The following is a 72,089-nucleotide window of genomic DNA, read 5'->3' as shown; positions in this document are numbered from 1 at the left end:
TCCGCCACTGACTGATGGTGGGATTTGTCGAGATAGATCTAAAATACCAAAAAAAATTCAGCTCTAAAATACATTTAGATAGCAACAAAATAAGAAAAAAAACTACTGTTAAATCTCCAATTTGTTGAACTTTTCAAAGTAATTTCCAATGTACATTTTCTACATTGATTCTTGGTGTCTTGAACTTATTTACTTTTCTGGATTACTACTCTTTGATATCATTACATAGTGACCTTGTCGATCCCATTTCCATTGGTACTTAGAGAGAGAAATTTGTCATGAATTGTGATTTTCTATAATATTTATTTGCCTACATCTAGTGGCGATGTCAAATAGTATTAAAGGTAGGCAATCGCCCCGCTTCCTCCTCACCTCCCCTTCCCTTCCTAACTTTGCAAATTTTAAAAAATATTCTTAAAATTTATGAAAATTTGTTATGTTTTTCTCATAATTGCTCCTCTTCAATTTTGAAAAATAAAAAACCGTTTTTCCATAACATTGTCCCTCTCTATTATGTGAAATTCTCATTCCCCCACATAACCTCCCTAAACAATCAGTCATTCAGATATTTCTTCTTTGGTACAAATGTTTTAAAGTTATTAAATCACAAAATTGATTGTTACTTGAATAAAAAATTATTTTAATACCTTTACAATAAAAAAACTCATAATAAAAACAAAATCTTTATTCGAATCTCTTTGCATAATAATGACATCATTTTAAGTGTACAATATTGTGTCCTCTAACATAAGTCTTGTCCCTGCCACTACCTACATCGGTACCTTTTTCCATGAGAATTAACCAAATGCTACTAAATTTGGTCCTATGAATCTATCCCCGAAAAGGTAAAAGTAAATAAATTTCTTCCGATGATGTCGATTGGCTCTAGCATTAATTTGTTCTCAGAAGTTCCTTGTACCATTGGGCACTAAAATGAGCAGAAATTTATGGGGTGTCCCTTTAGCATCTAATTCTGTGTTATTTGTTTCTTTCTTGGATTTCAACTTTTTTGTTTTTTTGTTAAGAAAAAAAATTTTGGATTGATTCAGTTTCGGTCACCACCTCGAGTCAAGACATGTTTCCGATAACATAGGTTGCTTACAGAAGTTTTTACAGATCATTCATCAACATATTTCTCACATTGGCAGGGAGATTTGAATGCACGATCTTTTGCAAAGAAATTACTAATTCTTGTCAAATCGAGCAACCTTGTGTTAGCGGACTTCAACTTAATGTTATCATTCAAAGACTACTATATATGAAGAACCATGTGGTCCTTGTCATAGTTGCCACTTACATGAAATGTGAAACTTGCGCAGCATACCGTAGAGACAATACTTAAACATTCCTTACCGAACACATGGACATAGGACCAATTCTTGCGTCCCGCAAACTTTTTAGAACCACCAAAAGAGTGATACTTGGAAAAACCCCTAAAACAATAAACAATATTCTAGTGCTACAAATTTTAGAGGCCAAGAAAATACTACCTAGGATGCTCCGTCGAGTTCTTTTTCATATAAAAGAATAAAATGAAGAATGAAAAATACATTAGAAGGTTTAAAATGATTTAGAACTTCATAAAAAGTGTTAATTTGATTATATATTCTCTAGAAACCACAAAAAAAAATTTTTTTTTTTGCACATCTAGAAACCACAATTCAACTGGCACATGTAGCTATCACTGTGCTGTGCCCTATGACTTGTGCCTCAAGGGCATCGAGGAGATGAGACTGTTAGGTATTTTCAACGCCATTAATGAAGTGCATTGCCAGGGTTGAATGATATGATTGATATATGATTCAAGCTAGGCAAATGTATGAGGTGATGAATAAAGGAAAATCAAGAACTTCTCGTCAAGTCCTTCTCTTCCTTTCCACAACTCACTTATCCATCTTTACAAGCATATATATCCGTTCCATGCATTTGATTTTGAAGGCTTCCATTTGACACTCCTGATGGTGGGATACCATAACTCCATAATACAACCCTTTCTCCTCATTCTTTTGTCCATTGGTTTCCAATGATTGCACCAAACTCATGTAATTGCTACATTGCATTCCAACCATTTGGTGACATTTACTTGTCACTTAGACATGTCAAAGTTTCAGCTGCTAGCCACACAAAATATTGTAGCCTATGATTAATCCTTATCATCAAGTGTCTGTCTAATGAGGTATGAAGTATTCATAAAAAAAAAAAAAGTAAACAAAATCTTGAAAGGCCTTCAATCAACTTAATTACTTCATTGACTCTTAGATACTTTTTACCCTCACAAAAATTTGAAGGGAAATTGATCGGTTTCATCCTTTACATTTCACAAAAATATTCCTTTCGTCCCTCACTTTTAAAATGAAGCAATTTCGTCCTTGACATTTAAAAACTGAAATTATTACATCCCTGAACCCAAATTTCAATCTGAATCAAACCACCAATCAACCTTATTACAAATTTTGGAGGTATAATTGGTAGATCACTTGGTTAACTAAACTTGATATTCATATGAAATTTAATGAACCTAAAAAGAAAAAATAAAAAATTATAACATAAAAAAGAAAGATTAATCTTTTCTACATTATCATTGTATACACTGACGGTTTTATGTACCGTCATATCATTTTAATTTAAATTTAAACACCAAATTTTATATTTATGATACACATCTAAATTCGCAATCAGATATACTAACGGTGCATGAAAAGATTTATCAAAAAAAAAACTCTATTATTCCAAGACAAAGAATGGCCTTTTATGTTATAATTTTTATTTTTTTGGTTTAATAAATGTCATGTGAATATGATGAAGTTGACCGAATGATCTATCAATTCTATTTTCAAAATTTATTACTAGATTATTGAATAGTTTGATTCAGATTAAAAATTAAGTTCAAGGATGTAATAACTTTAATTTTTAAATGTCAAGGACGAATTTGCTTCATTTTAAAAGTGATGGACGAAAAGAATATTTTTATGAAATGTGAGGGATGAAACATGTCATTTTCCCAAATTTGAAATACAAACTTATGTTTTATCCATTTAAAAGTTTTCAATTTTAGCCCAAAATTTAATGGCCTTACATTTTTAAAACAATACGCAACAATAATAGTTGCAGTTATGCTATGAAATTCGTGACTTTATGAGGGTCAAAATTTATTTAGGCCAATAATTCTCTTTATATATATATACACTTCGTACGAGTGCCAAATTCAAATTTTACTTTTTGGACAAAGTTTGGTCATTGAACTTTGCCTTTAAATGAGGGAAGAATTCAATTCCGGGTAAGGTAGGAGGAGGTTGGAGAGGAGACAGATATCAAGAACAACTATGTTATACTGGAATGGTCCATTCCAACATCTCACCTAACCAAGTCCTTCAAAATTGAATACAAAATGCCAGCCTCCAAAGCAACAGTCACCTTGTGTTTTATTATTGGGTTTGAGGGCGACAAAAACTATAAAGATTTCTCACTTTCTTTATTGAGAACTATACAAATTTCTTCTTGTAGTTTTGATTCCAAAATAGTTGAATTGCAAGAAGGACGGACAAAAGACTTTTTGGTTGGTGGCGTATTAGTTGTTTGGATCTCAGATTCTGATGCTTACAGTTGGAATATGAGCATTACTCGAATAGCCAACTGCTAATCTCTTACTTATTGGCAATTGTGAGCTACCTTTTTTTAAAAAAAATATATACATTTTTTATTCCTCCATGTCAACTGATTTCTAGGATATTTTGAGGTCCCATGAATGCATTCCCAATCGTTGATCAAATGCATGTTACATTCAAAATCAAAATTTGAAATTTCTGGGGTGAGATTAGAAAGAAAAGTTCAAATATCACAATCAAAACACTCTATTGATAAAAAGTTGAATTTCTAAAGTATAATCAAAATTTTGGAACTGAGAGAGTACTATTTATTACTCACGCCATATGAGTAATATATCCGAAGCAATACTTTGACCCAAAAAACGTATGAATAATATATCCAAATTGACCTAATATATAGCGTTACCGTCTTACGACAAAATATAAAGTGACAAGATTCTAAGGTTATAGCATAGGGTAAAAAACAAAAAAGTCTCCTGTGGTTAACCTAATACACAAAAAAGCCCCCCATGGTTTCAAAATATACAACACGACTCCTCATGCTTTGAACTAAATTGTAAAGGTGATGGAATCCGTTAAACTTAACGGAAATGGACAAAATGACCAAAATACACAGATATAATTAAGCAAAAAACAGCTCAAAAAAATCATTTGTTTTAGTCTCTAAGTAGAGAGAATTGAAGGTTAAGGGATAGAATAGGTATATTTGATAAAAATTAGTCATAAAAAAATTTTTTTAGGTTCCAATAAGTCATTTCTGTTAAATTTAACGGATTCCGTCACCTTTATAATTTAGTTTAAAGTATGAGATGTCGTATTGTATATTTTGAAACCATAGGGAGCTTTTCTGTGTATTAGGCTTACCACATGGGGCTTTTTTATTTTTTACCCTATAGCATACTATCATTCTCTTAATTTCATTAATAATTTATCATTGGACTATATTAAAAGAGTTTCCCCCAATGGAATAGAGACATTTTGATTTTTGAGACGAAGAACTAACATAAGCACCAAAATATAACAATTAATACTCCATTAGATTAAAGAATTGACCATTTTTATAGTGACGGTGTGATTATTAATAAGTTTGGACGCATGTCACATATGCAATATTTTGGAATTTAAGTTCAAATTGAGATGAAAGGACATACATTTAGATCCATTAATGTGCAATATCAATGAAGGAAAGACTAATCACATATTAACATATTATAAATCTCAAAATCATTGATCCAATATTTAAATATCTTTTACACATTCTATATTGACATGAATTAATAGGAATTCTTTTAATCTAAAAAAACTTTAAATCACATATGTTTATGTGCGTGTCTATCTATTTAATTTGCGTATGAATTTATTTTTAACCATCTTTGTAAATAGAATAGAACCCTATGCCCATTTAACTGGAGTGGGTCATCATATTTTTTGTTTGTCTAGTAAAATAAACGTTACATTATTCTTGAATATTTAGAACTAAATAAATTCAACATCATTTTTTTTTAAATCTCACTATACCTAAATTTTGACTAGAATAAATGTAAATATTTGGCCTACAAATCTTATCCATATTCTTCAAGTGAAGGTCCAAAAGGGACAGCCATGACCATGAGGGGAGACATGTAAGAAAAGTGGAAGAAGACGAATGGTATAAAGGAAAAAGAGGAAGAAATGGCAGAGGAAAATCCTCCCATTTCCAACAAGTCTTCTCGGATAACAGCAGCTACAGCACAGAAAAGCTGTTTAAATCAGAAGACTGTGTCAGAACTGCGTCGTTTTGTCCACGTTGGACACCGGCAATTTCCGGGAAGTAACTCCATCACGGAAAACGTTACTCATCCCTTTCCTTCACCCACCGGCTATACCCGGTAACACTCGGACTTCAATACTATTCATTTCAGATTACTATATAGATTTTATTCTTTAATCCATAAAAAGAATAAATAAATAAATCAAGTTGAAACATTTTCAAAGCACCATTTATTTAGAGTTACACTTATTCAATACAACGTAAGGAACTAGATTTCTTCAGTCCAAACTTATGGATCAACATTCTTTAACCAAAAAAAAAATGAAATATTTAACCAAACAAAAAACAAATATTTATGTAATAACATGAAACTTTATAAATCTTTATCCGCCATTATACAGATTGTACTACTTGATTTAAACCTGACTAAATTAGTATTTACATTAATTAGATAACTTTGAGATCCATGGTTCATTACCAAAATGTTAAACCCTCCTCTTTGCTCACCTTTTCATAAGGTTAAAGTATCCTTTGAAAAAACAAATAGTTACTTAAGCTAAAACTATTTGATATCACCATAATTATTTTTTCTTTTATTTTAAGTTTATTTTCCATCTAATTTTACCACAATAATCTAGTTCATGGAGTTTCTTCAAATGTTAACAACTTCTTTTACAAGTGTCTAGTTAAATTAATCACAGTATTTTTGGGGTTTGTGAAAATTTTATATTCAAGAGAAGAAAAAAAAAAGTTGATTAAGAGATTTTTCCAATGAATCCTTTATCTTATATCACCTATTTATTCAACTCTGAAATAAAAAAAAAGCCACCAACTTTCATGTTAAGTCATTTATTTAATTTTATTAGTCACAAGGGACCCACTAACTAGAAAAGTTAAAGTTGTGAAATTTTGCACATGAGCAACTGAATTTGCTATTTATCATTTAAATCTTGAAGATTATTCTCTATTTAGCTGAAAAAATTCAAGAGCTATTTGGAAAACTAAAAATAGGTTGGAATAAGCCGGGTGAAAGGCTATTTTAAAATATATCGATTAAAGTAATCCAAGTATGTAAAGAATGATAAGTATAATGATCCTATTTTACGTTTTTTCTTTTCTCAAGTTTTCTTAAAACTTTCAAGTTCATATATATTAGCATAATTGTTAGGATCCAAGCGTGGAACACATGATTATTGGGACATCAAATACATAACAATTTAATGATAAATAAATCACAAGCATGAAAGATAAAATGATACACAATATTTAAATTATCACAAGCATCAATTCTATCATTGAACCTATATCCATGGAGAGAAACTCATTCTTTATCATGAGAGTAAACTCTATACAAGAATACAATTTGAACCCAAACCAACCCTTGTATACCATCGCTCATTTCTCAAGAACCCTCTCTCATACCCCATATATAAGGTTATATGTTGCTCTTGTGTGTCTCTTATGTGTGCCTTGCGTGTCTCTTTATAGTATATCAACCCACCTATTTATAGGGAATATTATTTGGCCAAAACCTAAATAACAACAAGAAACCAGCATTAATTCCTAGACTTGTACAGAATAAGAAATAACTTCTAAATTCTCAACAAAATAGGAAATTTCTTGACTACTATTTCAAGTAACTAAAACCAATAGGAAACTAGTTACTTCCACACAAATTAAGAAACCTGTCTAAAAGAAATTAAACTAATTTCCTAATAAATCTTTACCTTTGTGAAAATTTCTTTTAGCAAACATTTGCCTTCAACAATCAAATAATATGGTACCGAACTACACACTCGAATCATTACATTTCTGATACCAAATTGATTTAATCAGCAAATGGACATGTGTAGTTACCCCGAATATAACCTTCTGTTGACTTGCGAAAAGATGCCTCAATTTACTGTCACAATTTGCAAGATTTCTTCTCACCACCACTTGCAATCCGAGATCCCCTTCTTTGAGTTCTAACCCTAATAATTGAGGTAATCAAGCGGTAAAATTACCATACTTCTTCCTATTCTCAGGATTATCTTATCACGTGTGGTTTTCAAGACTTCACATAAAATGAAAAACTCGTAACTGTCAAAATCTTCTGGCGCATGAAAATTAGATTTCTTTGTTCTTTGAAACACATGCCACACCACCCAAAAAGTATAACCAAAATCTAAAAATCACCGAGATGAAGTATCAACCACTAGAGGTATGAGAAAGTCTCTACCAATTCACGTTTAAAATTAACATTGGACTCCATTTTTTTCTTGATTCTTGAATCACCTGCTTAAATACACCGTTAAATGTCTCTATGCTTTTCGACTTCTCATTCTTCACCATCAATGCTTTTTGCCAAATCATTGAAACAAGAATACTACTTATTAAATTATTAAATTAGTAACAACTATCAATCCACTTGATCTTAATAGTTAACCAGGATCTAACTATGAACCTCACTCTGATACCAGTTTGTTGGGGCTCAAGTGTCCGTGAGCAGTCTAGTCTCGCAACCAAATTCTGATACCACTTATTAGGATTCACGCGTGGAACACATAATTATTGAGATATCAATTATATAACAATTTAATGACAAATAAGTCACAAGCATAAAAGATTAATGATACACAATATTTAACGTAGTTCGACTCTATCATTGAATCTACATTCACGAAGAGAAACCCGTTCTTTATTATGAGAGAAAAACCATATATAAAAATACAATTTGAATTCAAGTCCAACCCTTGTATACCATCTCTCATCTCTCAAGAACCGTCTTTCACACCCCATATATAAGGTTACATGTCACCCTTGTGTACTCTTGTATGTCCCTTGTGTGTTTCTTTGTAGTATATCAATCCAACTATTTATAAGGAACATTATTTGGTCAATACCCAAATAACAACGGGAAATCAGTGTTGATTTCTAGACTTGTACCGAATAGGAAATAATTTTAAATACTAAACAAAATAGAAAATTCTTTGACTACTATTTCAAGTAACTAAAACCAAGTAAAAAACTAGTTACTTTCATACAAATTAAGAAACCTACCTAAAAGAATTAAACCAATTTTCTAACAATAATAGATGGGGCTAATGGCAAAGAAAGAAAGAAATGTACATATTTGAAAAGGAAGCAATTCTAGGGGACAAAAAGTTGCGTAATTAAACAAAAAATAAATATTGTTTATTCATATTTTTAATACATATTGTTGATACAGTTCAATTTAGAGAGAATATAATAGAATGGCATGACATGAAGTAATAACATTATTATGGTGGTTGCTTAACAACAATATGAAACAAGAACTAACAGTTAAATGTTCTTTGATATCTAGATGCATCCAATATTTAGCATAATGATCAATATCTCTTTTCCTTCAGAAAGCATTTGGTATTCCTGTTTATATTTATTTAATTGATATGATATACATTTTTTTAATAAATTGATATGTTATAAATAACCCCATACAATAAAACATCCTAGTATGTAATCCTCGAAATATTTTCAAATCGATGATCAATATTGTTTCTCTCTCTCTCTCTCTCTCTCTCTCTCTCTCTCTCTCTCTCTGTGGTGATTTTCTTCCACTTTGACAATTATCATAACAATATTAAGAAGAAAGAAGTAATTTGATACAAGGACATATATCAAATTTAAATAGCTTTGAGGTTGAAATAAAGTAGGTTATGAAATGTTAAAATCATTAGGATTCTATAAAAACATCAAAAGTCAAATCCAATCCACGTCAGCTATATAATTAAGATTCTTAAAAGGAAAGACTGAAATAAATTATGAAAGATACATTGTCAAATAATAATATGCATAAATATGGCAAACTATAGGACGTTCGTTTTTGTAAAATTTTCAAATCAATAGGATTTTGTATTGATATAAGCACTCTGTGTTATCTTTTTTTTTTTTTTTTAAGTACACAAGATACAACCTTTTCCAAAAAGGGACTAATTTAAGTTTTTTTTTTTTTTATCAAACGCTAAACATATAAAAAATTCTATATCTTCACAGTATCAGTCCTTCAACATGCATGCCACAATGAATATAGTGGCTTAAATATTAAAGTTAAATGCTTATTTAACCATCTAACGGCAAATTTAACTTAAAAGTATGATACTCAAAATCAACTTAAAATCTCCTCTAACATATATATATATATATTTGTCAAATGTCAACTTGTATATATCTCCACTGCCATATATGAAAATCTTATACTCTTGCAATTCTACCCACATTTACATAATTCATGTTCATAATAAAAGTGTCATTGGAAAGTAAATCTCTCTCATCACATGGGCATGCTAGTTCCACGTGTCTCTCTAAGTACAATTTTTTCCTCAAAGAGAAATAGGGACAAATAAGAAGCCTATCCAATTTACAATAAGAAGCCTATCAAATAAAAACACAGCTATAACAAAATTATCCATAACCGGCTAAAACCGGTAAGTCTTCTTACCAAAGATGTACTATTGTACAGTAGTTAACGCCCACCTAACCCAAGCAAAGTCTGTAATCTTGCTCGAGTAACGGTCCCCTGGTTGGTGCCCCTGCCCAAATGGCAAACGGACAATACACAGTTGGCATTTCTTTTGTTTCATTTTTTTCGTTCATTTTCTTCCCATTTTTGCCTATAAATACCAGCTTCCGCCAAGGTGCTCTTTTTTTTCCTCTCTTCTTCCACTTTTCACTCCTCTTTGTCTCTCTGTCTTTTCCCCCTTGTTCTTCTCCCCTCCGGCAGTCTCGCCGGCCCTCGGACCCATTTCTCGCCGGAATATCGGACTCCCTATTATTCTGTCTCGCCCCTTTTGAGGTCTCTTCCTCTCTCCTCTCTCCCTCTCCATGTCTCTCTTTATCTCTTCACTGGTGTTCTTAGGAAAGAGATTTAGATCTGATTTGTCTTTTGCTGATTGGTTAATTTTTTCTTAGACCCTTTTGTTTGAAACTTCTTTTTCCAATGTTGCTTTATGCATTATTATTTAGTTTTACTGGGATCTTGGAATTTGAAATTTCTCGTTTTTTGGTAACTGTTTGCTTTTCCATTTATGTAGGATTTTGGTAATGCTATGCAACTTGTGTTTTAAACCCTGGGATTGATCTTTTTAGTGAGAATCATTTTCCTAGTTTAGACTGTCTTAATTTACGTAAAAATACTAGCTGGCATTTTTTTCTTTCAATACGGAAAGTAAAATGATTAATTTACTAATCAGACAAGAATTCAAAATTAGTACTAACCACCTTATTTCTGGGACAAGATTATTTGATTTTGGTAGTTAGGTTGCTTCTTTCTATGTTACTTTTACTCTTCTCACGTATGTTTATAAGAAAGGATGAAGGGTTAAAGAAAATGAAGATTAGGTAAGGAGTAAGATGGTTTTTGCCCTGGTAGTTCACTTGACTTTTTACATTTTTTAAGTCTCATTTGGGGGTTTTTTTATGCATAATGTTTTGTAGCGTTTGACTTTATATATGCTTACATATATTACAAGGTGCATTTGTATTTCCATGCATCTCCTTCCTCTGAAAATACATCCTTTTTAATGCAATGTATTTTTGGCTTGAATAGTAAAGGTTATTAGTTCTATGTCATATATAAGATATTTATGTCGATCTTTCTGTTTTGAATTGTGTGATTTTGTTTTTGTTTTTGTCTGTAACTGAAGATTGATTTTCAGTGCAGAGCACTTTTTGGGTTGAAGGTCTGAGGGTTTAGCATGGAGTGTGTTAGAGAATATCAACTTAGGAATGTTAGCTCGCATTGTTCTATCTCGGAAATGGATGATTATGATCTCTCAAAGCTTCTTGATAAGCCAGATAAACCCAGATTAAACATAGAAAGGCAGAGATCCTTTGATGAGAGATCACTGAGTGAGTTGTCTATTGGTTTATCTAGAGCGTTAGATGCATATGAAACAGCTTATTCACCAGGCCGGTCTGCGTTAGACACTCCGGTTTCATCTGCGAGGAATTCCTTTGAGCCCCACCCTATGGTTGCTGATGCTTGGGAAGCTCTCCGCAGATCTTTGGTGTTTTTCCGTGACCAACCTGTTGGCACAATCGCTGCATATGATCATGCCTCTGAGGAGGTTTTAAACTATGACCAGGTGAAGTTTCTATGCTTTGATTTGTTCTTTGCTGTTGATTTATCAATATGGTGGTATTTCACTTGTGCTGGGATATCCTACTAGTTGAATTGCAGCTGTCAGATGCTGCTATTGGCTAAATGTTTGAAACTCATACGCATTTTTTATTCTGTGATTTATATAATGCTGGACATTAAATTCTTAGTTTGAGAGTCAAATAGTGTCTTTGATTAATTGATCTTATGTAGAGTTCATCTGTTGATTTGTTAATACTTTTTATGCTTAGGTTTTTGTACGAGACTTTGTGCCAAGTGCTCTGGCATTTTTAATGAATGGTGAGCCTGAAATTGTAAAGAATTTTCTATTGAAGACACTTCAGCTTCAAGGCTGGGAAAAAAGAATTGATAGATTTAAGCTTGGGGAAGGGGCCATGCCAGCTAGTTTCAAAGTTTTACACGACCCAGATCGTAAGACAGATACAATAGTAGCTGATTTTGGTGAGAGTGCAATTGGAAGGGTTGCTCCAGTTGACTCTGGATTTTGGTGGATCATTCTTCTACGTGCGTATACTAAGTCTACTGGAGACCTAAGTCTGGCTGAAACACCGGAGTGCCAAAAAGGGATGAGGCTTATATTGAGCTTGTGTTTGTCTGAAGGATTTGATACTTTTCCAACTTTACTTTGTGCTGATGGATGCTCCATGATTGATAGAAGAATGGTAAGATCCTTGTCTTAGATACTTCTTGGAATCTAGGGATTTCTTATCATTGTGAATGATGATGCTACTGGCTGTTTGGGCATTGTCTATCTAATCTAAAACCTGCTTACTCCTACTTTTGGTGAAAATTTTTTGTAATTAGAAAAGAAAGATCACCAAATTCAAAGGAACCGAAAGAAATGATGCCATAAGTTCTAATATAGTCACTTCTGTCTGGTAAATTACAGTAATCTGATGGTGAGATGTTTGTCTTCGCTAGAATGAGGAGATATATTTCGGTGCCAATGCTGCAAGCTGAATTAATTATGGTAAAGATTCTCAATTAGGCAGTGCGTATTTTGCATTGGCCCAAGGATAGCAGTGCTCTTTCTCTTAGCCCAAGGAAACTAAAACTAACTATAATGATGAATATGTCAATTGATATTTCGTAATATATCGTCTTCTGTTGCCTGCAGTCATGCTTTTGTTCATTGCTAGTAAAACAGCATAATCTAGTGGTTTTGGAGGCCTTTTTTAGTTTGGGATCCAGAAGATTAGCATCACGTTTTTGGCTTTCTTCCCTCCATTAGCCTCAATTGGATGGTCAAACCATCAAGCAGCATTGCATGTGTCCTGGTGTTTCTCTTGAAAGAGTTTCAAGTGAATAATTATTTTTTAAGTGCAAGATTCCACTTGATGTTGGGGTTTAGCCACCTGCTTGTACTTGATAATTCAGTGTTTACTTAAAGTAGTAGTAGCCATGTGAGACTTACAGAAAGAAGGGGATATGAAGGTGGGTTTATGTTGAATGTTGCTTGACAAAATATTCGCCTTTTGTTGGAGAATCTGGGTTTATTGTGCATGAGGTGCTTGGATTCATGTTACCAGTTGTGTTTGCTATACCTCAATCCTGCTTGCATTGCATTGTCAAGATTGACTGCGAGGAATAGTTGCTAGTTTACAACTGTTGTTGAAGCTGCCATGTGTATTTATGCTTTTTATTCAATCCATGCTTTGGAGTTGCTAAATCAATTTGGTTTGGCACACAATATGTATATTGGAGCAATATGACTTCCATTAGCGATGTAAATAACTGCTAAACTTGCATATAAAACACTAACTATCCAGCTATATTTCCATTGGATTCAATTTTCCTATTCTTCTCTGAATGATTTTGTATGAATTTGGCACTGGGATGGCCTTGCTGTGGTTGATTGACTAGTGCTAGAATCAAATACCATTTTGTGAAGATAGAATTTTTACTGAAAGGTAGAGAGGAACAACAGCATCTGCTTTAAGGTGGTCTGGCTTTTTGTGGAAGAGGGGAGTTTTTCACCATTGGGATGTATGCTTTGCATTCTGGAACACAGAATTTGAAACAATATTCTTTATAATCTCTTCTGTTCTCTTTGAGCCTTGTTCCTAAGTATGATGGTTCACTCAGTTTAGATTTATTTGAGAAACATATAGGCTCATGTAGGAATAGAACACATAGTCCTCTGATATTGTTGAATTTCCCAGTTTGCATGTGTAGACCACTTATTATGGCCTATAGTAAAACTTAAGACAATTTTTTATTTACCTATTGAATCCAACCGATCATGAATGAAAAACAAATACCATATTTTTGTGAAGATAGAATGTTTACTGAAAGGTAGAGAGAAACAACAGCATCTGCTTTAAGGTGGTCTGGCTTTTTGTGAAAGAGGGGAGTTTTTCACCATTGGGATGTACGCTTTGCATTCTGGAACAGGGAATTTGAAACAATATTCTTTTTAATCTCTTCTGTTCTCTTTGAGCATTGTTCCTAAGTATGATGGTTCACTCAGTTTAGATTTATTTGAGAAACATATAGGCTCATGTAGGAATAGAACACATAGTCCTCTGATATTGTTGAATTTCCCAGTTTGCATGTATATAAGTTTTACTTTCAACCACTTATTATGACCTATAGCAAAAATTAAGACAATTTATTTTTATACCTGTTGTATCCAAACGATCATGAATGGAAAAAAATAATGTTCTTGGGCATTCTAGATCTAATGGTGATGAGTATGTAATTTGCTTAGACCACACCCTATAACTCCATTTGTCTGACTTTTCCACCTCAATTCGGATAAGTATTACTGCCTCCGCCCCAAAATAACAGTCATTTCTGGGGAATTGCACTTATTTATGGAGATGTTTAATCTTTATACCTAGATGAGTTAGCTTGGGGTAAATTGAATAATGTGACCCATTGATTCATTGTATTCATTCATTATGAGTGAAGTTTGGGATGTGAGAACAGTTACCTTTTCCAAAGTGCAAAACTGGGAAGCAACTAAAATGTTTTGTTGGCTTTGAAGAGCCTTATTTTGGGAGAACAAAAAAGAAGGGGAAACATGGCATTAACAATGGGGCAGAGGGAGTATAACATTTGTCAAGTGGAACACAATGTTATCTCTGTGCATGTATTTTCTGCTTTATTCTTAGCTCCACTTTAGACACCTTTCACAAGCGCCATTTTGAGAAAACAGTTTTAAACCTAGGTGTGCGGTTCTAATTAGTCCGTTAGTGAAAAACTCTTCAGGGGTAGATCAGCAGTCCGGAAGTCATGACAATGGTTTTTTTTCCTTTCTTTTTTTCTTGTCTGTTTTTCTCTCTCCAGTGTTTTCTTTAGTTCTGCATGTTCAAGTTTTCTTTGACCAATAATTTACAGTACCCAGTAATCCAATTCTGCAACATCCTTGATACTTTATGGAAGTGCTTCTTCACAAAGTGATATGCTTGTATACTATTCTAACTTTGGAGAAAATTTTGCATTAAGCACTTCTGGCTTTACTGGTTTCTATCCTCTTCTTTGAGGTTTTGTTTCCATATATTTATCCAATATTAATACTCTACACAATTTTCACTCTCTATATCATGAAATGTTACTAACTGAATACCTATCTCGAAAACTCAATGTGCAAATACGATAGTAAATTCATCATCCTGTATTTTATACCTGTCCTGAACTTAATCAGTTCTATTAATTCTCCAGAGTGAAAGTAGATGCAGATAGATAATGAACACGCGCTTTCAATTCGTTTATTGCAGTATTGAATACCATTCACCTCAATAACAATACTGAATTGTTTAATGATTTTTGTATCTTGTTTTGTAACTCAATCAACGAACTTACTTGGTCAATGACCAGCTGCAACTCAGTAATGGATTCACTAAAAATTTTGATGCTTTGGAATGCCTTCCAACATTTTTGTCTTGTGATGGCTGAGAAGTATGATTTTTCAATGCATAAATCCTTTTCGGTTCAAGAAGTGCGGCTTGTGTTGATGCCCTTTGTCTTGGTCTAAAACTAGCAATAATAAATTTGTTGGGTTTTATTTAATCTATTTACAAGCCAGAGTACTGTATAAGCCAGTATATGCTATCAGAATTAATGACTTCTAGAGATCGTTGTTGTTGTAAGATATTCAGTTTTGTTCTGCATTGGAATGTCAAGGGAAGAAAGCACACTTGCCTAGTTCTCCTCAATTGGATGCCATTTTTTTTTCCTTCTTTGGGATGACAAGTATTGGATATTTTTTTCTTATTGAAAGTTGGATTTGATGCATTTTTGTTTGGCTTAATTATAGGTGCCACTACATCCTTTATTGGAAGTATGCTATTAAATAGAAGTAAAAGGATATTTGTACAAATATTACATTGTTAAGATGTTCATATTTTTCTTTCATCTGTTTTCCCCTTTGATTACATTTAGAAGACACCCAGATACTACAGAAAGAGATGGGCATCTGTGCAACTTTGATTATTATGTAGGATAATTTTCACTGAAAAGGATTAGACTATCATGGTGCTGTTCTTTCAATTGTTCTGCATCTGTAACAGAGCTACTTATTTAATTTGTTTTATTCACAGTAGTTGATGGCAATATACGTTTTTCATGGTCTTTATATATTTATTCTGATGTTACAGGGGATTTATGGTTATCCTATTGAAATCCAAGCACTCTTCTTTATGGCACTGAGATGTGCCTTGGTGATGTTGAAGCATGACACGGAAGGGAAAGAGTTCATTGAGAGAATAGTAAAGCGCTTGCATGCGTTAAGCTTTCACATGAGAAGTTATTTCTGGCTTGACTTCCAACAATTAAATGACATATATCGCTATAAAACTGAAGAATACTCGCATACTGCAGTAAATAAGTTTAATGTTATTCCAGATTCAATTTCAGATTGGGTGTTTGATTTTATGCCAACACGTGGTGGTTATTTCATTGGCAATGTTAGTCCTGCAAGAATGGATATGAGATGGTTTGCATTGGGAAATTGTGTTGCTATTTTATCTTGTCTAGCTACTGCTGAGCAAGCTGCTGCTATTATGGATCTTATAGAGGCTCGTTGGGATGAGCTTGTTGGGGAAATGCCTATGAAAATATGTTATCCTGCAATAGAAAGTCATGAGTGGAGAATTGTTACTGGCTGTGATCCAAAGAATACAAGATGGAGTTACCACAATGGTGGATCTTGGCCAGGTTCTTCCACTTTTCTGTCTTCATTTAATTCCAACTTACTTTTTTGCTTGCCTGCTATAAATACTTTGAAGGTAAACTTGCCGTGAGAATTATATTAAATTCATCGTCATATTTCCACGAGAACAGCAGCAATTTCATTTTAATCCCCTGTGAGCATGTTAAGAGCCGACTCGGCATTTTTGTATGGTGGTTTTATGTGGAAGTTTTAATCTCTTAGAGAATATAACAGTACACTAAAAACTCACTGGTTTGATCGATTTTAGTTCATTTTTTACCTGAAGCACTATGTTGTTTTGCACCTTCTGATAGAAATACAATCCACTGGCTTCTCATTATTTTCTTTATTGACATTTTGAAGCTGCGAAACTGTTCTACTGCTTTTCCTCATGTGCCCTTCACCTAAACTAGTTCTTTTCTTAACACATGGAAAAACTTTTCTGTCTGTCATATACAGTGCTTTTGTGGTTGCTAACGGCTGCATGCATCAAGACCGGACGAATACAAATTGCTAGACGTGCAATTGATCTTGCTGAGAGCCGTTTGCTCAAGGACAGTTGGCCTGAGTACTATGATGGCAAACTTGGTAGATATATTGGTAAACAAGCTAGAAAGTTCCAGACATGGTCAATCGCCGGATATCTGGTTGCAAAGATGATGTTAGAGGATCCTTCACACTTGGGGATGATTTCTCTTGAAGAAGACAAGCAAATGAAGCCTCTGATTAAGAGATCCTCCTCGTGGACCTGCTGACAAACCTGAGAGAAGCAAGAAAACTGCAGAAAGTAGTAGAGAAAAATTAAAGGTGAGAGAACATTTCTTTCTGACAAAAGAACTAGTAATTCTTTGGCAACATATCTCGTTCTAGCCTTCCTTATTAAGTTTGGTTTCGTGTACATTAGCAAATTTCAGAGCATCTTGCTTTTCAAATAAAAACTGCTTTTGATATTTGTCATTCATAACTTGATGGTTTACAAGGCCTATATCCAATTGCTCCAATTGAAATATCCAAAGACAAAAGAAATCAAATGTCCAGGTGAAATTTATGAACGTAATAGGACCTCTATGGTCAATGGCTCTTTCTCTCTATCCCACATCGATTGTGAGTGGTGTGTGTGTGTACTACTTAAGATCCTCAGTGTAGTCTGAAAGTCAGCATGCCTTTTGGGTTGGACTGTGGATTTCCCTTAGGTAGTGTATGTGTGTGTGTGTGTTATTTATGGTTGTTGATGGTCAATGGCTCTTTCTCAATTACCAAAATGTCAATGAATGTGAAAGGCAAAGTTACTCTACGCATAATTTCGAAGAGTGAAGAAAATAAGACAAGAACAGTCTTTTGTTTGAATTGGTTTCTGATCATTCATGCTATTACATGATCTTCACGGATTTTCGCATTCACCAAGTGTCTTGAAATTAGAAAAATAGTTTCATCGGATTATGTACATGTTTAAGAGAACCTATTACAGTTCTTTGTTGAACATTAAGCACACATTTTACTGTAGCCTGGATAATTTAATTTGTGTATTTGCCTTTGTTTCTTAGAAATTGCTTTAACATACTTGTACGATGGCTAATCTTCGAATTTTCTGAGCTGAAAAATTGGATCAGTATAATAAAGAACGAAACTTAAACATTAAAACTCTCGTTATGTTTGTCTACCTTATCATAAAAAAAAAAAAAAAAGGGTTGCATTAAGCGTGTGATATATTAGATATTAGCATGACCTAATGATTCCAAAGACCTGAAAGTTCTTTAGTTTTCTCATTCCATCAACACAGTAATTTTTATCAAATGCTACTAATTAATGAACATTTCTGGTAATAAATCTCATCTTGGATTTTCTTCTGGGTATAGTATCTGGCCTTTTCCAATGGACTCGACTCTCTTATGTAACATTTTAAGTTTTACCGTCTTTTTTGAACCAATTTCGGCAGTAAGAGTTTGCCCATTACCAAATGACACTGCCTCCTTTTCTTCCGCTTTGGCATTACTACAAATTCCATCAACAGAACTTGTGCTACAAACGAAAACCCTTTTCAAGAATAAGAAAGCTGGGAATTATAAGTCCTTTTTTTTTTAATTTAAGGGTATCCCGGTTTTTTGGCCAAGCTAATTCCCTAAGTCTATGTAGAGTCTTGTTCCAAGGTATATACAATGAGATAATACACGGGGATCGATCATGGGACCTATTGGTAACTACTAGACTATAGAACTAGTCGGGCTACCTGCGGGAGGCAATTATGAGTCCATTTGGATTGCAAGTTTTTTGGAGTTTTTGATATACTATATCGATATGATGTATATAACATAGAAAGGTGATTAGAAAATGTGTCGAGAGAATTTTTTCGCATAAACTTGTAATTTAAACACGGCCTTAATTACCCTAAGATCCCTGAACATAACTCCTACCTGGAATTGACCCCACTAAAAAAAAAAACACTATAGATCCTACAGTAAGTGATTTTCATAAAAAAAAATAATAATAATAACGATTTAGACTTTATTTGGACTCATGTTTGGATTGCAATTTTTTAAGAATTTTTGAAAAAAAAAATACTTTAGCACTTTTTTAGAGTGTGATGTATGTAAGATAAAAAATATTTACAAGCAATATTCATGAAAAATGTAAAAATTTTTCCCAGAAAACTGCATTCCAAGCTGGGCCATATGATATCAGTTACCATAGTTGTAAAAATACCAATTTTCATGCGTACAAAATGCAAATTGTTTTGGACAAAGTTGCACGCATTACTTAGCCAGACACACACACAAACTGCGTCCGTTTCTTTCTTAGCTCGTTTTCTTTGCCTCAGAAAATTGTGGTACCTGAATGAAACTGTATTAATTGATTATCGCAAAGTCTTCAAGTGGATAATCTCACTTAAAAAAAAAAAAAAAAAAAATTGCATACCTTAGAACGTCAAAGTTGAACCCACATTATCTGCTTAAAATGAGTGACAGAGATTGACCTTTTTGTCGGCCCATGATTGTTCATATTTGGAGACGAGTATGGACGATTGACTTTTCATGACATAGAAAATAAAAATTCATCATTTAATAGACAAGCGTTTCCCGAATTATGCAACATCTGATTTTGGGGGAAGGAAAGGCAGTGACAGAGCTACGATTTTTTTTTTCTGGGGGCCAAAACTTTTTCTATAAAATTATTTTAATATGTTATGTTTAAAATAATATATATCTATTTAAATATATGATATCTAAAAATATCAAATATTAACTTTAATTATAAGGTATGTCTATTTCACATATATGCAGTACCATCATAATGAAAATTAAGATAAGAAATAAATTTTGATTAAATATCTTATAACATTACAAAGCACCCAAGTTGCACATTATGAAAAGATGCTCCAATTTGTCACTTGTGTTAAAAAAAAATATACATAAAACAATGCAATATAAATATAACTATTTTCAATTGAAAAAAGATAAAAGTTGTGTTAACATGTCTTGAAATTTCAAACTTTTTTCTTAAAATTAAATTCATCTATGAGCTTTGAGCTTTACATTCTTTCATAAAATAAAATTCATTTATAATTGAATTAGTGCTAAATTTTCCAACAACTTGTTTTTTTTTATGTACACAGTTAAGCAATCATTCAAGAAATTATCTACCATCTTGTTTCGGAGTTTTTGTCTTGATATCTTCATAATCGAAAATAGTTGTTCTATAGTTACAGTTGATATAAGAAGAGTGAAAATAAGTCTAATCAATCGGTCAACAAGAGAATAGATCACTGATTTTCTTGTTTTCTCCAAGTCTTGGAGTAATTATTTTTATGTTTGTATATGTGTTAACAAGAGGATAGATCACTGATTTTAAATATTTCATCAATTGGGCTAAGTTATATATTTGTATATGGGCCAATAAAGTAATTATTTTTGTTTTAACCCATTGATAATTATGAATTGGTTCTTTTACTATAGATCATCAAATTATATGTTTAAATTTTTTGAAAGTTAAATAATTAGCATAACAAAAAATAAATAATTTTTTTGAAAAAAATTAATTCAAAGGTGGCTAATTCATATATATATATATATGAACTAAAATTTTAAAAATTAGGGGCCAAATTTATTTTACACATATATTTACACTATGAATTAAAGTTTTCAAAACTTAGGAGGGGCCATAGCCCCTCTCAACCCCTGGATCTGTCATTAGGGATAGGTAGGGTGATTCGAGAGGAAGAAGTGTAAATGAGAGATCCAGAATTCGAACCCTCCTACTTATATTAAGAAAAAAAATCTGATCTAGAAGAAAAAGTCATAAATGCTGTTCTGTTTTTCCATTCTGGATGTCATGCTTCCCTAGCTACGAAAATCAGCATAAGGTATCTTTAACCAGATTGATATGTTTATCATTTCAAGCCACTTGAATTGTTATATCCAGAGAATATGAAAAAAGCTGCAAAGGTGACATAGCTTAGCAATATACAATTGTGAGGACATTGTTAGGTTACTTTTACAACTTTTTTCTTATATAAATCAATCGGCATAATTTATTCCTTTAATACAGAATTGCAGTTGAATTGAGAAAATGCAGTACACGAATTCTGCAAAAAGAAAAGAAAAGAAAAAATTGTATTAAAAATGACCATATAATTACAAATCTTTTTGTGTGGTAAACGGTTGTTTTGGGTTTTTTTTTTTTGGAAAAAAAATAACTTGTTATAATCGCTTCTTCAAAACATGTGTTTGGAATAAAAAGGAATGTAGGGAACGTATATGGAGTTTTCTTAGAACATATTATACAACTCATTTAGAGTTATTTTTATAATAAAAAGCTGATATTAACATATAGGAGGACCAATCCTACTACTCATACAAAAAGAAAATAGCATAGATGATCCTCCACATTTGCAAATTACTCTAGGTGAAATACTATGGTAATACCACTTGGTACTAATTATCCTTTTTTGGATTGCAGTTTTTTAAAGAAAAATTTTATATTTTTCTTGAATATATTTTTTAATTTTTTTTACCTTATATATATCAAATCGCTTTTCTTTCATAGAAACTCTAAAAGATAACAATCCGAATGAGTTCAAAGTTGTGGGGCAAAATGTGGTTAGTACACAACTTGTTCTGAGATAAATTTATCATATGTTCACATCATTTGTCTTTGTACAAAGTTTGATGAAACTTGAGCCTTCCATTGTTTGCCCTCAATTTAAAGGACACTTTAGTGCTATGGGCAGACACTAATAAAAAAAGGCAACCAGAAATAGATTTGCTATAGAACTATTACCTTTTGAATATAATGTGGACCAATCTTATGGACCAAACTTGAGTATATATGCTATCACCGCTGGATGTTTGATAACTAACTTGAATTTGCTTGATGTCAGGACACCAAAATAATTTTTTTAATTTGTTTAAGGTAAGGACTCTAAATTACATGAAATATGAGAAACTAAATGTGAAAAATAGAAAATTTGAGGGCATTTGTAAAATTCTAAACTAGTACATTCACAATACACTATGAGACTGCTTTTTGAAATTATTTATTGGTTGATTTAAGTGTATAACAAATGATGATGATGATTTAAGAGCAAATGGGGCGTGGTGGGGTTGAGCGTTGACTGAATGACCAAGTCTTGAAAGATAGTAGTAGTATTTTGTTTGAAAATTTTGTAGCACAACAAAAGGGAGGAAATGAAGTAATAAATGGACTTTGACAAAAAAAAAAAAGAAAAAGTAATAAATGGACATTATAATTGTAATGTTAGGTAGAGAATGAACAGTGGATTTGAGTTGTGATGAGCTGTTTCTCTTCTTGCACGTAGATGCCTTTAGAGCCTCTACTCCTCTTACTTGAGCTGTCTTGATGACTCTTTCCAGATTGGTTGAGTCCGATTTGCATCATCTTTATACTTGCCCGTTCACATCTATTCAAATTGATTAAAATCTAAAAGAAGAGATTTAGGGTCGATTAATTTTAGGATCAAGATTTTGCGTCTTGTTATGCTAAATTGTCAACTTCATCGAGGAGTATATCATCACTTGAGCAATATGTATTACTTCAAAGAAATGAAACACATAACCCCTAAAAGTGATAAAACCAATATATTCAACTTGAATTTTTTTGGTTCAAGTATAAAAGGAAAAAACGAATTGCTACGAAATAATTCATGCACAATTTTTCAGCTTTAAATATTGTAAATTTACTTGCAACAAAATCTATTTCTTATAATTTGTAAATAGGTACTCCATTTATAAATTTCCTAAAATTTCCACTCTTCTTATTCCCTTCTTCCAAATTGTACCCAACTCTTTTGGTTGTTCAGCCGGTTCATCGGCAACAAATTCTTGCATGTGCTTCTCTCGCAAGTGAAATTTATTATGTAATTTGCTTGCTTTACATCTAAATTCAAACTTAGGCCGGCTAGTAATATAGTTATGAAATACAACATGAACATTTCAAAATCGTGTTGGCCATCTAGTCTGATTTACAAGCGAGAAGCAGCGGACAATCTTCCAGCTTTGCCTTTGAAAAGCAGATAATTTGTATTATTTATGTTCCATTGTCTTGTGATAGAAATTGTGCCTCCAAATCTAGGGAAGACATGCATCAATTGATCCAATTTGCCATGGTAAGGACTAAATTGCATAGCTATATATCCTCTACAAACAGAATCAAGATAGTGCAAACACTTTAGGGTCTAAAGAAGTAATTTGGCATTCTTGTTTGGATTACATTTTTTTAGATTTTTTTTTTGTAAAAAAATTACTGTAACAATTTAATGTACATGAGATAAAAGATGATGGGAAAATGTGTTCGCGAAAAATATAGTAATTTTTCTGAGAAAAATCGCAATCCAAACTCAGTCTTAATTATTTTCCTCTATTGGTTGGTTGATAGAATTGATGGGACCAATCAAGAAATGGATAAGTCACATGTCAGAGACCTAACTGGCCAGCTCCTGCCTGCTGTCCAATTTGCTGAATTGCACAACGAGTCTGAACCTTTTAATTGTTTGTCCTTCCCTTGTCCCAGACCAGACCCAGTCTCCAGGTCCACTCTTATTTAAGTCCCCAGTAAATAACCTCTTAGGGATCACTTTCTTCTTTTGGTCCCTCTTCTGAACTCCGTACCGATCTTATTTAACTGTATATCTGATATATTATATTATAAGTAGGGCATGTGGCAAGCTTCTACAAAAAAAAAAATAAAACTAAAAATGTATTGACCATTTAAATATTTATGGACTCACTTGTATATCTTATGGTACGGACAATAGTCATACGTTGGATTAATCAAATATGTTAATTCGAAGTTGAATTTGAAGTTCAACTTTTATACACGTGATATGCATTCCTATTTACTAATATATACAATATCGATGAATACAAGATAAAGTTAATTTTTTAGATTTTTATATAGCCCTTGTGGTCACTTTTCATACATTATGATAAATAATATTGAGATTATGATATATATATATATATATATATATATGTTATGCAGCGAACAAATGAGTCCATAGATGTAGCTTAACTATTTTTTTCTTATATTATTTGAGTGTGTATATATATATATATATATATGTACACACATATATATAAATGATGTCTTTTATCAGACATTATAATCGTTGGTCCATTTATAGAATCATGAGAATGACTACTCCATGTGTAAGGGTAGGATTTTTGGTTATTTTTCACAACTTCTTGTAATTAAATGTTGGCGAAAATACAGCCAAAAGGTACCTTTCTAATTTTATACTTGTAACAATGGAACACGAGGTGTGTGCAAGTTATTAAAATTCACTCTTTTTTCAAAATTCATTTGTGGAAATTGATTTTATGCATTATAGCTTTGGAATTAAGATTGTGAAGACGTATAGCAATAAGACCTCTTTGAAACGTGTTAGCACAAAAAATTCATGCAGTGAAAGTAATAATGAAACCACTGGCCAATGGCTCAGTAGCTACTCCATCCTTAGGCTGTTGGTGAGGGTTCAAACCTCACCAGCAGCAAACAAAAGTTAAGGGTTGTGTCATAACCCTCCCCCTAGATTAGGATAGAGTAGGTTATACAAATGTATCGTTGCTAAAAAAAAAAAAAGTAATAATGAAATCTCACGAACCAATAAACTAAGGAAAGGAGGAATAACTTGCCCGAGGCCAAAAACGAGAAAAGTTTGGCCTAGGAATACGATGATCTCTCAAAACAGAGGAAAGCCGAGCTGTACTACTAGTACTAGTACGCAAGAATGGAGACACAGTCTTGTTAATCACCATAAGGACGCCATGCCGACAACTCAAAGGCAATATTGGAGGGGAAAATAAATTTTATTACTCATGGATTACCACTCTCTCGAAAACGCAGACTTCAAAGCCTTAAATAGAAAAATATAATCATAAAACCTGTTCTATTTCTAATTCCGAAACACAACTTAACTTTATTTTAAACCAACTTTAATACTAATTCTAATCTAGTTCCCAAATCATAAATATAATTCTGAGACTATAAAACTTAATAAAATATTGGTTAGAGTCTTGACAATAATACTTAATATTCTTTTTTTTTTAAATTAAAGAAAAAGTTACGCATGAAGAGACAAGACCGACTAAAATAAAGGATTTGTCATTTTTACATGGTATACATTTTATCAATATTTTTTTTAACATTATTCAGTTTATTTGGTTTATGAATCGTATACATTGTGATAATTTGGTGGGCATAACTTGTAATTATGCCTACTTGGGGTTTGTTTTTTTGTTGGGGGGGGGGGGTTAATGTGCAAGTACTTCTAATAGGACATAAGTGACAATTATGGAAAACTTTTACGGCCAAAAAATAGAATTTCCAAAGTCCTAATTTATGTTGTTCTATAAACTAGTCGAGCTAAAAGAGGAACATATATATATTCTCAGTGTTGATCTATTTTACGTGTTGGTGAAACTTCAGCTCATCTTCATGTTCACATTTTGTGCGAAGCTCAGCATAATTGAGCTTGAAGTTGGCTGGTTTATTGATGGACATAAGCAAATTGCTTAGCCAATGAGGGATACATGAACTTTATGCTCTTGCTGACTTCATTTAGTATTTTAATATCATATATAGGACAATGCCAGTTTTGATTAATTGAAGTGCTAAGAGTTCTAACCACAAAGTCTCCTCAAAGGAGATTAGAAATAAGAAAGAACAATTACACAACATGTTGTTTTTACTATGGCTGCGTTTGATAAAATTGAAATATAAAAATTGAAATATAAAAAATCTATAATCTGAATTCAATAAGTTATTGAATAGCGAAGTACTAAATTTGATACATTTAAATGTATGCCACATTAAGTGATAAGTGAATAGTTTATCACTTATTTTTAAGACCGAGTTTTACCTAGAAAATTCAGTGCCACTTAATTAATTCGAATGTTTTACTTTTGGTAATCAAATGCAACTCAGCAATATTAACATTTGAATCCATTAAGTTTAAGTGCTGAATTGAGTTATCAAACAGAGCCTATGTTAACTAAAGTTTGACTTATTGTTGTGTTAACCAAAGTTTTGACTTATTGTTATGTATACTACCACATGCATCACATTAGCTAATGGTACCATTGCGCACAAGATCAAGAATTTATCTTTTATACGTACATGTCAGTATGAAAATTAATCACAAAAACAAGAGTATAAATTTTTAACTCGCGAATATCTGTCTATTAAAAATGTACCTTAAAGTAACACTATAGTAACATACACAATCCAAAGATAAAGAAACGAGCATTATATGGTTTATATCCTGAAATTATGTGGTAAATGGTGATTAATAACTCAACCAAAATTCTTCAACCTTTCTGTGTTTTTTGTGGGGGGGGACTTTTGGAGAGTGATGGGGCGGAAGCGTTGGGGGAGAAGGGTTCAAAACTTGGTAGTATTTGTGCGAGTTTGAGAAATCAGAAATGCACAGATAATAGCGTGAGGTGGCCTTGTTCAGATTTTGTGGTCACAAGCACATGCAAAATCTGTCCCTTCTAGCAACATTGTGGCCCAACCCACTAAACATCCACCACTAATTACTCGCTCTCTCTCTCTCTCTCTCTCTCTCTCTCTATATATATATATATGTAAGGAAAAAATTCGAATGGATTAGATTAGGATGCAGTCTCAAATTATAGATCATTTATAGGACGCTTATAGGTAGTCCATCAATTCGATCTTAATATTAATTGTAAAATTTGAGTACATCGTTTTTTATGAGAAAATGGATATGTTCTTATAAATTGAACCAACTTATATTAACAGTTATAATATATATATATATATATATATATATATATATATATATATATATGTGTGCGCGCGCGTGCGTGTGCGTGTCATGTCTAGACGCAGGGGAGAAGAGAGGTTTGGACTTGATTAGCCTCATCATAATCGTCATTATCAACATTGCATTAATTGAATGAGTGAGTGGTGAGAGAAACTAAAGCAATACAGTATCGTGCAAGTGGATAATAATCATATCAGAGCAAAATGCCAAAAGGGCTTGAAATAGACTTTAGCAAAAAAGCTTTTTTTGATTAAAGAATGTCGACTCCCACGTTTTCCATTCTCTTGTCAACCCTTTCACACTGGAAATATCTTCTGCCTTCTGGGGCTGTATTTTTCGTAAAGAGTGGCCTTACTTTTATGATGATTAATTATCTTTCGGGACCAAATTGAGGGCCATGAAATTTTAAAGACCTTAATGTTCAAGCTTTTTTATTCACATACATAGTGATACTGTTCATAAACAAGTGTTTGGAGTATTTTTTTTTATCTCTATCATGGATGCATTTTTCATCACTTTTTTTTTATCACACATATATGATATTACAATGAACACTATTGTTACTCCAAATGATTTTTTTTCCAATTAATTTTCTACCAATTAATAACTATGGAGTATATTATTAAATAAAAAAGCTTATACTAGTGTAACTAAAAAAAATAAGAGCCTCTTGGATCACCAGTTATTGGCAGAAAAAATTTTAAAATATTCTTTTAACATGGTTTTTAATTATCTTTTTATTTCACACAGATTACATTACTCTAGTATATATATATATATATATATATATATATATATATATATATATATTATTTTAACAAAACTCCCAAAATGTACAAACCAAACGGGCTCAATATTTCTTCTTAAATGTACTAATAAACGAAAATATTACCGTAGATACATTCACTATCCCTTTTTTATTCTGGTCAGCCTGACAATATTGTTTGAACGGAATATTATTTGAAATAATTACTGTAGCACTTTTTGCGACGTGATGTATGTGAGATAAAAAGGTGAGTTGAAAAATGTGTTTATGATACAAGTAAAATATTATTTGGGATAATTTCACTATCCAAACAAACCTGTTTGAAGTGTAATAATATATTTTAGAAACTCGTACGTTAGAATACGATTTAGATCATTCAAAAAAGTTCATCCAATGTTTGAAGTTTTGTTTACTTTTAGACCATATATATTTAACCGTTTCAAAGTTTTGGTACATATATAGGCGAGGAATCGAATATAAACAATTAAAATTTCTTGTATAAATTTTAAAATTCTTGACTCATTGTGATAATCAACACATATACGAAACTTGGGACACTGTCGGGCTACTTAGACTCAAAATTTGTTTGCAAATAATTATGACATGAAGGCAGATTTCTTAAAGTAGAAAGGTAGAAGAAAAGAGGATTAACAGCTTGTCATGTGTGGCTATGGTGATTGCAATTCGCAATTCTTGGAGCCAGCTAATTAGCTAATTATAACATTCCTCACAAAAGGGACCCCACGAGTGGGCTTCCAGCTTCTGCTGTACATTTACTTATTGCTTCAGGTCCCCACCTGCCACCACCAGTTGGACTTGGACCCCATCCCCAGCACCCCACACTTACACACACAGCACGCACACACTACTGATTCTTTTTGAGAGGCAATCTTCATCATTGTCTACTTTGTATACAACTAATCTCAATTTTAGGTCACGTTCGAAAAATATTATTATTGTCGTTTTTTTATAATCACATTTTTCTATCACTTTTTTTTTTCCACATATATCAAATCGTTACAGTAATTTTTTCATGAAAAATGATGGAAAATGCAATCCAAACACAACCTTATTAGTTTTCTTGTTTCGTGTTTAGATTATTCTCTAATTTTCACTACTATTCATGTTTTATTATCAAAACAAAGCGTATTTATTTATTGTGATTTTACTAAATTACGTTTTGCTTGAGAAGAATTATCGATATATCAAAATTACGAATGGAAAAGAATATGATATAATAATACATAACAAATTAAACTGATCTCGTACGATTATAGATGCATACCGGTGACAAAATCACCTTATTTATACGATAAGAGAGTGTGTATTTTCATTGGTGATTAAGAACAGATGGAAAACGGCATCCTTAGTTGAAGTATATATGTTTTCCAAAAACGATACCAAAACAAGGACAAGCTCCATATGTTTAAATTAAACAAAAAATTAATTCAAAGGAAATTATTTTGGATAATTTTTTTACAAAAATACTGTAATATTTTTTTAATATAATATTTATAAAATAAAAAATAATTAAAAAATATGTTAACGTTACAAATAAGCCAGTGTATAAATAAGAAGGTGCGAATCGAACAATAATTCTCTCTAGTTTTTAGTATGATTAGTATGAACTCTTTCCTTCTTCTGTGCTGCAGTGTAGGCTCCCACACCTACACACACTTACACAAAGAAATAAGACAGAGGAGACAGCAGTCAACCACAAAAGAAAGGGGAGGAAAGTAGGAAGCAACCCCACTACTTCCACTTGGGAATTCAGTTTTGGCTCAAAAGACTTTGCACAAACAAGAGAACAACAACAACAACAACAGCAACTTGATCTCCAAGCTTTTTTCTCCTCTCCTTTCTCTTTCTCTCTGTTTCTCTGCTGTGCTCCACATCCAATTTTTTTGGCAATTGGATTGGTCACATATGTTTTGAAAGAATCAACCAACCCCAAAAACCCAAAATAAAAAAAAAAAAAAAAAAAACTCCGTATTCAAACCTCCCTTCCCCACAAACCAAAAACCAAGATGGAATTTATGGAACCTCATAGCAAAAACCAAGCCAATACTAGTAATACTAGTGCCTCAGACCACCATCATGCACCACAACAACAAGAACCCGGTGGACCTGGGTCGGGTCAGGCGGCCCCAGTTGGCGGGCATGGTCCCTTCATGGGCTCCATTTCCATGCATTCAAGAAACTTGCTCTCTTCTTCCTCCACCCCTTCTTCAACCACCACTACTCCCACCACTACCACGGCTCCCTCCACCGCCTCCAACAATAACAATAATTCGAGTGGCAATAAAGTCGCCAAGAAACCCTCTAAAGACCGGCACACCAAGGTGGACGGCCGCGGGCGGCGGATACGGATGCCCGCCTTGTGTGCTGCTAGAGTTTTCCAGCTGACTAGAGAATTAGGCCATAAGTCCGATGGTGAAACTATTGAATGGCTGTTACATCAAGCTGAACCGGCGATTATTGCTGCAACTGGAACCGGTACAATTCCGGCGAACTTCTCGTCGCTTAACGTTTCTTTGAGGAGTAGTGGCACCACTATTTCAGCTCCACCTTCTAAGTCTGCACCACTTTTTCTACACGGCGGGAGCGCGACCGCTATGCTGGGGTTTCATCACCAGCTCGGAAACACCGGTTTTGCGCAAGACCCAGATGAGAATTACATGAAAAAGAGGTTCAGGGAGGATACAACCGGCGCCACCTCTCCATCAGCCGCTAAACCGGAGAGAGCCGGAGTACAGGATCATGAACCGGGTTCAGAAGCAAAAATCGGTTTGGCTCAGCATTCCGGATTTATTCCAGCTCAAGCCATGTGGGCAGTTGCACCGGCTGCTGCTGCCAGCGTGGGGAGCACCTTCTGGATGCTACCGGCAGGTACCACCATGTCGGCAGCTGCTGGTAGTGGTGGCGGCGGAGGTGGGAGTCAGCAGGACCACCAGTTGTGGCAGTATAAGGCGGCTCCAACAGCTATGCAGAGAATTGGGGGTTATGATTTTTCGGGCGGAGGCCGGTTCACTCCGGTTCAACTCGGGTCGATGGTATTGCAACAATCACAGCCGGTTCAGCAGCTTGGTCTAGGTGTCTCAGAGACTAATATGGGAATGTTGGCTTCTTTAAATGCCTATAGTGGTGGTGGAGGTAGTAGGGTTGACTTGGGCATGAATTTGGAGCAACATCACCATCAAAGCCAGCCTCAAGGTAGTGATAGTGGTGATGAAAATCCAAAAGATTCCCAATAATTTCACCCATGATCCTTTATTTTTGCTTTGTCTCTTTCCTTTTCCTTTTCATTTGAGTGTGCACATCCCCTCTCTCTCCTTTTTTTATGATTCAGTTGAGTGATTGTAGAATTTAGTGTCACTAGGTGAGGATGATGTTCATTGTATATTTTTATTTTGGTCCCTATTTTTTTCCTTTTTCTTTTTGTGGAACAAAAAGGTTTGAAATTCTGCAATTTTTTTTTTCAAGGCTCTTTTAGCTAATTAGTGTGTTCTGGGAGTAGTAGGAGGAAAGGGGGCTGTTGCTTTTGAATTGGAAAAGAAGAATTTGGTTGAATTGGTCTTTGGTTACATTCAATTTGGAGTAACAAGAAGTCCACTTGATAGTGCACTAGACAATTGTATTGAGTGAAGTCATTCCCAACCTCCTTTGCTTTCAAAATATTTGTACATAATGGAGATTGGATTAATGATTGGTTACATTTGATTCTTGACAATCTGGCCCTTTTCTTTTCTTATTTCTGTGTTTGTTTCATAGGAAGCAATCCAAGCTAGGCTACAAGCATAAGATTTTTTTTTCTTTTTTGGTTGTTGACTTGATACTTCTGTGTGAATTAACACCTGTCCTACAACTTGAATTATCCAAGATCCATGGATGCTTGGATAGCTACTTAATGGGCTGTGGGACAGACATGGTTGAAGTTGAGTTTTCAAAATTACATTTAAATTCTTGGATAGTGTATTATTTGAAATATTATTTAGAATAATTACTGTAGCGTTTTTTGTGATGTGATGTATGTGAGATAAAAAGGTGGGTTGGAAAATATATCTATGATGCAAGCGAAATATTATTTGAGATAATTGGGATATCCAAACAAACTAATGTTTGCCATAATTGCTTTGGTAGAATTTAAGCTATGGTTGTCCGAAAAATGTTAGACAGCGGAAGATGTTCCTGCCAGTTTAGATTGCAAATTTTTAGAGTTTTTGTAAACTATATACTGGAACGATGTGATATGATGTATGCGAGATAATAATGTTAAAAAAAAAAATAAAGAAATTTTTCCACAAAAATTTGCAATCCAAACAAAAATTTTCAGTTAAGACGAGGAAATTAGAGGACAAAGCTAAACAACAAGGCATCCTACTATAATAAACACTTAGGTTAAATAAATGAAAATGATTTCAAATTAAGCTAAAAGAAGTAATTTCTTTGCAGCCCAAAAACAAGAATGAAGTGAGGTACAAATTATTCTACTAACAACATTAATTATCTTTGAAAATTCTGTCCCCCGTATTGGTGGGCTGAGCAGTTTCTTGAACTGATATTTTGTGTTTATTGTGGAGTGCTGGGGTAGAATCAATGAAACAGAGAGAAGTTTGTTTCACCCTTTCAATTAGAAATTGACATTTATTTACTCACCATTCCTTTATAAATTCACCACTATTTTCTCTTCCAGAAACCCACGCTAACACACGCAACCAATCTTTAAAGTATTTGATTCTCCAGAGAGAACAACATGGTATCGCTTCAATAATTGGACCTCCCACTTGCCCATTATATGCCACAGCCAATATTCTTTCAGGGTAGGGATTAGGTGTGTATGGGCTTCTTATGCTGTCGATCATCCTTTTACCCCAATTCAGACAACATTTCTTCCACATTTTTTCAGTTTGCTTGATTCTTTCACAAAAATGACCAGTATTATCACTACTATTTTGGCACATAATTTGTATGTCATACTTAAAAAAGTATAGTCTTGTCTCTTTTTGGTAGAAAAAAAATGTCATGTATGGTTCTAGGGAAAAACCACCCCAAAATTTATCCAGAAAGACAGATAATTTTGATCTATTCATACCTTAAACTGGAAAATACAGAAAGGTTTGCTTTTAGGAGTTTTTGTAAAAAAAAAAAAAAAATTGTAACGATTTGATATATGTGAGATAGAAAGGTGATTAGAAAATGCGTTTACGAAAACGTAAAATTTTTTAGTGAAAAATCACAATCCAAACAAAGCCTTAGCAAATGGTCACTGTTACATAAGGTCTCCAAAAAGTAGAAGATGCTGTGTGTGAAACATAATCTATGATTTCATCATCTCTGCGGGAGGAAAAAAGTATGTATGTATGTATGTATGTATATATATGTAAAACAAATATTACTGCAGAAATAAAATAAAAAACCATGTATAAAATTTTTCAATTTTGTTTTTCCTGTCTTCTGGGATAAATAATTAAATCCCACATGAACGTAGAAGTTTCTACAATTTTGGACAAATTGTGCACTGTGGATTGACCCAGGTGTATCTCTGAGCAACAATTTTCCGGTGGATTGCTTATACGTTACCAGGACTCTCTCACCTTTCTCTAATGCAAATCGTTTTCATAAAAGCAAGTCAATGTTTTGTTCTTTAAGCAAAAGACTCAAAGGGATAAGGAAGAGAAATTTCCAGTTTCCATTGTACCTGAAAAAGTTTTTTTTTTTTTTTTTCCAGTCATAAAAGTTGTTATTAACATTAATGCTCGGACCAACAGCCCTTTATGGTCTACCAAAATTCCTCTGGGTAACAACTTGAGCCCTGAACTATTGGGCCAATAGTTCAGTGGCCACCACCAGGGAGGGACTTAAATCCCTCATTGGGCTGTTGGTGAGAGTTCAAACCTCACCAGCAGCGAAAAAAAATCTAAGGGTTCTGCCATAGCACTTCCTTAGTCTAGTTGGATCTGTATATCCACTAGTCCCTACCACAGCCTCCTTAGACTCCCCTCTCTCTAGATTAGGATAGAGTAGGTTATACAAATGTATCGTTGCTAATAAAAAAAAAAAAAAAAAAAAAAAAAACTTGGGCCCTGAAAGGCTCTCTGGAATGCAGGACTAGCAAAAGATGTGGGTGCTATAAGGCTCTCAATTGTACTTTTTTCTATGGCTGCACCCAAAAATACACCTTCTTTTTACCAATTAACAACACTTGTGGTTAACCAATCTGCAAGTCTAAGGCAGCATAATTTCAGAAAATTTATTTCAAAATCAGGATGCGAGAACCATACCAATGTCAAAAAGCAAGACAAAATCAAAGCAAACATGAATATAGTCAAGTTCTTGAAAGCAATAGATTCATGTCTACTGTCTGCACAAGGAGGGATTGGCGAAAGTAGCTTCTATTATTGCCTCATAGGTAGAGAAGGTGGAGAAGGCGAAAAAAATTTATCCAGAAGCAGTCTTCTTTTGCTGGAATATGACGGCAAAAACTGGGACACCAACACCGATGCTGAATGCAGTGAAAACTCCAAGTGACATCTTCAAGCCCTGGTTCTTCATCCTGTCCAAGTTGTACATGTGCTTAGCATGAAGGTAATAAGGCTCATCATGACCATGAGCATGTCCTCCTCCCATTCTCTTAACACCACTTGAGTGGAACCCTCTGTTTGCTGTCACAAGATTGAATTTCATTGGTTCTGATGTACAAAGACTACAATTTATCAAGGAATTCACAGTTCCATAAATACAAGTTTCAAGCATAATTCATGCAGATTACAAAGTGACAGAGGTAAAATAATGCTAATCTTAAGGATTCAAGGTATACTCAAATTTCGTGAAGAATTGGGACTCACACAGAGAACAAAGTGCTTAGCTTGCTTTGAAGTTTGTCATAGTTGCTAGGGACTTTGTCTCGGAATGCTCACATGACATAGAATCACGACACTAAATAGGTAGAAACAAAGTGCTTTGCCAATATGGTAGTTTGTCATGGTTGCTAGGAAAAGTTTATAGCATCCATTTCCCAAAAAGGAGTGGTTATTAACTTCAACATCACAAGCAACAAATGAGTAAACAACAAAGGAAAGAAACGTCACCAGGCATATCATCACAACAAAGATGTACGACCAAAAAGAAAGCAGTAATCACTAATAGCTTAACCTCTCGAGATTTTGCTTGTGATAACGAGAAGATAAGTTCCAGTTCCTTTTCAGATAAACTATTGACGCTAACACGAACACAAAACACCTTACTATTTAAGATGAAAAAGAAGGTGCAAGGATATATTGCTTTTCCTCAAAAAAAAAAAAAACTCCAGGAGGAATAGAACTGTTCTCTTCCCTGCCTAGACAAATATAACTGATACCCTCTTTCTAGAGGTATTGAACTGTTCTATTTCTTTCTGCAATTTTCTCCTCCTCCGCATCTGCATCTCCTATCTTATTCCTACAACATACAACACCTACAAACTAGCCAATAGGAGGGTTAGGATGGATGATAAAACATAACACAGGGAGGTCAACGAGACAAGGAGGATGTCAGATCACTTCAAAGCAAAGTCATTTAACTTGCTGAGGCGGTAGAGCAGTTCCAACAAATCAGCAAAACTGCATAACAGTAGACAAAAAAATGCCTTACATGCCAATGTCCTGAATAGAGGCAAAAGGAACTGATTCAGATTGGAGGTCTAGGTGAGGAAGGAGAAAGAGGGGGAAGTGGGGACAAAAAGGCATTGTAAGAGGCCTATAGAGGCAGAAGGATTGAATTCGATAGGAGGTGAAGGTGAGGAAAGGGCAAGAGGTGGAAGGAAGACTGAGTAGGCATGGAGGGGAGGGACAGAGTTTGAGGTTTGGTACGAACGAAGCCTTAACCTTATTCAACATCACTGTTTACCCATATGCCATCAAGTTTCTTAATTTCCATGTCTAACCACCACCTTCAAGATCCATGACTCACATTGCACTAAACGGTTTCCAAAGACAAGTCTATCACAACACCAGGATACCAGTATTATGCACAGTTGCACACAGATTATCTAAGAGGAGTAAGAAGATCATTAACAAAAGTTTTGCACAGTTGCACCAAGATTATATCACCAGAATGGGTCCAATAAGAAAACTTGCCACATAACAATGTCAGACACACCCAAAACATCTACTTCAAAATGTGCATAGTTCAACTAACCGGATCAACTTGTGGAACAGTCTATCCCAAATTTGTTCCATTATGGAAATACAGGTTATATTTCAAAATTTATTCGGTAAGAAAATCAGATTATTGCACTCCTTTCCTCCGATGCAAATTGAAAGTAAAAGTTCCAATGTAGTACAAATTCATTATACTTTCAACAAAAGACACATTCAGAAAAAAGAAAAAGAAAAACATATATGATGAACTAGAAAAATGGCAGCAACTGCAGAAATACTGATGGAACTTAATGAACTTCCTACATAACTGAAGTAATTAATATATGATACTTTCTACTTTTTCAAAAAAGCTATTATTTTGACAAACTAAAAACAGTTGATACTTCAACTAAAAGCAAATGGAATGCCATACCAGCATCACATAAATTATAGATGCAGCAAGACTTAGCAGATCACAACAAATTTACATCTACTTGTCAACTTTGTAATTTAGGAGATCAAGAGGAATGTAAGAATATCATATTCTATCAATATTTTTGCCAGAACAAAAACCTCGAAAGATCAACTTTGTCATCCAAAACTCAAGTGCAAGATGCAAGGAAACAGTGCAATTAATGAGATATGAAAGTTCGTAAGACTGTGTAACAGAGAGTCCAAGCCAACCATGTTCCTTAGAATCTTAAAGTATATCTTTCAAAACAGTGGAGGAAAGAAGAAGAAGAAGAAGAAGAAGAAGGTCAAGTGAAATAATACGAGGTTTTGCCCTTTACTTTTGACTTAGAATTTAGCATGCAGCTAGTTCCCATTCAGAGCTATGTAGTGTATGTGAATTGAGTGGTCAGAATCAAATAGAGAATAAACTGGTTTACCAGCAACACAAATTGAAACGAAAATATGCCAGAAACAAAAAATTCCACATACTCTTTCCCTTCCAAGTTTTCATAAGAATAGGCATAAACTTGTATACCCAACAAAACATGAACATTAAGGTAACCAATTGAGCAAACCAATTCATCAAGGAAATTCTATCCTACCACTCCAGTTATATTGTGAAACTTTTTTAAATGTAGGGCAATCCCCTCGCTTTGGTTGCATAGCTAAGCAGCAAAGCGTCCATGGAACCCCTGTGATAGAACACTTAATTTGCGCCCATCGCATTGAAAATGCGCCACGTTTAATAACCTCTCTCCGTGGAATACCACGCCACCCCTTCTTTTACGAGGGAAGCACTCGGCCTAAGGCACTGGAATAATTTCTTTACCCCAGAAAAAAAACTGACTTTTTTTGCTCCTAAATTTTCTAAGCATCAAAAGATCAACTGATGTCACTTAATAGACTTCTTCATCGTTGTAATAAACCAATAAAAGTATCTACCATTTGAAAAATAAAAAAAAGTTTAGCAAAATATTTTCGCTCATTAAAAAGGTGCAAAGAAACACCTTAAAACAAATGGGGTATCATACAAGTTTTCACAAAAGCTGAAGTGTAACAAAGATTTAGCAAACCACAGGAAACTCTACATCTAATCATAAACTTCAAAATAATGGAAACAGCACCAATTCAAGAATATCATACTGTCATACAGAGTCTAAACCATCCCCAACAACAACATCAATTGAAGTATTACAAAATTGCATTAAAAATTTCATAACATTCTCAAACAGAATCACAATGAAATTTCCCCTTAGAATCTCAATTAACCATAAAAACTAGCCAAAAGTTCCTGTAGTTTTGAAGTGGCAGACATGAGACCTTGTTTGCTTTCTGAATGTTACCAGTACATGAAAATGACAGAACAGGAAATATATCTCAAGAATCACACACCATTGCAGTAGCACAAAAGTATTTGATTTAACCAAAATATGCTCCCTATCCAAGTCAAAAAATAAAAGTCCAGGTTGTAACCACATCCCCGTAACTTCAAATTTAGCACATAGCTCAAAACCAAAATCATTCAGTAGACTTCAATGGGTTGAATGGCAACCAAGTTCACGCTACATCTGCCAGAATCCAAAAAGCTTCACACACCATCCTCCTTAAGATATTCAGAAAACAAATTGAAGAGAAGACATCAAACTTGACAACCTCAGTAAACGTAAAAAACTCTTAATCTCTCAAGCAAACCATTTTATTGATAATTTAGTGATACGCTCAATTCCATTAAAAATATGCTATATTTCACTTCAAAATGTAGGGCAATCCCCTCGCTTTGGTAGCATAACTAAGCATCAAGGCAGTAATGGAAACCCCGTGATAAACACCAAATTTGCACCAATCGCATTGAAAATGTGCCAAGTCTAGTAACCTCTCTCCGTGGAATACCACGCCACCCCCCTTCTTTCATTAGGAAAGAGCTAGGCGCTGCTGCAATTGTTCCCAAACTCAAGCAAAGTTTAACCATTCCACTTCTTTTTCCTAAAAATTCCCAGTTCATATCAGGCTTTCTTTGTCCATTCCATCCATTATGGCACAAAAGAACAGACAACATAACAAAAGATTCAATCTTTTCTTTTTTTTTTTTTTTTCCGGGTAACTCGAGAAAAGATAAAAATCCTAGCTATAGACAAAACACTCCCTGGAATACAGAAAACCCATAAAAATCCATAGATAAAATCAGAAACCCATTAACCAGATCTGAAGAAATCACATACAGAAACAAGGATTGCAATTTTACATGACATGTTGCAGATAAAACATTTCTTCTCTTAGAAAAGGAGAAAGGAAAAACAAGATGCAGTAGAAGCTTACTGGACTTGGAAAGCAGTGATTCGGTGGTGGTGAGGAGCTTGGAGGCGCATGATCTCATCCCGTTGTTCAACGCCATATCTTACACAAATCGGCTGTTGCAGGCAGCAAAACAAAGAAGAACAAGAACAATGGACCAGCGAAAAGGGTTTCTGCGGAGGCGGGGCTACACTATGTCTACTTAGGGCAGGCGCCTGCTCCTAAAAAATGAAAATTCTAGTTTTAGGAAAAAGAGTTTTTGAGAAATTTATTTTGACCCTGCTAATTTCTAATTGTGTCACCACTAATCAAAGAAAATTGTTCATATCAGGAATTGATCTTTACGAAAATTCTTTTATCCTGAATAATTGGTTTTTTATATCTTTATATATATATATATCTAATAATAACTACAGTATAATATAAGAATCAGTTCTTTGTTACTGTAGCTACTCCGACGCTACCACGTGGCACGCTTGAATGAGAACTTCAATGTTTTGTAACTTTTGTTCTACCTTCAAACGGCACTGCTACCACGTGGCACGCTTGAATGATTTTTGGATCATGGAGTGTAATGAGAATGACTTCGGCTATGGGCTGCAAAGTTCCTCACGTAGGCTGGTCATCATATGAGTGTGGCATTAAACAACCATGCACATCTTTCATTTGACTACTAAAAACTAACACAAATAGGATATTTATGTATAGATATACACATTGTTCTTTTTACTTTTAAACACTGACTATATTATCAACTCTAAAATTATAAAATTATTTATACGATAAATGTAAAAGCAAAAGGGCATGAACAATTTATTATATTTTTCCAAAAATATGATTGCAATTAAATTCTTTCGCCCAGGCAGGGTGGACCGGTGGAATTGCTGTGCATAGCACAGCCAATCGAATATATATATATATATATATATATATATATATAATATAAGAATCAGTTGGTTCTACTATAACTCCTTCTATGATGTGGCACGATGGGAGGTAAAGTTTGCATTTCTTTTGTTGCCTTGACATTTATTCTACCATTATAAGAATCCAAATGAGCTGCAAAAATAGGGCCATGAAATAATGATATGATATGAAGTATGGTAAGAGAAGGGTAGTCCAGCCACTTGCTATGAAGAAAAAAAATGGAAAATGATCTAAACAATCTATTTTGTGGTATTAAAATCAAAGAAAAAGCCTACAAACAGTAGGTGTAAATGCAAGCTTATTTATTTAGAAAGTAAATATAACTATATCATGCGTTTGAATTTATATTTTAGGTTTTTTCTATTTGTTTGGGATTTAGAGGAAACAAATCTACCAAAACTTATACTATGGCTCCAAAAAAAAGTATAAGAGAAACAAAACTCTTTTATTTTATTAAATGAATTCTTTTTTATTGTCAATTTTGAGCTATTGGATTTGAATTTATCAATTGTTCTCCTTATAGTTACTGTTGGATTGTTAACTTTGTGATGCACTTTGTTAGAGTTTAAAACCTTTGACCATTATTTTTTTTAGATATTGTCCCTGATTTTTAGATATGTAGGGGGCAAGCTTATTTGAGATGAAAATCAAAGAGATTTCTATCATATAATGTCCATGAGCCAAGAAAATTTCCAGATAATGAGCTTCCAGTCCTCTAATTATTTGTTTTCTTCACAATATAATTCAATAGTGCAACCTCATGCAAAAAAAATAAAAATAAAAAAAATAACAGGACTATACTATTCCAAGCTAACAGAAATAAAAAACTAATTTTTCATATATAATTGAATGGTTTCTATACTATAAAAAATAAAGAGTTTAAAATAAATACTTCTTTAGAAATTGGTATATTTTTAACCATGCACATTTTCCTTTATACTACTAAAAGATGACAAAAAACGAGGGTCTGTTTGGATTGAGTGTTTTTGTGCCTGTTTTTGAAAAACTGTTTTTCACATTCCAAATGCTACAGTAAATGTGTATTTCAAAAACAACTTCAAAAACACTATATCCAAACAATATATCAAAAACAACTCCAAATATATTTCAATTATGCATATTTAATTTGTATATTTTAATAAGTATATTTCAATTTGTATATTTTAATTATGTATTTTAATATGTATATTTCAATTATATTTTAATATATTTTAATTATATATTTTAATATGTATATTATATATATATATATATTATATTAATATAAATATATTTATTTCAATTATGTATAATATTATATATTTATATAAATACATTTATTTATATTTAAATTTATAAATATATTTATGCAATTTTGTTTTATAATATATATTAATGTGTATATTTCAATTATGTATATTATATATAAATTATATTATATATATTATACATTTCTAATATTATATATTTATACATACATATTATAAATATTTATTTTATTTATAATATATTTTATATATTTATAATATATTTGCATAAATATTATATGTTATATAAATTGTACATAATATAATATATAATATATTATACATTTATATAAATGTACATTTATACATAATATTAATACATTTATACATTTATATTAATTATATTAATACATTTCAACATAATATTAATACATATTTATAATATATTAATTTATACATTTATATAATATTTATTTATAATTTATACATTTTTAATAATATACACTTATACATTTAAATATACATTTATATTATGTATTATACATAATATAATACATTTATACATTTATATTAATATACATAATATTAATTTTACATTTATACATAATATTAATACATATATACATTTATATTATTTATATAAACATATTTCTACATAATATTAATATATATTTATAATATATTAATTGATACATTTATAATATTCATTTATAATTTATACATTTATAATAATATACACTTATAATTTATAATATATTTATAATATTCATTTATAATTTATACATTTATAATAATATACACTTATACATTTATAAATATATTTATATTATGTATTATATATAATATAATACATTTATATATTTTTATATGAATATATAAATATATTTTTTTATAAATATCTATAAATGTATTATAAATGCATAAATGTATATTTATATAAAAATTATAATTTATAATTTATACATTTATATAATATTCATTTATAATTTATACATTTATAATAATATACATTTATACATTTGTAATAATATACATTTATACATTTGTAAATATAAATGTATTATAAATGAATAAATGTATATTTATATAAAAATATAAAAATTATAATATTCTAAAAATACTCAAAAATATGTTTCAAAAATACCTCTAAAAATAATCCAAAAAAATCTATAGTAAAAGTTTTTCATATAGTTTTTGAAAAACAACCCCAAAAACAACTAATCCAAACGGACTTGTTTTTCAGATTCGAAATGCTACAGTGGTGTTTTTGAAAAACAACCCCAAAAACAGCTAATCCAAACGGAGCCGATGTTTTTCGTGAAAAAAAATATGCACATTTTTCTTTTTATTATTAAACATCAACTACGTTGTTACCTCTAAATTTGTAGAGATGTAAAGAAACCAATTTAGTTCTCAATTGAAAAAAGTGTCATTTCATGGTTTGAGAAAGAATTATTTTATGGTACAAGATTTTCTCTAAAAGAATTGAGGTGGACAAGGCAAAAATAGAAGTAATTGAGAAGATGCCACCTCCAAACAATGTCATGGGGATCCATAACGTTCTTGGACACACGATTTTTTATACATTTTATTAAAAATTTTTTCAAGATATCTAGGTCATTATGTGATTTATTAAATAAGAATACCCATTTTATTTTGATAATAAATGTTTGATTGCGTTTGCTAGGTTGAAAAAGGAGTTAATTTTGGTGCGTATAATTACTTCACTAGATTGGTCTTTTGATTAATATGTGATGTAAGTGATTATGCGGTAGAAGCCGTTTTAGGACAAAGATGGGAAGGAAGGCTGCATGTGATTTATTATGCGAGCAAATTGTCCAATGAGACGCAGTTTAATTATGCAACCATGGCAAGGGAACTATTAGCGGTGATATTTGCATTGGAAAAATTTAAATCCTATTTAGTAGGATCTAAATTTATCATCTATACGGACCATTCCACTCTTAAATAATTGTTTCATAAAAAAGATGCAAAATCTCATCTAATTTGATGGATTCTCTTATTGCTGGAATTAATGTGAAAATACAAGATAAAAAGTGATTGAAAAACCTTGTGGTGGATCACCTTTCGCGCCTAGAGTTGTTAATCTTAGTCCCTATCTTTTGATATTTACAAAACATATGAATAATACTAATATCTCTTCAAGATATACTTTCAGTTATAAAGCAAATCAAATTCAAAAATCAAGTGCTATTGAAAGGGACAAAGATTGTTGAAAGCTGTTGGACGCTTGTAAAAACAGGATCGGACGTCCGATAATCATTGCGCAACTTCGAACGCATGAGGAACTCCACCACCGGAAGTCCGAAGGAAATAAGATATTTTCCCTAACTCACTGATCTCGATCGGACGCAAGCATCGGACATCCGATAGGTTCGTTCAAACTCGACGAAAATTATTGGACGCTCACAAAGACAATACCGGACGTCCGATAGAATTGAAGAAGATTTTTCAAACTCATTGCCTGCTGTCGGACGCATGCTTCGGATGTATCGAACGTCCGATACTCCAACGGCTAGTTGACTCTTCAGCTACTTTCTATCCGTTGGAAGCATTAATGAGGCACTTTCTTGGTCCTATATAAATAGTGGTTGGCCAGATATTTCAAACAACTTTTGCACACTGAAAATACAAAAGATCTAGAGTAATTTTAATAAGAAAACACTCTCCACAGAAAATTTGTAGTTTTAATGGTGTGAGATTCATTGTAAACTTTTCATTTGTGAGTGAATACTTCATGAGTGCAGCTCTGTGAGGGTTGTCATGAGGGATAGTAAAACTTCCTAACTTGACCGAGTGAAGTTCGGGGTAAGAAGGAGATGAACATTTCTTTGTACACAAGAGTGATTGTAATTCATCAATTTGAAAAAACTTGTTTGAATTAATCTACAAACTCAAGAGGAGTTGGGTAGTTAATTGGTTTACAATTCTTTCCTTTTTATTTACTTATTGTTACGTTTGTGATCTTTACATTGCTTATCTCTTCTACTTCTCTCAAGTGATTTTATTCATTCATTAATTGATTCATTGTGTGATCACTTAGAAAAGAGGATAAATTTCATATTGAGCAAAAAGTGCCCATAATTAATTAGGTTTTTAATCAACCTAATTCACCTCTCTTAGGTTATTTTCGATCCTTACAATTGGTATCAGAACTTGGTCTCCTTAAGATTAAGTTCAATCGACTTAGGAGTAATAATGACAATCAATAATGCCATATTTTTTGAAGGACATTCTGTGATTAAACCACCTATATTTAATGAGTCAAATTATGTGAGTTGGAAAGAAAGAATGATTATCTTTTTACAATCAATTGATATTAAATTGTGGTTTATTATTAGCGCAGGTCCATATAATGTCTCTCTTATAGATGAAAATACTCATAGATCTAAACCAAAAACTAGAAATGAACTGACTACTGTAGATAGAGCTCATCTTACCTTAAATGCGAAAGTCATGAATGTGTTATATTGTGTTTTAAATTCAAATGAATCCATTAGGGTCAAAGGGTGTAAGTCCGTTAAAGAAATTTGGGACAAATTTAGAGAAGTCTATGAAGAAAGTGAGAATGTAAGAGAACAAAAGAAGTCTATTCTAGTTACCAAATATGAATTGTTCAAGATGGAATCTCATAAAAATATTGATAAGAAGTATTGTAAATTTAATGACTTCATTAAGGATTTAAAGGTATTGGAAAAGAAATACTCTCTAGGTGAGAAAAACAGAAAAATTCTGAATGATTTATCAAAGGATTGGGAGAGTAAAGTGACTGCCATTGAAGAAGTTAAAGATCTAAATTCCTTGCTTATTGAATCTCTTATTAATTCTCTAATCTCTTATGAGTTGAAACTTAAGTCCAAAGTATAAGAGAAAGAGGATGTGAAAGTAAGAAGGAGCATTGCTCTAAAAGTATTTCAAAATAAAGATGATTCTGCCTCCCTAGATGAAGAAGATGCGAAAGTTGATGATAGTGATCTAACTCTCATCACAAAAAGTTTTAAGAAAATTCTCAACAAACGAAGGTTCAGAAAAGGAAGAAACAGCAACTCATTCCCAAATGAGATCAGCAATACAAGAAACAAAGGGAAGCAAGAGTTCAATAAAAAGCAAACTGATAAATGTTTTGAATGCGGCCAACCTGAACACTACGTGAGTGAGTGTCCCATGAAGAAGAGAAAAGTTGAAAGAAAATCAAGATTCAACAACTTTCAATTCACATGGAATGAGTGCAACTCCGATGGTGAAATTGAAGAGGAAGATGAATCTACTCAATTGGCTTTCATGGCTATTGGAGATGATGAGGTAACAACTTGTAACTTTCAATTTGATAGTGATAATGAAACTGATGATGATCTTGAATCTTTCATTAAAAAAATTGCATGATAGTTTGAAAGAATCTTATGTTAGAAACAAGGAATTGAAACACAAAATTAGTTTTCTTCTTCAAAACAATACACGCATTTTTCAAGAAAACAAGAAACTAAAAATTGAAAATGATTTCTTGAAAAAGAATGCTTGTTAGAAAAACAAGGTTTTGTGAAATGTTCAAGGAGGAACAAAATGATATGAAAAGAAGAATGAATAATTTAACTGTATTACTCCAATATCAGAAACAAAACTGCTTTCAAGAAAATGGAACAAAACCTCATGTTGGCACTTATGAGAAGAAGATAAATTCTGCTGCAAATGATTTTGCTATTTGTAAGAGAAAACAAGTAAGATATATTAAACTTGTTCATATAAATAATTCTTTGATTATGTGTAATTTTTGTAATAAAAAAGATCACATGAAAAGTGATTGCTATGTGAGAAAGAACATGAGAAAAGACATGAAATGCATGTGGATAGTTAGACATGATGCTAACTCTCAAGGACCCAAAAATTAAAGGGTACCAAATATTAGTTCTTGAACTCTTGAGTAGGTGAATCTGGTGAATATTACTAAGGAATCAAAGTGGGTGCTCAAGATACATGACCGGTGATCCATCACATTTTATCAAATTCAAGCCAAAGACTAGTGGCAAAATGACATTTAAACTAAAACAATTGGAGTAGGAGATATTGGTAAGATCGGTGAGATTCTTGTTCATAATGTTCTTTTGTAATTTTCTTTTGATGTTTCTGATATTTTGAACTGAATTTTTCTTGATATTTTTTAATATGACTGAATTTTTATGATGATAAAAAGGGGGAGAAATAAATGATGCTGATCTAATGATGATTTGCTTTGATAATTATTTTGATTGTTATTTCTCTGTTTGATACTTCTTTTGATATCAATTCTCTGTGATATGTTGGTAAATATTGGCATGTTGGTAATTGTTGAATTCTGATATCACTTCTCTGGAATACTGGATTCTCTATTATTGTTGCTGAATTATTATTGCTGACTTTTACTCTCATCTTATGATGACAAAAAGAAGGAGAAATGAATGCTATGTGAAAGAGGGAGTTTTCTGTGATTATAAGTTTGGCACTTAAAAACATTTTTGATGCATTGAGTGAGGGGGAGCTTATGGCTCAATTATTTCTTCTTCCATCCATTATTTTGTCATCATAAAAAAGGGGGAGATTGTTAATCTTAGTCCCTATCTTGTGATGTTTACAAAACATATGGATGATACTAATATTTCTTCAAGATATACTTTCGGTTATGAAGCAAATCAAATTAAAAGATCAAATGCTGTTAAAAGGGACAAAGATTGCTGAAAGCTATCGGACGCTTGTAAAGACAGAATTGGACGTCCGATAATCATTGCGTAATTTCGGACGCATGAAAAACTCCACCACCGGACGTCCGAAGGAAATAAGATATTCTTCCTAACTCACTGATTTCGATCGGACGCAAGTATAGGATGTCCAATAGGTTCGTTCAAAGTCAACGAAAGCTATCAGACGCTCACAAAGATGATATCGGACGTCCGATAAAATTGAGATATTCCTTCTAACTCATTGTCAGCTTTCGAACGCAAGCACCAGACGTCCGATAGAATTGAAGAAGATTTTTCAAACTCACTGCCTGCTGTCGGACGCATGCTTCGGATGTATCGGACGTCCAATACTCCAACGGCTTGTTAACTTTTTAGCTACTTTCTATCCGTTGGAAGTATTATTGAGGCACTTTTTTGGTCATATATAAATAGTGGTTGGTCAGATATTTCAAACAACTTTTGCACACTGAAGATGCAAAAGATTTAGAGTAGTTTTAGTGAGAAAACACTATCCAAGGAAGATTTGTAGTTTTAGTGGTGTAAGGTTCATTGTAAACTTTTCATTTGTGAGTGAATATTTCATGAGTGTAGATCTGTGAGGGTTGTCCTGAAAGATAATAAAACTTCCTAACTTGACCGAGTGGAGTTTGGGGTAAGGAGGAGGTGAACCTTTCTTTGTATACAAGAGTGATTGTAATTCATCAACTTGAAGAAATTTGTTTGAATTAATCTACAAGCTCAAGAGGAGTTGGGTAGTTAATTGGTTTGCAATCTTTCCTTTTTATTTATTTATTGTTACGTTTGTGATCTTTACATTGCTTATCTTTTCTACTTCTCTCAAGTGATTTTGTTCATTCATTAATTGATTCATTGTGTGATCATTTAGAAAAAAAGGATAAATTTCATATGGAGCAAAAAGTGCCCATAACTTAATTAGGTTTTTAATTAACCTAATTCACCCTTTTAGGTTGTTTTCGATCCTTACAAGAGTACATTCCTATTGATGATCAAGTTCCAATTAAGGAGAATTTTTTGGATGTATTTGTCTTAGCACTTGCTAATTATCTGTGATATGTGGATTTTGCCAATTAGGGTTTAAATTATCACCAAAAGAAGAAATTCTTGCATGATATTAAAAGTTATTTTTAGGAGGAACCATTGCTCTATAAACATTGAGTGTGTTTGGATTGTAAGTTATTTGCCCAAATATATTTGTTTACATCACCATTACGATTTTTAATACACCTTTTTATCTTTTCAATTATCTTTTTATCTCACATATATCACATCACAAAAAGTGTTACAGTAAAAATATCTCAAATAACTTACAATCCAAACACACTCATTGTATTGATGGTATAGTACGTAAATGTATTTCTGAAAATGAGATACATAATATTTTATAATATTGTCATAATATAGAAACAGATGGTCATTTTAGCACTTCAAAAACCGTTGTTAAGGTATGCCAATCGGAGTTTTATTAGCCAATTATATACCAAAATGTTAAAAAATATGTTACAAGTTGTTAGGAAATATGTTAAAAGTTGTGATGCATGTCAAAAAAATTGAGAATATTTTTAAAAAAATGAGATGCCTCTCACTATTTTCTTATAAGTTGAGCAAGTAGATTCGATGATGCATTTTGGGTGTATCGTAAGCATTTAAGATTCTCTTGGGGATGTCACCGTATTGTTTAGTATATGAAAAAATTTGTCATTTTCCTGTAGAGATTGAACATAAGACTTATTGGACTATCAAGATAATTAACATGGATTTTAATTTTGCAGGTTGTAAAAGATTGCTTGAATTGAGTAAATTCGAGGAACACCGACTACATGCTTATAAGAATGTCAAAATTTATAAAGACAAAGTTAAATATTAGTATGATAAGCATATTATCCCTAAACAATTTAAGATAGAGAAAAAGTGCTTTTATATAACTCGTCTTAAATTGTTTTCGAAAAAACTTAAGTCGAGATGGTCGGGATCATTTGAAATAACTCAATTATTTCCTGATGGAGCAGTGGAGGTTGTAAATGTAAGAAATAAGAGATTTAAAATCAATGGACAATGATTAAAACCTTATTTAGCAGATGAAATCATCCCTAAGAGACTTATCTGTCTTTTGAATGATTCTTCTTCAACCTAAGGAATCGATTATTTTAAGTCGAGGAAACAACTATAAACAAAAGCGCTAACTGGGAGGCAACTCAATATTTTGGTTATTGATGTTAATAGAGTGTGATTTTATGCTTAAATTAGTTTGTTATTTTTCATTTGTAGGAGTTGAAAATGGAAGCAAAGATAACCATTTGAGGTAATAACGGCGAATTTTGATCAAGGAACTCCAATCCTCGATTTGAATCAAAGTTGTTTTTGATTCATTAAAGAGGGGTACAATGCATGTTTTGATTATTTTACATATGCGCGCATTGATTATTTTGATAAAAGAATGATTTAAAATGCATTTGAACAAATGGGGTAACATGTGTAATTTTAGAAATTTTAAAATTTCTGTAGAAAAATTGTAGAAGAAAACACGACCTCAGGTTACATTTTCTGGAGGTTGCATTTTCATTTCTATAAAGTTTCAATAGAAAATGCAAGCTTAAAAATGCGACCTCAGGTCACGTTTTCGTGAGCCTGTGTACTCCCTTTTGCACGTTTTCAACAAAAAACACAGACTCCAAAACCCGACCTCAATCATGTTTTTGTGAGCTTGCATATTGTCTTCTGCAATTTTAAGGCATAATACACCACCTAACCACGTCTTCAGGTTGCATTTTCTGGTAGTTATTTTAACAACAGAAAATGCAGGTTCCTTGTTTCATTCTCTTCTTCTTCTCCAAGGTCACGTATTGCACACACTCTCACACACAATTCACAAAAATTCATTTTTACTCCATTTCTTTGCTAGAAATCATCAACACAATACCTTTGACCTTCTTAGAGCCTTTTTGATAGATTGAAATTTAAGAAAAACAATAAAAAATTCAGTTTTAAAGAAATTGGGAGTTAGGGTTCATAGGATCTAAATTCATCAATTGAAAGTCAATTGGAGTGATTTTTTGTGACAACTCCACCTCCCCCTAAGGCGAACCAAAGGGTTCGGCGGACCGCCTGCCTACCTCTCGCTATGACTCACTCACTCATTACAATCCTCAATTAAATTACAATGCATATCTCACATATTACATCAAGTACTCCATGAATACATATCATAAGCGAAGCGAGTACTAATTTCCAAGCGTAGAATGTACACATACATTCGTTCAATTCTAAACATTCAAACAATCCTAACTATTACACAAGAGGAATCTAAAACTCAAACTGTACATGATATAACTCATTACAAGCGCTTCCTTTGGCCTCGAGCCCTGTGGAGGGGAAAATATTTTGGGGTGAGCTACAAACTCAGCGAGTGACCAGTAAAATCAGTAATCCAACCAGTTTCACAATAATGCATTTAGATGATGTCATGGATCAGTGATCAAATGTATGTTTATTGCTCTTGTGAGCCAGTGAAATCATTGTACTTAAACATCCAACTCTCCAATAAAATCCAGTAACGGTCAAGCAGTACAAGAGAGCCATCGGTGCTCCCATATTCAAATCAAGTGTCATTAAAGTGGAGACATTGGTTCTAAGCACAAGACTTCCAAGAACTCATTGGAGCCAAATCATTTCATGGTACACATGCAAGCACTCATGATATGCAATCGAATAAACAATGCAAAAAATAATTCGAAAAGTAACTTTGCAAATAGTTGTAGAATCACTCACCAACCACAGTTCATGAACCTCATCCATCAAGGCAAGTCCAAACCCTAGATCACAAATATCATGTCAAACAAAAGAAATTCTAAAAGCATCAAGTTCCTATCACCTTTTGGTATTTTAAGCACAATTGAAACTACACTTATCGGATTGAAACGAATCTTATGGCGTTACGAAACTAAGACATATACCAACATTTCTTATGAAAACCTCCAAAGCCAAATCATACATCATGGTCAAAAATTGAAATCTTAGAGAAAAATGGAAACTGTCCGTGAAATAGAGCTTATGGGCAGTTATGGGTATTTCAGTCATTTCACAAGTTACAGTACTCTAAACGATCTGAAATTTTGCAGGTAGATATCTAACGCATATATCTACAACTTTCATGTTTTGTCCAACAGTTGGTTCGGTCTAAAACATGGCTAAATTTGCAGTCCAAGGTGAGTCCAGAAACAAGGAAAAACTGAAATTACACTTCTAACTAACCTGTGTATATAACCACAATTGAACACACAAATCACAAGCTATTAAACACACTTAGTTAGGGCCATAATACCCTTCCACTTGAGCCAATTAATAGCTCCAATACTAATCACAAGAAAGCCCCAATTTTGAAATCCTAAAACTGAAATTTTCTGTACAAACTGAAATTTTTCCGCAACAACCACAACGAACACATAAAAACTCCATTTGACACCATATCAAGCCACCATTCATGGCCAACCAATATTTATCATATAAAATCCAAAAATTCACTAATAAATCAAAAATTTGTCAAACTTTATTTAAAATCATGAGATCATCCACAAAATAGCATATATAACATCTATAATCCACTTTAACACTAGAATAACTTCTACTAATCATATACATGCCAAAATCAAAGAGGAAATACTTAGATAAAGTCTAAAATTTAGTGAATATCATCATCCCAACTTCCAACTCACAAGAGTATCCATAAATCATCAAGATCAGTACTTAATCACAAGATTAAAGAACAAAAAGAAGCTTCTAAGGATTATACCTTCCAATCACCTTGAAAACAAGTAAAGCAAAGCCCTTTCTTCTCAAACCTCTTCACCCTTAGCTTGCAATCACCTTTGATGTGAAGTTCATCGGAGTAGATTTCGGAAATTTAAAGAAACCCCTCAAGATTTGGTGAAGAAATCAAAGGGAAAGAATGGAGTTTCTCTCTTTATTTTTGCTCTCAAGAGGTTCGATCAGTTTGGAGATGAAGAAAAGTGGGTTTTTGAACCCCAAATATGGTCAAAAAGTGAAGACTTAACCATTAAGGAAACTGAATTATGACAGCATTTTGGCCGGATATCCGACCGGATAGGAGGCAGTAGCTAGGTGCATTTTTTTTTTCAAACGGCTAAGCCAATCCGGCCAAGAACTGGCTGGATTTGCTGCTGGATTCTGCAAAAGTCACTGTTCACCAGAATTTTTCCTTTTCTTCTTCTTTCAGGCGTCACAAATTTCTCCTCTTAAAAGAATGTCGTTCTCGACATTCCAACTTTTACTAATCATATCAGAATAGTCCTCGAAAGTCAGTCAAGTGCTAAGAATCACTCTAATCCCACTTATCACTGAGCAACGGGCCAACAAATAGCTAAACAAGTAACCAAAAAAACATGCAAAAGGGCTCGATTCAAACAACTAGCCCTGAGTTGGAAATAAAGTCCCAAATGTTTGGAAAATTCAGGACATGGAGTAGCGTCAAATCGAAAATTTTTTCCACGGTGTGTGCTGGACAACACAACAAGTTAGCATACAGCCATACTTCACCAGAGAGTCTCACTTCGCTTATGATATGTATTCATGGAGTATTTTATGTAATATGTGAGATATGCATTGTAATTTAATTGAGGACTGTAGTGAGTGAGTGAGTCCTGGCGAGAGTTAGGCAAGTGGTTCGCCGAACCTTTTGGTTCGCCGAACCTTTTGGTGAGGCTGTCACATTTTCATAGGATTTTTTTGTATAATTTTCATCATCAAACATATGGGTGGCAATTTTCGATATGACCTGAAAACATGACACGAACATAACACGAAATTAATGGGTTTGGGTTTAGATTTCATCGGTTTGGATCAGAATCGGGTTAGCCATGATAAACCAACAAAAAAAAGGTCAAAATCGGGTCAAAACAGATTGACCCGCTGCCCGTTTCTGAAATAAAAATAAATAAATAAATATTAAAAAATTATCTAAAGACTAAATAGTAAATACCACTACACCAGAACAGCAATTCACTTGGCTGGCCCTAAATGCTCACCCGAAATCCGTTTTCCTCTTAACGGTTCACTACTTCATTTAACCCTAAATCTTTCTTCCCCTTTTCTCCTCTAAAAGTCTAAACGGCGAAACGAGAAAGGGCCGTCTTGCCCTTCACCTCACTTGTCACTAGCAGACGGCGGTTAACAGCAAGCAACGACTTTTCTTCTCTGAGGTCTAAGTAACAAGAAAGGGCTAGCAGCAAGTAATTCCTAATTCTAGATCGATTATTGAAGAAGCGGAAAAGGTATGTAGATTTAGATCGAGCTTAGCTTCTGCATTTTATCTACTTTTTTTTTAATTTTTAGATCAAACTGATGAGATGAAGTCATTTTGACCACTAGGTTTCATTATTGAAGGTGTTCATTGAGTTTTCTTAGTTTCATTCTGTGGTTTGATGCCATAATACGTCATTTGTGAAAAGCATAGGGAACTAATTGCTGTTGAGGTGAATTTGTTTTAAGATTGTGTTTTATAGCTTAATTTATGTAATTTGATTCATTTATTGTTAGTTTTGTGTTCTTATTCTTATTTTAGGTAATCATCTTGAATATAATGAGGTGGACAGTTTAGAAAAGTGTTTTCTTGTATTTACATGGAATTTGGCAAGGTATATGTCTGGAGTTAATTTAAGTGTCCAAAAGCTTCATATTTTGACCACTATACTTCTACATTATCGCAGGGTAATTTCTGTCACTTAAAATGTAACTTAAACATGGCTAGATCTCATATAATTTATTTTTACTGGTCTCAATTAGTGTCATTAGTAATTTAGTATGGCAACTAATCATCCAATATATTTCTTTTTTATCTTTATATGACGTATACTGTTGTTCCAGAATGTTGTGCACATATTTATTTAGAAGTTGCATTCATTTTTTTTGCTTATTTTCAATTAACTGAATGCCTTCACATAAAATTCTGTACTTTACCTAGAAGATCAAATTTTAAAGTGTAGTTGAAACAAAATGTTCCATGATTTTGCTTGAAACAAATGTACATGTTTCATTTGGCTTGTGTTTCATGATTTAGCTTTGTTTTTTCTAGTTATTTTGTCAACTTGTACTAAGCATTTTGCTAATTTAAGTAACCAATTTTGCTAACTTCAAGATATCAACGCTAGAGACATGTAGAAGGATTCAAGATAATTATTAATATCTAAATCAGATAACACATTTAGTTTCTCTATCAAGTTTGATATGAAAGCACTATTATTTGTTTAGTTACTGAATATTTGTTATTTTGTTTCAACCGAAAATCATAGCTACTCAATTGCATAATTCTTGATGATTAACAGATGGATACAAGTATGACATATCCAAATTCGGTCACTATTGAAAAAGATGGTGATACTGGGAGCAGTAGTGATAGCATCGAGGAAACATGCCACACTAACCGGCAATCTCAATTCCTTGACCCTAGTGCAATTGGGAAAAAGAAGTTACCTCCAAAAGCTACAATCAATGTGCTTGGCAAGAAGAGGAGATTAAGTTCAAAAGTTTGGGATTACTTCAACATTATTCCCAAAAAGGATCCAAATGAAGAGTTGAAGTGCAAATGCAAGAAATGTAGGAATGAATATTCTACTGAGAGTAAAAGTGGGACAGGTAATTTGCATCGACATGTAAAGAGGTATTTAAAAATAAGGACAAAGGACATTGGGCAGTATCTAATCACTTATGACAAATGTACTCTAGCCACACAAAATGCGCAATTCAGTCAAGATAAATTTAGAGAATTACTTGTGCTTGCCAAAGTAAGACATGAACTGCCATTTTCATTTGTAGAGTATGAGGGAATTAAAAATATCCTTACATATTTGGAGCCCTAAATTAAGCATATCACTAGGAACACAACCAAGTTGAACATTAAAAAATTGCATGCAAGGAATGTTAATAGACTTGGTAGTGAATTGCGTGGTTGTCCTAGTCGAATATGTTTAACTTCTTATGCATGGACATCTATTGTTACTGATGGATACTTAAGTTTGACTGCACATTTCATTGATAGCAATTGAGTATTACAGAAAAAAATTCTGAAATTTTCTTATATGCCTCCTTCCCATAATAGTGTTGCCTTAGCTGAAAAAATTTACAGTTTGGCTAGTAGTAGGGCTATTGAAAAGAAGTTGTTTGCCATCACATTAGACAATGCTTCTGCAAATGATTCTTGTGTTGCAATACTTAAGAATTAGCTTAAATTGAAAAATTCTTTAATTTGTTTGTTTTATGTGCAATGTTATGCACATATTCTCAACTTGATTGTGCAAAATGGTTTGAAAGAAATTGATAAATCTGTGGAGTTAATAAGAGAATGTGTCAAATATGTCAAGGGTTCTCAAATAAAGAAGTTAAGGTTCACCGAATGTGTAACACAGACTTCTCTTGATTCCAAGAAAGCCTTAGTTCAAGATGTTCCTATTAGGTTGAACTCCACATATAGGATGCTTTCCAGTGCAGTTTATTATCGCCTTGCATCTTGTCACTTACAATTAAGTGATTCAACTTTTCGGTACTATCCATTTCTTGAAGAATGGGGAAGAGTTGAAAAAATTTGTGACTTTCTTCAATTTTCTATGAGGCAACTAATCCTTTTTTGGGTCCAAGTATCCAATCAGTAATTTGTACTTTTCTCAAGTTTTTAAAATTCAATTGAAGCTGTTTGAGAAGTGCAATAGTTCGGATGATTTTATGAGAAGGATTGCTTTCCAATTGTTTGTGAAGTTTACAAATATTGGTCCGAGTTCAATCTCTTGTTGGCAATTGCTATGGTATTTGATTCTCGGTATAAATTTCAATTTATTGAATTTAGTTAAAATAAGTTGTATGGCTCGAGGTCTAACGAATTAGTCAAGGTCAGAAATGCGCTTTTTGATATCTATAATGAGTATGTGAAGACTTCCAACATATCCGGTGCATTATCTTCATGCTCTCGAGGCAGCAATGAAGTCTATTCTCATGGAGCCAAGGAACAAGAAGACAATCAATCATTTAACGTTTTAGAGGTATGAAAATTAAAATTTTGTGACTTTATTGATTTCTAAAATTATGATTGTTATGATGATTTTTAACTTTTTTGTTTTATTATCATATCTAATATATCTCTGTTTGTAACTTATGTAGGAATTTGAGCAATATGACACTTTTGAATTTGCCTCTAGTGCACAAAAAAGCCAATTGGAATTGTATTTAGATGAGCCAAGAGCAAAATGATCCTCACATATTATTGTTCTTGATTATAGGAAAAATCAACAATTTTGATTTCCAGATTTGAGTAAATTGGCAAAGGACATTTTATGTGTTCCAGTATCAACCGTTGCTTTTGAATCTGCATTTAGTCTTGGTGGTAGAATTTTGGATCAATTTCGTAGTTCACTTTCACCCCAAATTGTTGAGGCTTTAGTTTGCACTAAGGACTGGTTGTTTGGAGATAAAAGTGAAGGTATGGGAGTGTTTTTTAAAAACTAGTTTTTCAAATACAATAAAAATTTTAAAAAAGTACTTTAAAAATAATCTAAAAATTAGTTTAATTTTTTTTAAAATTTTAAAAAATATCTCAAAATATATTCTAGAAACCCTTCTACTCTTAAATATTCCAAAATATTTTCTAAAAATATCCCAAAATGTACTCTAAAAATTCTACTACAGCAAAATTTTTCAAAAATATCCCCAAAACAGCTAATCCAAACGTAGAAACAGTTTTTGTTTTTGTTTTACAATTTTAGTGTTCTAGTTTTGTTACTCATATATTTTTTTCATTCTTATAATGCAGGATCTCTAAATATGAATTTGGAGGATTTAACTCAAAATATCATGTCTCTAAATATCAACAAGGATGTGGTTGATGCAACAATAATTAAGGATTCAAATTCTAATGTTGTTAATCTCTAATTCATGATACTTGGTGCATGGTGAGTTAATTTTTAAATTTGATTAAAAATATTTCATAAGATTTAATATGTGGTTTAATATCCGGAGTGATTCTTTCTTTCTCCTTCTTGGTGTTGATCATGATCCTCTTATAGTTGGAGTAGTTGCTATGATTGTGCTCGTTGTGATTAGAGTACTCCGACTGCAGCTAGAGGTTGCTTGGAGGACACACAAGTTTGGCATCATTATGAATGTTGTTGTTGCCAATGATGAGGGTAGAAGCATTGATTGGCCTTGGAGCACCACTTTTGTCGTGGTTTAATATTATGTGAATTGTAATATATTGATTTTAAATTTGTATTTGGTTGGCAGCCTTTTGTTTAGATTGTTCTAACTGAATTTGTTTGACTTGTGTGAAGTTGGAGTTGTTAGATTTTGGATAGATGATGTATTACATTATCTCTACTCTTATGGTTATGGTGCCTTAATTTAGTTTAGAATTGATTATGTTAAAATCACAGCCAGTAAATTAGTAAATTAGAATTAAATTTCAGGTCATTTTGGGTCAACCCGTTTGACCCGCCAACTTGAAATTTTCATGTTCGGGTCAAGTATGTTGACTCGTCAAGGGTTGGTAGGCCAGGTTCGAGTCAACAGGTTTTCTGTTACACTTAGATTTTGACTCGACCAATCAACCTATTTTAGACTTGATTGCCACCCCTAATCAAACATCCTTTTACGTGATTGAAATAAGATTTTTCATCAAATTTTTGTATTTTAGAAGTTGATATTTTTCAAGTTCTTGAATTTTCTAGACATCTTCTAGATTTGAATTTTTTGATGATTGTTGTGGATGTTTGTGACCACTAATATTTTATTGAGATTATTTAAGTATAATTACATGTTCTAATATAACAATTTGAGGTTCATATGGTTGTTAAAATTTTAAATTTGCTATATTGAGACAAAATTGAAAAATTAGCTTGAAATGTTAATGAGTCATTTTCATTGATGTTATTAGCTAAGAATTGACTGGTTGATATGATTTAACATGTACATTATTTATAGAGAGTAATTTGGATAAATTTTGTAATTTTTGGGAGTAATTTTCTTGATCACGTTTAGAGCTACATGTGGTTTACTATAGTTGATTTTTACTTGTTATAAATATAATTGTTGTTAAAATCACCAAATTGACTATATTTGTTACTCATTTTAATAAATTGGTGAATTTAGTGATTTTTTTACAATTATTGGCATTTTGCATATAATGTCTTTAATGTCACCATTTTGGGCAATTGTGAGTATCTATTTACTTTTTGATAATATGAGATGTGTAACTGTGGTTAATTGAGCCAACTGTAATCCCTATACTTGAATGTTAATTCTCTAAAATGCCAATACTTATTATAAGTGAAAAGATTTTTCTTTAGATATTTTATATGAGTTACTTCTTGTATAATGTGTTAAGTGTGCAATTATAATATGATAAAAGAGGATAATTGAGATTTATTTCTTAGATACCATGGCGAGAGGAAAGAGACCTGTTATTCGTGAGTCTTCTTCTTCTAGCACCGAGGATAGTGAAGGAAACGAAAAATGGAGATGAGCGAAGAAATTAAGGAGAGTGAAGAAGAAAGGTCCCCTTCACTCCAACTTGTAGTGATGTGTCAGAAGGGGAGCACCTCTCCACAATATGAAGTTACAATCTTTGATAGCGCTAGGTTCACAACTCTGTAGAATCAAGAGTGGCACGAAGAACATGCTAACTTGGAATTCATCTTTTGAAAAGCACATCTATCGGGACATTGAGGCAGCCTATCATGTTATGGAGGCATTTACCCAATTTGGATGGGTGCCAATTCTCACATTACCTACTAACTACTATCTAGAATTGATGCAGGAATTTTATGTTAATATCGTCAACAAAGCAAGCCACGATAGAGAGTTGGTGGACTCTTGGGTGCGAGATACTTGAATATACCTTACTCGTGATATGCTCGCGTGTATTTTGGGATGTAATAATACTGGGCTGGTTTTCGACTTGAAGAAAGGATTACCTATCCCCAAATAAGAGATGGGATCCCTTACATGCCATGTCTCAATTTGATTTCGAGTACTATCCCTTCCAATCCTGAAAGAAAGAAACGGTGGTTGCTAATATTTTCGACACTCGCCATCGCCTAATTATGTGCACGATGTCACACAACGTGATTCCAAAGAAGAGTGACCACGGGGAGGTCCGAAAAAGTGATATCTACTTTTTAGATTATATGTTTTACAATCGGGAATCCTCCTACACCCGTATTCCATTCCCAAACATCATTATCAGCTACATAAGTTCGATAGTGAGAAGGCATACTACTTCTTTCAAACCTGGTTTTCCCCGTTTCCTTTCTCTTATTTTTGAGCGCATAGGCATTAATTTGACTGGAATTACTCGAGTGGCTATTCGTCCAAGCGAAGAATTAACAGTTTCTTCATTTTGTGGAATAGGCATCACTACAGAGCACATTGTACCGCCCATAAGGGAACACGATAGAAAGCACGTCATACTCAAGAGGAAGCTGGACACTCCAATTGGCAATGACTTTTTAGTCGCCTTAATGACATAGAGGCACATCTGGCCCCTGTTGACGCTCGCACACATCATATAGAGGATCACTTGCATTTGGATCAATAGTGACGTGATGCACAAGGAGACACTACACCGACCTCTCAATTCTATTGTTTCTTTTGCTTCCATATTTCTTTGTAGTTTTATATTTTATGTTTTCTTTTTGCATTTGAACTTGTAGACAGATTACTTTGAACTTATGCTTTTGCATTTGGACTTGTAGCAATCTTAGTAGATATTGATTGTAGATTGGTCAATGGCTTGTGACGCCTGATTGAACTGGATCTTAGCCATTGAACTGGGAGTAATTTGTTCTTACTATTATTATTTTCTTTCCCTATACATTGAGGACAATGTGTATGTTTAGTATGGGGGAGAAAATGGTGTTAAATAGTTACTTTTGTAATTCTATTGTTTGAAATGTTTGGATTTAATGTTAGAAATTTTGCCTATGTTTTGAAATGTTGATTTTTGAGTCTGCTAGTAGAGAGTTTTGTCTCGTATTAAGCAAAAACTCTGCCAAAATTTTTTCAAAATTTTGTCCAAATTTTAAAATTTATCCCAAGTTTTTCATATTTACTTCATTTGAGTCCACAAATGCATGGTGTTTAAGTCCCTTTTGCTTCAAATTTTCCTATATAAGTGAAATGATTTAAGTAAGGATTAATTTTTCCTACACTGTCAATGTATACCCTAACGGGGTTGGATGAATGCCACATTATTTGAATTTGAATTTAAATATCAAATTTTGTATATGTGGCATGCATCTAGACTCACTAGTGTATATACTGTCAGTGTATAAAAGATTTATCCTTTAAGTAATTTGAAAATTAAATTCTCACCTGATTTGGAAACAATTATTATGTGATTGGACTTATTGCATGTGAGAAAGTATACCTAGTAAAATAGGGACAATTATGCCTAAACTTTTGATTAATAAATGATATCTCTCATCTTATTTACTTTTTACAAATTGGTGATGTATATAGTTGCTAGAGTTATTTCCTTCCTTACATCTACCTTATGGTGGGACTTGATAAAAAAAGCTCCAATAAATTCTTGTACTGAGTGATTGAGAGTTTTCATTTACAAATGTCGATTTTTGCATAAAAAGATATTTGAATAAGAAGGAGTAATAAGTGAAGTGTCAAATAATTGGGAATTTTCACTAAAAATGTCGATTTTGCCGTCAAAAGACATTTTCACAAATTAAGAATAAGAAAAAGGAAAAAGAAAGTGGATAATTCCCTCTTAAGGTTTGTTAAGCTTAACATTTCATTTTAAAGGAAGAAGATCTCCAAGGTGACTATATATGTTAGTTATTTGTAAAATTATGTGAGGTGTGAGGACTCACAAAATTTAATATTTTAAATTCTATTTCGAACTTATTTAAATATTTAATTGCCCTTTTTCTCCGAATATTATTTTCTAACCTCATTAGACCTAATTACATGGATTTGTAGCTTTATTATATTTTTAAAGTGGCATGTTGAAAAATTTAATTTTTGGAAACTCGTTAAGTGGGAATAGTAAATACGCGTTTGGAGATTTTAGCTGACTTGGGGATACAATAAACTTGGAAAATTAGAGGCTTGCACAATGGTCTTAAAATAGGTATTTTTATACTTAAATATTCGAGTGACAGTTAGTGGTACTAGCGTTATAAGAAATTCTTGGAGATTTCATTTTATCACGTTTAAATTGGAAATACGCGTTTTTACACGCGCGATTTAATTGAGAGACTTTAGACCCTTATTTTGGGACAATTAAGAGTGAATAATATTTATATGAATATAAGTGCATTAGAGGTTTAGCACACTAGTGAAATAAACTCGAGAGGAATCGAGCACAAAATGCGCGCGCATTGACTTTTGGGTAAACATGGGCCACACATTAAAGCTTCTTTTGGAAGCTTCATTTGAACAAACACTCTCTCTCTCTTCCCTCTCATTTGGCCGGCCACCAAGCCAAGAAAACAACACCAAAGTTCTTCAATTTCCTCTTCATTTCCTTCACCAAATCTTCTCCATTTCACCTCAAAATTTAACCACACTCCACTAAACACTTGATGATCATTTTAAGCTACAAAAGGGGGTTGCTTTCCACGGTTTTCTTGGGGTTCATTGGACTGAAAATTCTGTCTTAGTTCATCTAAAAAGGTAACCCACGATCAACCCTTCAAATCTTGCTTTATGGAAATAATAGTGCACATATAAACTCATGCATGCATGTGGGTAGCTTGTTTATGTTGGAAAATTGTTGTGTGGGCTCTATGAACTCCCATTTGATTGGACGGACTGATTTGATGAATGATGATGTTATTAATGTTGATTTAGTGCTTAAATTAGTGGGATAATGTTGTATTGTGGGTAGAAACTCAAGGAAGGTGCTATGAGCAAAAGTGACCATTTTACCCCTGCTATGTTCGTGCACTTTGGTGATAATTTTTGAGGTTCTAATGACTTGTTTATGATGTATACATGTTATATGGATAGTGTAGAAAGTTTTGTTGAAAAATAATATAATTTGGTTGGCCAAATGTATTGATTTCTATAGGATAGCAAAACTGGAAAATTTTCCCGGATTGCCCAGGCAGTCCTGTTGTTTCGGCTATAACTCTTAGCTCCGATGTCGAAATCGAGTGCCGTTTATAGCACTGAAAATTATACATTTCCAACTTTCCATGGGTATAAAATGAACGTCCTGGTTTCACTTGTGTGAGCCAAACCGTTTGTTTAAAAATTGCTGTCCTGTTTCGTGGGTTCACTAGAGGGCAGAACATGAATTACAAGTTGATGCCCAAATGTGGGCTAGTTGTGGATCGATTTTGAAAAAGGTTTCTTCTGAGAAATTGTAGATTTATGAATGTGTTTTCCAACGCCATCAATCACGCTCAATTCCAAGTTGAATTGAGTGAGTTGTGACCAAAGTTTGAAACTGACCCAGTGTTGAACACAACCTTCTTTCGGTTAAGTGAATGTCCTGATCTTGTGTGGGACTTGCACTCGAAATTTTTGGTGTTCATCATCCCAAATTGTGTTTTGGATACCTATTAGACATTTTCTATGCAAATGGACCATGTTTGAGGTACTCTGTAGGCCAAACGTCTTGAAAACGGAAAACGGAACTCACAAGGCAGATTTGCCTTGGAATTTTGGAACTTTGGTGATTTGGTTAACCAACTTTCCGTGCTTATTTATCTATGAAATTTGGTAGAGGAATAGCCCTTATGTGATAATATAATCATACCAAATTTGGTGCTATTCCAAGGCCGTTTCAATTTACAACTAAACTCCCAAAGTCTATGATTTACACTTGGAAAAACCTTTGTTTAACAAGGAAATTTTGGTAACTTTGGGTCACCATATCTTGGTGCTCAAAACTTCAATTCTCATCCCACTTGATTTTTTTAAAACTTGGATTACAACTCTAATAGAATTCCAAATTTCAAAGGCTAGTTCAAATTGAGTGAATTTTGCCGAATTTTCAAAGTTGGCCAAAAATCAACTTAAATCTATCTTAATAACTCAAGTTATCAACTTCAAGCCAAAATTTGAATGTCTTCCACTTGGATTCATGGAAAGGTGTCTTCTAGAAACTTTTAGTAATTTGAAAGATGTTTCCAACGGTACCAAATTTTCTAATTTTGGATAATCAGGGAGTGAGTTATGATTTTTCAAAAAATATCCCAAAAATCAAAATTTTTGGCCGTTTGAAAGAAATCCGCGCGGAAAACTTCTCACCAGAATCCGGCCAATTCTTAGCCGGATAGTCGGCCGGATTGGTGTTGGAATTTGAAAAAAAAAAGAGGTTGGTCACTGCCTCCAATCCGGCCAGGAATCCGGCCGGATATCCGTCCAGGAATTCATCCTCGAATTAGGTGCCGTCAGTGGCGTTGGAAACTAGACTGGAAGCGCTTTCCAACGGTACTAATTACACACTCTAGTTCATCTCCTAGCAGTACTAGTAGCTCGAACAAGTTGGCTGATTTTTCAACCTTGGATCAGCCCTAACCTCAAGTACAACAACATGAGTTCTTGGTGCTATCTTCATTTGTTTTGGTTCAAATTCACCCAAATCAGTCCTCAAATGTTCATGTACAGGGATCCAAGTCACCTAGAACCTTTGGAGTTCAAAAAGTAACACATAAACATAATTGAGAATAACTATAGCAGCCTAGCCATCAAGGAAAACCAAACCAGTTCACTATAGACCAAACCACCACTTTACTTGCTCAATTTCATTTCAACTCACCCATGAGCTTAACCAAGGTCTAACCATATTTATTAGGCTTGAATAGGGTACATTTGAACCACAAAAATCAAGGGGAAACCCCTTCTTCTAATACCGGTCAGCCAAGGCAAGGAAATCAGTCCACAAGTTTACATGTTCATCTAACTTTCATCCTTTCATGATTTTCACTTAAACCATATATCAAGTGTTAAATCTAACTCAAAATAGGTTTAAAACATGTAAATACTTCATAAACAACCATGAACAAGGTTCAAACATTTCATCAAACACTTGGTAGGTATACTAACTAACTCAACTACTACTTGTTTAATTCAAGAGATTAACCCCAAATCTCAACCAAACAACTTGTAGTTTGCCATTAAAACTTAAAGTACATGATAAAATACCATAAAACTATCATTTAAAGAATATTTACCTCTCTTGTAGGAAGCTTGTACTACCAAATCAATCCACCAAAATGAAAGTTTCAAACTTGAATCAAGTACTAGGATTGGAGGAAAGTTTCTCAACAAACTCAAAATCTTTCTTTTTTGGTTTTTCCTCTTGATCTACTAGGGTTAGAAAGCAAGGAAAAATGAAGTTTCTGTCTTTCTCTCTAAGCTTCAAGAGGGCTGGCCACAAGGAGAAAAAAAATGGCTAAGGCTAATTTAAATTATCTTCTAATCTTTGGTCAAACAAAATACTTGACTAGGATTTTGCCACATAGCCCACTTCTTGTCCATAACTTCTCTTAATCCTTTGACTAATGATATTTCAATCCTTCCAAATGTACCAATACCTATTTAACACCTCTAATCTCTCATATAAAGTCCCTACCACAAATATAAGCCACTTGGAAAAATGTAAGTGGTAGAAAAATGTAACTATTTCAAGAAAATTGTTTTAATTGAAGTAAGAGGAAATAAAATATAATGTATGGAAATTGTTATAACACATAGGGAATATAATGTAAGGGCATATAATAAATGGTCTAGATCTTAGAATAATGCATGTAATTAAGAAAAGTTATGGTCTAAGGTGAGGGTTCTCACACCCTCTCCTCCTTAAAGAATTTCATCCTCGAAATTCTCACATCGATCATTGAATAAATCAAGATACTTGGTACAAATGTCCTCTTCTACTTCCCATGTCGCTTCCTCCACTTCATGATTTCTCCACAAAACCTTTACCAAGGGTATCCATTTAGTTCTCAATTCCTTCACCTTTCGATCTAAGATCTGCGCAGGCCTTTCCTCGTAAGTTAGAGTTTCATCAATGTGTATTTCCTCTGGCTTCAGTACATGAGTGGAGTCTGGATGATATTTCTTCAACATAGAAATGTGAAACACATCGTGCTTCCTGGATAGACTTGCTGGTAACTCCAACCGGTATGCCACTTTACTTACTCGTTGAAGGATCTTGAAAGGTCCTACGTATCTCGATTGAAGTTTCTTTCCTTTTCCCACCGTAAGACTTCACAGTGGTGTAACCTTCAGGAATACCTTGTCTCCAACTTCAAATTTTAAATCTCTTCGTCGATTATCGGTGTAGCTCTTCTGCCAACTTTGAGCCATCTGAAACCTTTGCCGTACCACCTTCACCTTTTCATAAGCATCCTCGATCCATGGTATGGCAGTTGGGTCTAAAACCCTTCTTTCCCCTACTTCCTCCCAGAATATCGGTGATCAGCATTTCCTTCCATAGAGAGCTTCGTACGGTGCCATTTGTATGGAAGAATGATAGCTGTTATTGCATGCAAATTCGACTAAAGCCATGTATTGACCCCAACTTCCACCAAAATCCAAAATACATGTCCTCAAGTGTTTGGATAGTTCTCTCCGACTGTCCATCAGTTTGAGAATGATAGATAGCACTAAAGTTCAGCTTAGTCCCTAAGACTCCTTGTAATTGTTGCCAGAAACGAGACACAAACCGTGGATCTCTATCAAAAACAATATTTACAGGGATCCCATGTAATCTCACAATCTCATCCATGTACAATTCGGCCAATTTCTCCAAAAAGTATTTCAAATTTATAGGTAAGAAATGAGCAGACTTGATCAACCTATCTACTATTACCCAAATGGCGTCATGCCTCTTCTGGGTACGGGGCAATCCTGACACAAAATCTATAGTGATATGCTCCCATTTCCATTCAGGGATTTCGAGAGGTTATAGAAGACCTGAGGGTTTCTGATGTTCAGCTTTCACTTGTTGGCACACTAAACATTTTTGGACAAACTAAGCAACTTCCTTTTTCATCTTATCCCACCAATATAGTCTCCACAAATCTCGATACATTTTACTACTTTCAAGATGTACTGTATACTTAGATCGATACGCCTCTTCCAAAATGTCCCTTCTTATCACTTTATCTTGTGGTACCACTATTCGATCTTGAAATTTCAAGATACCCTTGGGACTTATACAAAAATCTTGTATCTCCCCCTTTTGCACTTTTCCAACCCACTTTTGCACCATCGAGTCATTCATTTGAGCTTCTTTAATTCGGTCTAACAAATCCACTCTCACCGTAATATTACCAAAAATCACTCTATGCTGGTCCAATCGTGGGTTCCATTCACTCATCTTTTCCAACAAATTCCATTCCTTAACTATTAATCCAGCCACTTGTACCTTCCGGCTTAAAGCATCCGCTACTACGTTAGCCTTCCCTAGGTGGTAGTTAATTGTACAGTCATAATCCTCAAGAAATTCTACCCATCGACGCTGTCTCAAATTTAACTCCTTCTGAGAGAATAGATATTTCAAACTCTTATGGTCGATATATACCTCAAAAGTCATCCCATATAAGTAATGTCTCCATTTCTTTAAAGTAAAAACTACTGCAGCCAATTCTAAGTCATGAGTGGGGTAGTTCCGCTCATGGGATTTTAATTTTCTAAAAGTATAGGCAATCACGCTTCCATTCTGCATTAGATCATATCTCAAACCTTCCCTTAAGGCATCTGTATATACAGTGAAGCTATCTACCCGATTTGGTAAAGCTAAAATGGGTGTCGACGTTAACCGTTTCTTCAATTCTAGAAAACTAGCTTCACACTTAGAGTTCCAGACAAATTGACCATGCTTTTTGGTCAGGTCGGTTAAAGGACCTGCTAATTTGGAGAAATCTTTGATGAACCGATGGTAATAACCAGCTAAACCTAGAAAACTACGGACCTCAGTTGGGGTTTCCGGTCGTTTTCACTCAAATACGGTCTCTACTTTCATTGGATCTACAGAAATGCCATCTTTAGATATTATGTGCCCTAAAAAAGAAATTTTTCCCAACCAAAATTCGCACTTGTTAAACTTGGCATATAACTGATGTCCTCTTAGAGTCTGCAAAACTATCCTCAAATGCCGTTCATGATCCTCTCGAGTCTTAGAATACACCAAAATATCATCGATAAATACTACAACAAATTGATCCAAGTAGGGTTTAAAGACTAGATGCATCAAATCCATAAATGCGGCAGGAGCATTCGTTAAACTAAAAGACATCACTGCGAATTCAAAATGACCATATCTGAAATTAAAAACAGTTTTCGGTATATCCTCTTGCCTAATTCGTAACTGATAATAACCTTGTCTCAAGTCCAACTTAGAGAAAACTACTGCTCCTTACAGTTGATCAAACAACTCGTCAATGTGTAGCAAATGATACTTATTTTTCTCTATAACATCATTTAAGCCACAATAGTCAATACACAGTTTCAAACTACCGTCCTTCTTTTTAACGAATAAACAAGCGCTTCCCAGGGCGACTCACTTTCTCGAATAAATCCTTGCTCTAACAAATCCTGTAGCTGCAGTTTTAATTCCTTAAGTTCAGCTGGGGCCATTCGGTATGGTGTTTTTAGAATCGGAGTGGTTCCAGGCACCAAATCAATCTTAAATTCTATTTCCCTCTCTTGTGGCATTGACGTCAACTCGTCAGGGAAGATATTGGGAAATTCGTTCACTACTAAGACATCTTCCAGTTTCACCTTATCTCCAGGAGTATTAATTAAGAAGGCTAAGTAGCCTTGCGCCCCTTTCCTTAACAACTTTCTGGTTTGGATTTCCGAAACAAGTGCAGACGAGACTAACTTACCTCTGACATCCAACTTAAGAGTTGCTTCACAGGGTATCGAGAATTCCATCACCTTAGTTTTACAATTCAATTGTGCATTATAACGGGCCAACCAATCCATGCCTATAATTACGTCATAGCCTTTAAGGTCTAAACTTATCAAGTCTTCCACCAATTTTCGTTCTCCTATCCAAATCTCACAGTTTTTGTAAACCATATTGGTAATCAAACTCTATTCTCCAGTAGGTGTTTTAACTTCCAACTCGTAAGGCAATTTAACAGGGCTCACATCAATATCACACATAAATGCAGGATTTACAAAAGAATGGGTTGCTCCAGGGTCAATCAAAAGCCTAGCTAAGCGGTGGAATATAGGAATCGTACCTTCTACTACTTCAGAGGACTCAGGGGCTCGCTCATAGTCTAAGGCAAAAACCCTAGCAGAGGATTTTGGTCTACTTCCATTAGCGGTTGGTTGCTTAAGGTTTGACTTCTCCTGTGAGGACTCACAAAATTTAATATATTAAATTTCATTTCGAGTTTATTTAAATATTTAATTGTCCATTTACTCCGAGTATTATTTTCTAACCTAATTAGACCTAATTACATAGGTCTATAGTTTCGTTATATTTTTAAAGTGGCTTGTTTCATTAAGTGAAAATAGCAAATGCGCGTTTGGAGATTATAGCTGATTTGAGGGTACAATAAGTTTGGAAAATTAGAGACTTGCACAATGGACTAAAAATAGGTATTTTTATGTTTAACTATTCAAGTGACAATTAGTGGTACTAGCGTTATAAGAAATTCTTGAAGATTTCACTTTATCACGCTTAAATTGGAAATACGCGTTTTTACACGCGCGATTTAATTGAGGGACTTTAGACCCTCATTTTGGAATAATTAAGTGTGAATAATATTTATATAAATATAAGTGCATTAAAGGTTTAGTGCACTAGTGAAATAAACTCGAGAGGAATCGAGTACAAAACGCTCGCGCGAAGGAGAGTTGACTTTTGGGTAAACTTGGGCCACACATTAAAGCTTCTTTTGGAAGCTTCATTTGAACAAATACTCCCTCTCTTTTCTCTCTCATTGGCCGGCCATCAAGAGGAGGAAAACACCAAGGAGCTCTTCCATTTTTCTTCTTCAATTCTTCATAAAATCATCACCCATTTCACCTCAAATTTCACCCACACTTAACTAAACACTTGGTGATCATATTAAGCTACAAAAGGGGGCTACTTTCCACTGCTTTCTTGAGGTAAGGAGGGCCAAAAATTTCTGCATTGCACATTGAGAAGGGTAAGTGACGATCAATCCTTCAAATCTTGCTCTAGGGAAGTAGTAGTGCACATTTAATCCCATGCATGCATGTGGGTAGCTTGTTGATATTGAAAAATTGTTGTGTGGGCTCTATGAACTCCCACTTTGGTTGGATGGGCTGATTTGATGAATGATGATATTATTAATGTTGGTTTAGTGCTTTAATTAGTGGGATAATGTTGTATTGTTGGATGAAACTCAAGGAAGGTGCAATGAGTAAAAGTGACCATTTTACCCCTGCCATGTTCATGCATTTTGGTGCGAATTTTTGAGGTTCTAATTACTTGTTTATGATGTATATATGTTATATGGATGGTCTAGAAAGTTTCATTGAAAAATAACATGGATTGGTTAGCCAAATGTACTGATTTCTAAAGGATAGCAAAACTAGAAAATTTTTCAAGATTGCCTAGGCAGTCCTTTTGTTTCGGCAATAATTCTTTGTTCCGATGTCAAAATCAAGTGCCTTTTATGGCACTAGAAACTAGACATTCCCAGCTTTCCATTGGTATAAAATACACATCCCGGTTCCACTTGAGTGAGCCAAATCATTCATTTGAACTTGGCTGCCCTGTTTCATTGTTTCCTTGGAAGGCAGAGCAGGAACTACAACTTGATGCTCAAATGTGGGCTAGTTGTGGATGGATTTTGAAAATGATTTCTTCTAAGAAATTGTATTTTTATGAATGAGTTTTCCAACGCCACCAACCATATTCAATTCCAAGCTAAATTGAACGAGTTGTGACCAAAGTTCAAAACTGACCCAGTGTTGGACATAACCTTCTTTCGGTTAAGTGAATGTCTTGATCTTGTGTGGGACTTGTACTCAAAATTCTTGGTGTTAATCACCCCAAATTGTGTTTTGGATATCTCTTAGACATTGTCTATGCAAATGGACCATGTTTGAGGTACTCTGTGGGCCAAATGTCTTGAAAACGGAAAACGGAACTCACAAGGCAGATTTGCCTTGAAATTTTTGAAATTTTGGTGATTTGGTTAATCAACTTTCCATGCTTGTTTATCTATGAAATTTGGTAGAGAAATAGACCTTATATGGTAATATAATCCTACCAAATTTGGTGCTATTTCGAGGCCGTTTCAATGTACAACTAAACTCCCAAAATCTATGATTTACAGTTGGAAAAACCCTTGTTTAACAAGGAAATTGTGGTAACTTTGGGTCACCATATATTGGTGCTCAAAATTTCAATTCTCGCCCTGCTTGATTTGTTTTAAACTTGGATTACAGTTCTAATAGAGTTCCAAATTTCAAAAACTAGTTCAAATTGAGTGAATTTTGTTGAATTCTCAAAGTTGGCCAAAAACCAACTTAAATCTGTTTTGATAACCCAAGTTATCAATTTCAAGCCAAAATTTGAAAGCCTTTCACTTGGATTCATGGAAAGGTGTCTTCTAGAAACTTTTAATACTTTGAAAGATGTTTCCAATGGTATCAAATTTTTTTTATTTTGGATAATCAGGGGGTGAGTTATGATTTTTCAAAGAATGTCCAAAAATCAAAATTCTTGGCCTTTTGAAAAGAAATCCGCGCGGGAAACTGTTCACCAGAATCCGGCCTTAAATCCGACCAGTTCTTGGCCGGATAGTCGGCCGGATTTGAGTTGGGATTTGAAAAAAAGGGAGTCCGGTCAATAATCCGGCAGGATATCCGGCCAGAACCCGGCCGGATTGTGACGTGGCCACTCCGACTCCGACTTCGGTCGTTTGTTTTGAAACTTATTTGCACGTAGTCATTCCCATCAATTGATTTTAAGGATAATGATCCGTTTCTACTCGAGTTTTGTAACCCTATTGAGTCTTGATTTTCAAAAAAAAAAGAAACCTAGACTCGATTGTCGAGATATATTCTAATATCGTACTAGTGTACGACCTTCCTTATCATTTGGAAGTACTTGTAATAGCCCATTATTAATTGCTCAGGCACACAAGCGGACCTTCAAGAGGATCCCATAGTGAACGCCTAAAGCTCCGAGTGACATTTCTTCCTCATTATTTATATCGGTGAGTGTCAAGTGCATGTTTACTTGAACTCTTGTGAACTTGATACATGTCTACTTGTTACCAATGATTTAAGTTTTGAAAATGGAGTCGGGTGTGTATTTTATCGCACTCGTTCTCATTCGAAACTAATAATTCGTGAATGACTTGTTTGACATGTAATGAATGACTTGCTAGATATGACATGGGTATTAGAATGTATCAAATGCATGCTTAACATGAAATGGTATGCTATGGCTGCATACGTCACTGGAGTGAATCTCCTCGACACACAAATATACATGGGGGACGCCCAAATTCATAGGCCGACCTTGGACTCGAGCCGGCGTGGGCTTGGTAGGGAATCTTGGCGAGTCATGAGACAAATAAGCTCGATCTAATAAGAGATCTTGCTTGGCATACTCGTAGAGTATCGCTTTATAAATGTCTTGCGGGCTCGGTGTGGTGTACGGTGGACAGAGGGAAGTAAGTGATGATCTACGGAATGAAAATACCGATCCGGCTGAAGGAGTGTCATCGCGGGAAGGTATACAAACGATATTGCCAAAGCAAGTGGAACTTAGCTCCTGAGAGCTACCATATCCTTGAATTGTTTCTGTTTTATATTTCAGTTGAATTGTTAATTACTCGCACTGTATCATTTGACCTGTTATTTGGACTTGCTACTTGAACTATGTGCTTGCATGTGTGTTTTTGGCCTCACGAGCGTTTTGCTCACCCCGAAGATTTATTTTTCTTAACAGGGATGGAGGATGTGGAACTTGATGGAACCCCTTTTGAAGTACTTTTGTATTAGGTTTCAAATGTGATTGACTAGACTGCTTGGCTATTTTGTACTTTGGGGATTGAGATATCTTTTGGGATCAAATGTAAGAATTGGATGATGGTTATATTGTGGAACTTGTGGTGTAAATTTTAATATTACTTATGGAAGTGACTTGTCTTTCTTACTTTGCCTTGTTGCGATAGATAATATTGCATTAAATTTGAACGGGATTTGTCTTGAGTCCCGGCGAGAGTTGGGCAGGCGTCCCGCAGATACCCTTTGATTCATCTTAGGGAGAAGTGGGGGCGTCACAGTTGGTATCAGTGCACTAGGTTAGAAATCTATATGGGAGACATACTAGATACTCTACCATTAAGATCTGAGACCGGATAACTAAGTTATACCTTAAGTGGTACTTGGGGCAAACTAGTGATTAGGTTAGACATGCATAAGCAAATCCGAGCGTGTTAGTGATTAAATTTCTAACCCGAAAAGTGTAATTATTTTACAGGGATGGAAAATGGAATGGAACTCCGACAGTTAATGGGATTGGTCATGCTAATGGTCACGTAGAACCTCCTAGGCCTATTTACTATCGATCTCTTGGTGGAGGGGCTCGAGTGCCCTACTCACCCTCTAGTAGTTATCCTCGATATTC

The 72,089-nt window shown here is 33.7% G+C and overlaps 3 protein-coding genes across 5 annotated transcripts; 2 read left to right on the top strand and 1 right to left on the bottom strand.

The window, feature by feature from the left end:
- The first annotated feature begins 10,012 nt into the window (after positions 1-10,012).
- On the top strand, positions 10,013-17,616 carry LOC113714619 (probable alkaline/neutral invertase D). 2 transcript variants are annotated; one of them, XM_072069263.1, is made up of 5 exons: positions 10,013-10,171; positions 11,034-11,462; positions 11,728-12,159; positions 16,099-16,657; positions 17,112-17,616. In XM_072069263.1, the coding sequence occupies exons 2-5, from the start codon at positions 11,073-11,075 to the stop codon at positions 17,405-17,407; spliced, it is 1,677 nt and encodes a 558-aa protein (XP_071925364.1). In that variant the 5' UTR covers positions 10,013-10,171; positions 11,034-11,072; the 3' UTR covers positions 17,408-17,616. The 2 variants fall into 2 exon arrangements, with proteins under 2 accessions (XP_071925364.1, XP_071925365.1); XM_072069264.1 differs by having other exon boundaries at positions 10,014-10,171; positions 11,039-11,462.
- An 11,733-nt stretch (positions 17,617-29,349) lies between these two features.
- LOC113714822 (transcription factor TCP23) lies at positions 29,350-31,451 on the top strand. The gene has a single exon (XM_027238917.2). The coding sequence runs from the start codon at positions 29,749-29,751 to the stop codon at positions 30,973-30,975; it is 1,227 nt and encodes a 408-aa protein (XP_027094718.1). The 5' UTR covers positions 29,350-29,748; the 3' UTR covers positions 30,976-31,451.
- Positions 31,452-33,951: 2,500 nt separating this feature from the next.
- On the bottom strand, positions 33,952-38,959 carry LOC113715110 (uncharacterized). 2 transcript variants are annotated; one of them, XM_027239281.2, is made up of 2 exons: positions 38,608-38,959; positions 33,952-34,383 (listed from the first exon to the last, which is right to left on the bottom strand). In XM_027239281.2, exons 1-2 carry the CDS (start codon positions 38,681-38,683, stop codon positions 34,160-34,162), a joined length of 300 nt encoding a protein of 99 aa, XP_027095082.2. In that variant the 5' UTR covers positions 38,684-38,959; the 3' UTR covers positions 33,952-34,159. The 2 variants fall into 2 exon arrangements, with proteins under 2 accessions (XP_027095082.2, XP_027095081.2); XM_027239280.2 differs by having other exon boundaries at positions 33,952-34,410; positions 38,608-38,828.
- Positions 38,960-72,089: the final 33,130 nt, after the last annotated feature.

This window comes from Coffea arabica, chromosome 10c (assembly GCF_036785885.1).
Source record: "Coffea arabica cultivar ET-39 chromosome 10c, Coffea Arabica ET-39 HiFi, whole genome shotgun sequence".
NCBI classification, from domain to species: domain Eukaryota; kingdom Viridiplantae; phylum Streptophyta; class Magnoliopsida; order Gentianales; family Rubiaceae; genus Coffea; species Coffea arabica.
The sequence above is the reverse complement of the archived record's forward strand: the minus strand, read 5'-3'. Positions and strand labels throughout refer to the sequence as shown.

Bases quoted from the DNA above. Each gene is read 5' to 3' on its own strand.
- LOC113714619 (XM_072069263.1), top strand. From the start codon at position 11,073: ATGGAGTGTGTTAGAGAATATCAACTTAGGAATGTTAGCTCGCATTGT. The intron at 11,463-11,727 runs GTGAAGTTTCTA...TTTTATGCTTAG, and splicing joins AGGTTTTAAACTATGACCAG to GTTTTTGTACGAGACTTTGT. The intron at 12,160-16,098 runs GTAAGATCCTTG...CTGATGTTACAG, and splicing joins CCATGATTGATAGAAGAATG to GGGATTTATGGTTATCCTAT.
- LOC113714822 (XM_027238917.2), top strand. From the start codon at position 29,749: ATGGAATTTATGGAACCTCATAGCAAAAACCAAGCCAATACTAGTAAT.
- LOC113715110 (XM_027239280.2), bottom strand. From the start codon at position 38,683: ATGGCGTTGAACAACGGGATGAGATCATGCGCCTCCAAGCTCCTCACC. The intron at 34,411-38,607 runs GTAAGCTTCTAC...TTTGTACATCAG, and splicing joins ATCACTGCTTTCCAAGTCCA to AACCAATGAAATTCAATCTT.